The 72,089-nt window shown below is 36.7% G+C and overlaps 1 long non-coding RNA gene across 1 annotated transcript in view; it reads left to right on the top strand.

The window, feature by feature from the left end:
- Positions 1 to 71,129: 71,129 nt before the first annotated feature.
- The window catches only part of LOC113361708, a 1,843-nt gene continuing 883 nt past the window's right edge, over positions 71,130 to 72,089 (top strand). Inside the window, exons 1-2 of the long non-coding RNA XR_003365277.1 lie at positions 71,130 to 71,330; positions 71,693 to 71,809. This is a non-coding gene — a long non-coding RNA (uncharacterized LOC113361708). The remainder of the gene's footprint in view (positions 71,331 to 71,692; positions 71,810 to 72,089) is intronic.

Consider the following 72,089-nt stretch of genomic DNA (forward strand, 5'->3'; position numbering starts at 1 on the left):
AGAGATAACTTGGATGGTACCAAAGACCAATATCCAAGTGTCAATCAATTTAAATCAACAACGAAAAGTTCGGATATTCTAATTGATTGAAAAACGCACAACCTGTGATATTTCAATTATATAAAAAAATATAACGCGGAAAAGAAATAACGCAGACACCAGAATTTTGTTAACGAGGAAACCGCAAATGCAGAAAAACCCCGGGACCTAGTTCAGATTGAACACACACTGTATTAAGCCGCTACAGATACTAGCCTACTCCAAACTAACTTCGGTATGGACTGTAGTTGAACCCCAATCAATCTCACACTGATCCAAGGTACAGTTATGCTCTTACGTCTCTGATCCCAGCAAGATGCTACGTACTTGATTCCCTTAGATGATCTCACCCACAACTAAGAGTTGCTACGACCCAAAGTCGAAGATTTTAATAAATAAATCTGTATCACACAGAAAAGTCTGCGGTAATAGATAAATCCGTCTCCCACGAATATATCTACGAGTTTTGTTCCGTCTTTTGATAAATCAAGGTGAACATGAACCAATTGATAAACCAGACTTATATTCCCGAAGAACAACCTAGTATTATCAATCACCTCATAATAATCCTAATCGATGCAGTGAAAAAAGATATTGTGGAATCACAAACGATGAGACAAAGTGTTTGTGAATACTTTTCTATCTTGCCTATCAGAGATATAAATCTCGAGCTAATTATTACAATTGTACTCGTAACGATAGAAGATGCAAGATCATATCACACAACTACAAGAAAAGTAGTATCGGTCTGGCTTCACAATCCCAATGGAGTCTTTAAGTCGTTAACCTGGTTTTAGAAGAAGAAACCAAAGGTTAAAGGAGAATCGAATCTAGATATGCAACTAGTATCACACGTAAGGTGTGGGGATTAGGTTTCCCAGTTTCTAGAGTTCTCCCTTATATAGTTCTCAAATCAGGGTTTGCAATCAATGTTAGCTTGGTAACAAAGCATTCAATATTCACCGTTATATGAAAACCTAATTAGATTCAAGCTAATATTTCTCAACCGTTGGATCGAAAACTTAGCTTGTTACACATAAATGAAATGTCCAATTTTGGGTTCCCGAACCGTTCCCAAACATTAACATTTGTTGGTTCAACAATAGTTAACCAAATGGTTAGCCATATGATTACTTTCATATCAACCATATTCTTCTTCACCATAACTAGTTCAAATGACTCAAATGAAATAGTTAGAGAGTTGTTCAATTGCTTAGATCTTATGTAACTACACAAGACACAAATAAACATGAGTTCTAGAACAACCGGTTTTAGATATAACCTGCTCAAGTTCGCGGACTGGGTTCGCGGACTTAAGCTCATGGAAGGAGTTCACAAACTCCAGTGCGGACTGAGTTCGCAGACTTAGTTCGCGGACTTGGCTAACACCACTTCAATTTCTCTTGATCAACGAAGTTCGCAAACTTTGGTTCAAGGAATAAGGACTTATACATATATGTGTTTCCACAACAATGCTTATATCCTACCAATGGTTATGTAATCTAAACTCTCATTTCAATCATTGAAACATTCTCAGAGGACGGATATAGCCGCTATTCATAGACCATTTTTCGTCAGAGAAATTTTCAAAGTGATTGAAACATAACATGACTTTCGTCACTAGGTAAAGACGAATTCGGCTAAAGCGAAAGCTTACCAACACATATTTCGAGAAATAGATAGGCGAGATAAACTCGGCTCGAAATAGCAAATGTGCATAATGAAAGTCTATATATCAAAACGACTTTTGTCTCAAGAGTGGGAGATAAAATAGATAGACTTTTGAGTAACAGATAAGTTCAAGTCTCCACATACCTTTTAGTCGATGAAGATCCACCAGTTCCTTGAGTAGTCCTTCGTCTTGTATGATGATTTCCATGGAGTTCTTGAGATCAACTACACTTTCTATCCTAGTCCGAGACCTTTAGATATGTAGTCTAGAAATCAAGACTTATAGTTTTGATCACTAACATTGACAAACATGCTTGAGATAGCAACGCATGCGAGTTCGCTTGAGCAATGCTCTAACAATCTCCCCCTTTTTCAATTTTAGTGGAAACACTATTAATACATATGGAATACAAAAAATAAATAAATAAACTTTTGTAGCTTCTACTCCACATGCCTAACATTACTCTAAATCTTCGTCACTTCCAAGTACTCCAATGATCCCAAATGTTGTAAGTTTAGCATCATCGTTGTTGAAAATCCGTAGCTATAACAATAAGAAAACAATAGTTCTCAATCATTGTTATACAGTGTCATAGTATCATTTTCACAACGTCAAAGTTCAATTGTATCACAACTTCAACAACAATACTATGGTGATATGTATCACTCCCCCTTAGTCAATACTCCATCACATGGAAACCACTCCCCCTTACATAATGATCCGAAAACCATATGTATTTTGTAGTGTGAACTACACATTAATTCTCCCCCTTTTTTTCAATAAAATTGGCAAAGGTACAAGAACGGGATCCTAATGAAATTTCCGAAAGAGACATTTCTTGACCAAAAGAAAGCAAAAATATCAACTTGTTCTTTAGATGCAATCATAAATCCGAAGCTAAATGCATTCATCAAGGAGTTTATAAAGATACAAGATAACCCCTAGAATATTCCACAGCCGCACTCCCCACAAAGATATGGCAATTAAGCGCAAGTTCAAAAGAAATCTCCCCCCATTAAATGTCATTCCCGAAAGAACAACAAGAGCGACCTTAATTTCGAAAGAAAAGAAGGATTTCTTTGGATATAACAAATCACACACAAGTATGAATTTGAATCCAAAAAGTTCAATTAAATTAACCACAAGAGAACCCATGATTAATTTAATCGACAAATGCTCAAACATAAGTGAAATTATGGAGACTTCAAAAATACAATTAGAGTAATCACAAGAGAACCCATAATTAATCTAATCGAAGTACACAACCAAATTAATCACAAAAGTAATCAATTTAATTGATCATGCTTGACATAAGAAAACTTACGGAGCAACAACTAAATAACCAAACAAGATGATTAATTTAGTTGAATATGCTCGACATAAAGTACCTTACGGAACAACAACATAGCTAATCATGACAATAATCAACTTGGTCGTTCAACGCTCAACATAAGACACTTTACGGAGCCTCGCAGTAATACATAAAATATGGATCAGGGAAGATCAATTACTGTGGAATACACAAGGATTCATTTTATTTTCCATCACTATTCGCATAACGATATTTAATAGACATAATCCTTGAGAACAAAAGATTTTAACCTATTTTCCATCAATAATTAACATAATAGGCTTAACTTTTGTATTTGTCAAAAGTATACTCATTCTTTTATCAATACATGCATATCGACATGCGGAAGACTTTACTTTTGACAAGGTATGGGATAGTCATAGTTCACGGACGCAAACACACATATCCCATAACAATATTGCAATATATAAAACCATAAATATTAGTACTGCAAAAATCATCTTCCAAACAAATTTAGAATTTAAACCAATAAATCTAAAAACATGAAGATGAAAACTTTGGACGTAGCTATGTGTAAACACAATAATGGCTATTCCAAAGTCTAGTAATCCTTCTAAAAAAAAAAGAATAAATTCTCATAAGAAGTTTCCTAGGCATCAGGACAAACTCGTAATGCACATATAAGATGATTTGTCCTTAGAAGGTAGAATCAATCTTATTCGCCAAGATTTACACCAAGAATAGCTACCAAAGGCGTATAAAAAGATTTTCTTAATCAAAGAAGAACATACAAAGTCAATAACGACTATGCACCATAGTTCACAAAGGATGATTGTGAACATTCAAGAATTCCACAGCACTGCGTACTACTTTCCATTCTTGAACTTCCTTCTTTGTGATTCACCAACAACATTCTTGTAAAAGCTACAAATTAGCTTAGAAGAGTAGTACTCCAAGAATCCAAGTGCCCAAGTTCAAGAGAAGTGGAACAAGTGCAACGAAACGGAGCAAAATACTCAAAAACAAGAGACAGGACAAATACCAATATTAACTCATCCAAATTCAAGGTTTCTCATCTTAATTTTTAAGAGAATTCAAAGAGGAAGATAGTTCAAAAATAATGAGGTCAATCCGAGTTCGGACGAAGAAGTTACGGCCAAAACAGGTTTACCGAATATCGACGTCAAGTATGCATACGGGTTTGCAAACGAATTTTCGTATCCTGGAGCAGTATGCAAATGGGTTTTGCGAACTTAAACCCCTGGATTTTGGTTTTAAATGATGTTATGCATACTTTGTATGTGTACCATGAAGTCCAAACATCCCGAACTATTATTTTCAAACCTAAACATTTGAGAACCTTAAACACATATCAAGTTAGGTAGAAATGAGCGATAAGAAAGGTACATGGATCATTATAAGTACTCAAACAAGTAATAAAAACATAAAACTTGCTCAAGTTTATAGACATGCCTTTTTAGAAAAGTCCAATTGAATTCTACAGCCTTACCGAATATAATCTGTGCGCCCTAGTTGTTGTGCTTCCCTCACCGTATACATAGCAGGGCATTTCTTGGTGAGGATGCACTTTCAACACAAACAAGTTGTGTTGAGGTGAACAATGTCTTGCTCACCATGGCACCAAGAAAGAGTTTCTTTCCAACAACTCTTAAATCTTGTAGTGTTGAGAAACACCCAAGGAACTATTTTTATAAGTCTATCAAAGAACTTCAAGAGAACCCAAAAATATTTGTGTTTTTGATTTCTTGTTTTCCAACTTATAAAAAACAGTTTCTGCAGATAGTTTTTAGTATTGCGAACGGAAACTCTTTTGAAAAAGAGACGTCCTAGATTCTTCATAAAAGAAGACAATACTACTATCTTGATAGTAAGTATCAGGAATTGAGCAACGAATCAATTCATGCTTTGAGGTGATACACTCAGATAATTGAGATTTAAACTCCTCTTGTAATTCGTTTAGTTTATCACAACTAATTGGATTACGCAGAGGAGGAGCATTGCTCTCACTGATTAGTAAATCAACATCAACCTCAACATGAATATTATTCATCATAACTTGATTTAGACCGTCAATAGATTCTTGCTCTTTCTGGAGGTATAACTCAACATCAAGAGATAAGCTCTCAAGCTTCTTTTCAAGCCCTGAAAACACTTCAAGGGATTTTAAACCTAGTGGAAGTTTAGATAGAATTTCTTCTATATATTTTATTAAATCAGTCATGGAAGAGAATTCTGAAATCCCTGGATCTGGTGGTGCATTTATTGAGATATCACTACTGTTCATAGAGTCAGATCGCTACAAACACAGACTTGTAAGGTCTTGAACGTGTTTGCCTGCTCTGATACCAATTGAAAAAGCGGGGGTACAACAACCACACCCAACAATTCGATTAGCACTCTGTATGGACAAACTCCAATATACTTTCTAGAGAATCAACTAGACAGTCAGACTCAATCTAGATAAAAAGTATACAAAAGATTTTATATCTCAATCTGTCGATTTGATATATACTTAAGCAAATAGAAATCTGCGAGTCTTTATCAAATACTAGAGAGATAACTTGGATGGTACCAAAGACCAATATCCAAGTGTCAATCAATTTAAATCAACAACCAAAAGGTCGGATATTCTAATTGATTGAACAACGCAAAACCTGTGATATTTCAATTATATAACAAAATATAATGCGGAAAAGAAATAACACAGACACCATAATTTTGTTAACGAGGAAACTGCAATTGCAGAAAAACCCCGGGACCTAGTCCAGATTGAACACACACTGTATTAAGCCGCTACAGACACTAGCCTACTCCAAACTAACTTCGGTCTGACTGTAGTTGAACCCCAATCAATATCACACTGATCCAAGGTACAGTTCTGCTCCTAGGTCTCTGATCTCAGCAGGATGCTACGTACTTGATTCCCTTAGCTGATCTCACCCACAACTAAGAGTTGCTACGACCCAAAATCGAAGACTTTAATAAACAAATCTGTACCACACAGAAAAGTCTACGGTAATAGATAAATCCGTCTCCCACGAATATACATACGAGTTTTGTTCCGTCTTTTGATAAATCAAGGTGAACATGAACCAATTGATAAACCGGACTTATATTCCCGAAGAACATCCTAGTATTATCAATCACCTCACAATAATCCTAATCGACGCAGCGAAAAAAGATATTGTGGAATCACAAACGATGAGACGAAGTGTTTGTGATTACTTTTATATCTTGCCTATCGGAGATATAAATCTCGAGTCAATTATTACAATTGTACTGTAACGATAGAAGATGCAAGATCAGATCACACAACTACAAGAAAAGTAGTATCGGTCTGGCTTCATAATCTCAATGAATTCTTTAAGTCATTAACCTGGTTTTAGAAGAAGAAACCAAAGGTTAAAGGAGAATCGACTCTAGCTATGCAACTAGTATCACACGTATGGTGTTGGGATTAGGTTTCCCAATTGCTAGAGTTCTCCCTTATATAGTTTTCAAATCAGGGTTTGCAATCAATGTTAGCTTGGTAACAAAGCATTCAATATTCACCGTTATATGAAAACCTGATTAGATTCAAGCTAATATTTCTCAACCGTTGGATCGAAAACTTAGCTTGTTACACATAAATGAAATGTCCAATTTTGGGTTTACGAACCATTCCCAAACATTAACATTTGTTGGTTCAACAATAGTTAACCAAATGGTTAGCCATATGATTACTTTCATATCAACCATATTCTTCTTCACCATAACTAGTTCAAATGACTCAAATGAACTAGTTAGAGAGTTGTTCAATTGCTTAGATCTTATGTAACTACACAGGACACAATCGAAGCAAAAACGGTTTGATTCACTCGAATCGGTTCATGAACTTTATAGCCACGGTTTGCAAAAGCATTTCTTAGTTTAAATAAACATGAGTTCAAGAACAACCGGTTTTAGATATAACCTGCTCAAGTTCGTGGACTGGGTTCGCGGACTTAAGCTCATGAAAGGAGTTCACAAACTCCAGCAGAAATTCTCGGGTCGAGAACTTCCGCCAGTTCGCGGATAGAGTTCGCAGGCTTGGCTCACGCCACTTCCATTTCTCTTGATCAACAAAGTTCGCAAACTTTGTTCCAAGGAATAAGGACTTATACATATATGTGTTTTCACAACAATGTTTATATCCTACCAATGGTTATGTAATCTAAACTCTCATTTCAATCATTGAAACATTCTCAGAGGACGGTATAGCCGTTATTCACAGACCATTTTTCGTCAAAGCAATTTTCATAGTGATTAAAACATAACATGACTTTCGTCACTAGGTAAAGATGAATTCGGCTAAAGTGAAAGCTTACCAACACATATTTCGAGAAATAGAAAGGCGAGATAAACTCAGCTCGAAATAGCAAATGTGCATAATGAAAGTCTATATATCAAAACGACTTTTGTCTCAAGAGTAGGAGATAGAATAGATAAACTTTTGAGTGACTGATAGACGCATTTACGTGTCTATTTTTCCCTCAATATTTCGTATTGTTAGTACTCGTTTTCGTCCTTATTATTGTGTTTTTATGTATTTTTAGGTATTTTTGGAAATAAACATTTTTGGGAAATTCGGCTCGAAAAGTTGCTCGGGGCACCCCCGGAGGACAACTGCTAAAAGGACTCTCAGTTTGGATAAGGGGCACCCAGTTACTAAGGGGCACCTTCTTCACAATTTGCACCCCAGACCACCATCTGCTATTCACACCCCTACTCTGCTAAGGGGCGTATCTTCTTCACATACAAACTGTTTTGGCGAGAAAAATGGTGTTTCACCTGCGGAACTTTTGGAGACAATTTTGACGGGATTTCTGTTCGATTTCTTCGTGGGTTTGGATTGATATCCACCTGTTTCACTGAAACAGGGTTGGTATATGGGTCAGATACGATAAGGGAGGCAGATTTCTTCATATCTCGGCAAAACAGGGATACGGAATTCTGTTGTGCGTTCCCGTGTTTTGTGAGTAATTCACAGAGGTTGGTGTGTGTCTTCAAGGAGTTTTACTACAACATAGACTATGTTTCAGCGTGTTTAGAGGATGCAGGCGTGTGGAACTGATAAGAAAAGGAAGTTTCCTTCGACAAACAGGGCAGTTAGAGCATCGGATATTCTTTCCTTGTATTTGGGGGATATGCTTTGAAGGGGAGAATATTTTGTCGGAGGATTTCATTCTTTAACAGTGGAGAGAGCATTAACAATTCATTAGATAGCAGAGAATACTTTCCGTAACTGGCAGTGAAGAGTAAAGGTGATTGATAGTAGATTATTCTCGGAATTTATTATGAGAAGATACGGAGATTGTCGCAGCCTGTTGAGTATAAAAAGAGTTATGGAGATCATATGAGGGTGGATGGAGAGTTAGGGGTGAGAACAGAGTATAGAAATTAGAGTTGCAGAGAGTTGCTGCTGCTGCCATTAGAGAAGAACACGAAGAACAATAGACTGCAAGTAACAGTCGTTTTCTAGTGTCTTAAAACCGTTTCGTTTTCTTCCAGAAAAAGACTTGTTGCTTCTGCGACTGTTTTGTGCTATAATTTTGTAACAACTTCTTTGAAACATTTGTAACACCCGTAGACCATTGCAAATCTCTGTTTTATCTTATTTCTCCAATAAAAACACCATTTGAGCTATGAGTTATCTTTTTGAGTGTGTTTTCACCATGTGGAGCTAGAACCCATCACTGGGACGACGGAGGAAGCTGTATTTCATCCTTGGGGTAATTTAATAAATTCCTTATTTACTTTTTGCATAAATTTTAAATGATTTATGATTTCTATTCATCATTTGTTATCTTGTTAGATAGTGTATGCTTAGTCTTAGGTGATTTAGATACCCTATGCTTGTAATTTACAATTGATGTTTTACGAAATCTACTTTGGCAAAGAATGGAGTTATTGTTTCTTTTGTTTTGAGCTATAAATGTCTAGGATTAATTATTGAACCCCATGGACATGAAAAGCAGTGGAATCCCGAGTCCCGGTCTCTCTTCATCATGTGACAAATTTTGTATATATATTTTTCCTTATTTTCTTTATTAAATCTTAAAACAAATTCTCAAAAAATCTGAGTGAACGAATCATCTTACTACAACTCAATTGAAAATACCATCAGTGACAGATAAGTTCAAGTCTCCACATACCTTTTAGTCGATGAAGATCCACCAGTTCCTTGAGTAGTCCTTCGTCTTGTATGATGATTGCCATGGAGTTCTTGAGCTCAACTACACTTTCTATCCTAGTCCGAGACCTTTAGCTATGTAGGCTAGAAATCAAGACTTATAGTTTTGATCACTAACAGTGACAAACATGCTTGAGATAGCAACGTATGCGAGTTCGACCGAGCAATGCTCTAACATCTAGCACCTGGGAGACCTAATCCCCACATCTTTTGTGTGATACTAGTTGGTACTAGAGTCGATTCTCATTTAACCTAGGTTTTTCCTATAACCATTATAGGTTAACGACTTCATTGGGATTCTGAAGCCATATCCAACTATTTTCTTTATAGTTGTGTATTCTGATCTTACTTGTTCTATCGTGTTGAGTACTATCTTCTCTAAGATTTGCTCGAGATTTATCTCCGATAGGTAAGATATAAAAAGTAATCACAAAGATCTTTGTCTCATTCTTTGAGATTCCGCAATAACTTGTTCTACTACCAATAGTTAAGTTATTGTGAGGTGATTGATAATTCTAGGATGTTCTTCGGGAATATAAGACCAGATTATCAATTGCTTCCTGTGCACCGTGATTTATCATAAGATGGAACAAAACTTCATAGGTATTTCTGTGGGAGACGAATTTATCTATCAGAATAGTCATTTCTCTGGGAGACAGATTTGTTTATAAGTCTTCGACTTTGGGTCGTAGCATCTCTTAGTTGTGGGTGAGATCAGCTAAGGGAATCAAATGCGTAGAGTCCTGCTGGGATTCAGAGGCGTAAGGAACGCGATTGTACCTTGATAAATGTGAGATTGGTTAGGGATCCACTACATTCCAGTCTGAAGTTAATTTGTAGTAGGCTAGTGTCTGTAGCGGACTAATACAGTGTAGTAACTGGACTAGGTCCCGGGGATTTTCTGCATTTGCGGTTTCCTCGTTAACAAAAACTTCTGGTGTCTGTGTTATTTCTTTTCCGCATTATATTTGTTTATATAATTGAAATATCATAGGTTGTGCGTAGTTCAATCAATTGGTGAATCCAACCTTTGGTTGTTGATAGAAATTGATTGACACTTGAACATTGGTTTTTTATAACGTTCAAGTTTTTATCATGTCAATCGGGCTCACAAATTTCTATCTGTTCGATTGCAGATTGTATTGAGAAATAGAGAAACAACTCTTGGATATATTTTCTTGATTGAGTCTGACTGTCCAGTTGATTTTCACAAAATTACATTGGAGTTAGTCCATACAGATTTCCAAACTAAATATTAGGTGTGATTGTTAGACCCCCGCTTTTTCAATTGGTATCAGAGCTGGCAAACACACTAAGACCTCATAAGTCTGTGTTTTTAGCAATCTGACTCTATGGAAAGAAGTGTTATCTCTATAAACGTACCGCCAATCTTCGATGGCTCGAATTACTTATGGTGGAAGATTGTTATGCGTGCCTTTATTCAAGCGCGTGATTTTTAATCATGGGTTCGTGTTATTAATGGCTATGATCCTCCAATGGTTACAGTAGACGGTGTAATTGTTGCAAAGGATATTGTTGCGCGTGATTTCTAATCATGGGTTCGTGTTATTAAATGCTATCATCTATGCCATTACACCAGATCTTCAGCACCATGTGACTATGTGCACTCGGTCTAAATATGACTGGGATATCTTAGAAACCGTATTTGAAGGGAATACCTCTGAGAAAGAAGCTAGGCTCCAAAAAACCTAAATTCTGATTGGGAAAACCTTCGTATGGATGCTGAAGATTCTTTTGATGAGTTTAATCACAAAGTGTCTGAATTTTTTAATGCATCTTTTGCATTGGGTAAGACTATTCCTGAAAAGGACATTGTGATGAAAATTCTCAAATCGTTGCCAGTCAAATACGATTCTAAGAAACATGTCATCGTTGAGGGAAATAACCTTGATACTCTTTCCAGAAATACTCTTGTTGGAAACCTAAAGATTTTTTTATCTTGAACTAAGTAAAAGAGAAAAATTTCACGTGTGTTGCAACCCGTTGCTACACCTGATATAAATTCTCTATGTCCTGAATTGATTGATATGAAGGATGTGAATTGATTTAATTCAACTCTTTCACTATTTGTACAACAGTTAAAGAAAACTCTTACAAGAAGAAAAAGAAAGTCTCAAAATTCCTCTTCAATCAATAAAATGGATAAGAAAGTTCACAAAAACTATGATAATGGAACTTGTTCCAAGTGCTACAAATGTGATCACCATTTCTCCGATTGTCCTAATAAGGAGGTTAGTGAGATAAACAAAGCATGGATGACAACTCTCGACTACTGTCCCGTGGAAGAAGCATGTGGAAGTTCCCTCACTTATTTTGCTGATAATCACACTTGTCTCTCCAACAGTTCTGATTATTCTATGATAAACAATCTAACATCTCCAGAAGAGAAAATTGATCTCTTGACCAAAAATATGTACTCAAGTAAGAGTATGTTTCAATTGGAGAAGGAATCCTGGATTAAAAGGATTGAAAATCTGGAATGTCAACTGAAAAATTAAGAAAAGAGAATGTGACATCTTGCAATCGTGATTTTAAGAAGAAGGATCGATTATCTTCGATAAACTCTTTTAAACCCAATCGACATATTACTCCTGAGAATATGTCATGTTCAAACTTCTTTTGTAATGAGAAAGACATGATAAAATACAATGGCACGACAAATAAGTCTCCCTTGTATAAAAAACACGATTACCCAGAGACCATTTGCACAAAGGTTCTTGAAAAATCTTCTTCTATTAATTTAATTTATCATAAGAAGAAAATAAAATCTCATAAGAAATCTACATCTCTTTCGAAAGAGATACTCAGAACCATTCATAGTTTGCGAAAATCGATAAACAGGGCTTTTGAAACATTGCGGGAAAGGAACATATCTCCTCTTGATCTTCCCTTCATAAAGACAAATCATAAAAAAGGAATAACGAAATCATCCTCTTCTCTTGAGAAACCATCCGATACTTTATTGGATGAGAGAAATTACAATTTGTAATAGTTTCTAAGATTGTTCTTGTTTTTCCCTTGGAGAAGAACCATAATCTCCAAGAGGGGTGTGAAAAGATTTATGTTATTGAGAAAGTCAAAATTCTTGTGCTGACTTGTTTTTGTATCTCCTTTTTGTTCTCTAGTTTTGTTATAGAGCTAAGAACCGTTTCTGTGTATATGAACGATTTTCCTAAATAATGTCCTTTTTTGGATATCCAAAATTCTGTTAGGGTTTTGGTCAAAGGTCTTTTTAGGAATTTATTTCATATCTTCTTCTTTTTAAGTTGGAATATTTCATTCCGTTAAGCAAGCATTTCATTTACCTTTTTCTAATCATGTCCTCATCAAGTCTTTCCAGTAAAGAAGATGATGTCTGGACTATTCTCTTTCCCTCTAAGAAAGTTCGTTTTGATTCTTCTCATAATGAGATGGGTCATGAAAAACGTGATTCCTCCTCTGATGGGAATCCCATTGTCTCTCATTTTGATAAGCTCTCATTAACCATGAATCTTGTCTTGGAACAAGTACGTGCTTTGAAGAGTGAACTCGAATCTTCAACCAAAAGACTTGAGGAAAAGATGGATAATCTTGAATCCAGGATTGATCTAATTGAATATGAGATTGATGAGTATAGGTGTAGATGGGGCAAAACGATTTGCTGGTTTTTACGGAATTGAGGAGACGACCTTGCGGAGGAGACTCCTTGAACCGAGCGAAATATTCAACCTCACATAGATGCACTGCAAGAAGGGAGTGCTTTGAATTCGAGAGATCAATCTGTAGTACTCCGGCCTAAACCAAGACAATGGTCGTTCCAGAGTAAATTCTGTCACAAGAGAGGATGGGTCGATCTGTATGAGGGAAGCTGAGAAATGTGTGGGATCAATGGTGATCTGAGATTGTAGGTGTGTTATGTATTCTGAATAAGATAAGTTCTGAATGATTGAATCTCTGTTGAGAGTGATTACTCAGATGTTGAGTTGTTAATCTCGTGTTGTTTGTTTGACGTGAGATTCCTGTATATTCAATCATGATTCAGATACTTATTTATATTGCTGGAATTGTAGACACCATGATCCCATGAAGTGTGACAGTTGATGGAATCAAAGAGTGGGGAAATGGAAATCGTGTTTGAAACTAGTTGCTCATCGTGCGGAGACTTGGTCGATTTTCCATCCACTACTTTGTTAACTCCTTCAACTGATTGCACAACTTGATCACATTCCATCGTGTGTATGAACACACGTGTCGTAGACCGCCAGACCAAAATCCTAGTTAATATGCCCCATGTGACACGATTGACGTCTCGTGGTTAATTAGTCAGTTGTTGAACATGTATTTGTTGAGTTAATATCCCCCATGTGACGATGAGTCCATGTATTTTCTGAGTTGAACATGATTTTGCAAAATGTTCTGAGACTCATGAATTGAACGTGTCTGTTGAGATAGAGGTATAATTCTCACGTTGATAGTTGAGGCGAGCAAGTATTGCTCATCTGAGCAAGTGTTGCTCGTCTGATGAATTATTGGTAGCGTGACCAAAATAAAACATTAATTAGAATACTAATAGTTGAACCGAGTATAATAAAATGATGATCATGAGATCGTCGCAAAATCATTAGCGTTCGAATCTGGAATTATGATCCTTAGACTCAGAAACCCTAATTTGATCAATTGATGACCAATTTGATGGTTTATTGAAAATTCAACCATGGAATGGAGGAGGGACCGGCTACATGGGATCAGGGATCGACCATGTAGTGCCCGTATGCTCGAGTGAGCAAATACCAAGATCTCTTGAAGAGTTGGTGAAAGAATGATCAAATGCTGGTTCAATCATTCCTCACACAATGCTCGTCTGAGCCTTATGTGACAAAACCTAATTAATTATGAAGAGATGAGGGACCGACCAAGGGGTCATGAAACCGTCCCTGGATGGTCACGGGATCAAATGACGATCGCTCTATGAAAATTCCAAAATTATTTGGAAGAGTTTTGGACCTAATACGTGCAATTGCACAAATTAGGTCAATTCATGAAAATATGTGGGACCGGCTCTGTGCAAGCCAAAGAGCCAACCTTGGTCATTCAAGGTAACATGCTCACGTCGTCAAAACGTTTGTGTCTCAGTCCTGAGAATTTTGATATTTTCTGGCGTGCGTTTGAGCAACCATTTGAGAAAATATGACAAAATCAGGGTATTGCTGAAACTGAGGAAACTTCATGAAATGAAGGAATGATGAGGCGTGGGACCGCTGAGGCCAAGGCATGGTCGGCCGGCCAGTGATCACGGTCCCATGGTGCCTTTTCCTAATTTTATATTATTTTTCATGATTTTATGAAAATATCATGAAATCAAGGAGTTTGTTGAAATCAAGAAGTTTCCTTGAAGTGAAGGAGTTTCCATGGGATCAAGGAAACAAATAATATTAAAATAATAAAATAAGGGCGTGTGGGACCGGCTTTGAGCATAGTCGGCCGGCTGGGTCCCGGTCCCGTGCGTTTCCCTAATTTTATGTAATTTTTGTGTATTATTTCCATGATTTGAAGGAATTTTCATAATTTGAGAGAAATACCATGAATTCAAGGAATTTCATGGGATCAAGGAAACATAAAATAATAATAATAAAATAAAGGGACGTGTGGGACCGGCTAGGGCATGGACGGACGGCTGGGGCCCGGTCCCACGAGTTTCCCTAATTTTATATTATATTTTTCATGGTTTTATGAAAATACCATGAGATTAAGGAGTTTTCATGAGATTAGGGAAATATTAATAAAATAATAAGGAACCATGAGGTGTGGGGCCGGACGGGATCAAGGCATGGCCGGTTGGCCAATAAACACGGCCCCACGACATTTTTCCCAATTTTATATTATTTCCTTGGTGCAAAGGAAACACCATGAAACTGAGGAGTTTCCTCAAAACGAAAGATATTTGTTCAAATTAAAGGATTTTCATAAGATCAGGGAAAATAACAAAAATATGATAAAATATAAAACTGGCATGGGACTGGCCACGACACGGGCGGCCGGCCAGTGGGCCCAGTCCCCCAGCACCTTGGTCAATATTCTATTATTTATTATTTTCTTTCCTATTTTGCATAGGTTCATCGTTTCGCCGTATTTTGAAATACTCGTTCGTGCGTTCAGGTGATTGTTAGTGCATCATCGTCGAGTACACTTGCACCTTTTGAGTCGGGGCTTACTAGAAGGTAACTCAGACGCCCGTACGTTGAATATTTATTACTAACCCATGGAATTCTGCTGGGAAGAACCATAGATTGAAGTAACGAAATATTACGAAAATATTTGAATATTTTCAGAAATTCAGTGGATGAATCCAAGAATTTAGGAATAATTAATTGATGGCTCTATACTAGTACGATCGTCTAGGAACATTAATTATTTTGAGTGACATGAGCTAGTTGAAGCGCCATATCCTTTATATAGTCAGGGAAAACCGTTGTTTGTATCCTGAAGACGTTATTGCTCTATACTAGCAGGCAAGTTGTCTAGGAGCCGTCCAATCTCGTGATTCTATATAGAAGTAATTACTGAAGTGTTCAGTATTCATGAGATATGTTGTTGCCTAGCCGAGAGACTACATATCTGCATGTACTCTGAGAGACAGTATTCTCAGTCAGAGATTCGATGAGAGACTAGTGTCTCGATACTCGCGTCTGATTGCTGGATCAGAAGTTCGTATAATTATGGGTTTACGATTTTAGCCTTTGTCGAAAATCCACCATCTACAATAGGGAATATGAGAAGAGTCTTCAAAGTAAGTGAAATGACATTTGTTTCTTGCTTAAATATGTCTAGAAAACCTCTTATGAGAATTTATTCTTGTGTTTTAAGAAGGAAAACTAGGGTTTGGAATAACAAATATTGTGATTACACAAAGCTATTGCCAACGGATTTTCATATTGCAATGTTTTTAGATTTATTTATTAAATTTAAGTTATTTGGAAGATGGTTTTACAGTATTAATCTTTATTGGTTTTATATATTGCAAAATATGTTGTGTGATATGTATGTTTACGTCCGTGAACTATAATTATCTCATGTACGTCAAAAGTTAAGTTTATTATGTCATTATGCAAATATTGATCGAAAATAGAATGAACTTTTGAATATTCTGCAGTATTGTTCTTTCCCTGATTCACTTTTATGTGAAAGTACTGTATGGCTCCATAAGTTTTCTTATGTTGAGAATTTCCGATTAAATTAATCAATAAGGTCCCTTGTGGATTAATTTATTCGAGCTTTTTCTGGATATAAATTCATGTTTCATGTAATTTGTTAATGTCCAAAGAAATCCTTCTTTTCTTGTAAAAGTAAGGTCGCTTTTGTTGTTCTTTCGGGAATGACATATTATGGGGGAGAGTTCTTAATTGAACTTGCGCTTAATTTCCAAATCTTTGTGGGGACTGCGGCTGTGGAATATTATAGGAGTTATCTTGTATCTTTATTAAATCCTTGATGGATACACTAAGTTTCGACTATGTGAAATCATCGAAACAAAGTTGATATGTTCTCTTTTAGTCATGAAGCATCTCTATGAGAATTTCATTAAGATCCTGTTAGTTTTCGTAACTTTGCCAATTTATATTGACAAAAAGGGGGAGAATTAATTTGTAGTTCACACTACATACATATAGTTTACGGATCATTATGTAAGGGGGAATGGTTTTTATTGTGTGATGAAGTATTGACTAAGGGGGAGTGATACATATCACCATAGTATTATTATCAAAGTTGTGATACAATTGAACTTTGATGCTGTGTAATAATACTATGACACTGTATAACAATATTTTAGAACAACTGTTTTCGTATTGTTATAGCTACGGATCTTCAACAACAATGATGCTGAGTCGAACAAATTCAGAATCACTGGAATACTTGGAGCGGCGATGAATTCAAGGAATGTTGAAGAACCAAGGAAATCAAGCATGATGGATGAGAAGCTACAAAGTTTATTTATTTTGTAATCCATATGTATTGAAAATTTTGTCATTAAAATTGACAAAGGGGTAGATTGTTAGAGCACTGCTCGGTCGAACTCTCAAGCGTTGTTATCTCAAGCTTGTTTGTCAAGTTTAGTTGATCAAAACTATAGTCTTGATTTCTAGTCTACTTATAGGAGTTTCGGACTAGGGTAGATTGTGTAGTTGAGCTTTAGACTTCACAGCGCTTACAACTGAAGACGAAGATCTATTGAAGAACTCGGAGGAACTTCATCAACAAAAGGTATGTGGAGACTAAAACTTATCTATCACTTAGAAGTCTATTCCATTATATTCTATTTTATCTCCTATTGAGAAAAAAGTCATATAGTGATATAGACTTTCATATCATACACATTTGTTGTTTCGAGCTGAGCATAACTCGCTTATCTATCTCTCGAAATATGTGTTAGTAGCTTTTTGCTTTAGCTACATTCATCATTATTCTTGACGAGTTTAGTTGTAAATAATTTATTTATTGGAAACTAAATAATAAGTCAAAATATGATCGTGTGGAAATTGCCTTGAAACATCTTACATGATTTATGTGAGACATCCATTTGATGTCGACTTGGAAAGTTTCGTATTGATCATTCGATCACTTGAAAATTGCTTATAAACTAACGGTTTGTGTGAGACAGCCATTGTCGTCTTCTAAGAATGTTTCAATGATTTAAATGGGAGTTTAGAACTAAAATCCATGTCTGGAAAACATCACAGTATGTGTACTTAGTGTACAAACTGTGTTGGTATGATTCAGGTCCGGAAACCAAGTTTGCATACCAGTATGCGAAGGGTTTTAACTGTTAAAGTCCGGCAACCTAGTTTGCATACCAGTATGCAAACGTTCTACCTGAGTTAGGTCCGGGACAAAAGTTTGCATACCCGTTTGCAAACTGTTGGACAAGACCACAGTCTGGAACTAAAGTTTGTGTACCCGTTTGCAAACTTGGTGGTCAAAGTTCTAAAATCGGTTTAGTATGTTTACATACTCATGAACAAATACATTTATGAAATAAGGAATGCAATTTTGCAAACCGTGGCTTAATGTTGATGAAATGATTCTTGTACTTTGTACATTACAAATCAATCCGATTTTGCTTCAATTGGATCATATATACTTCTACGTGATTGTCAACAATTGAACAACTCTATTAAACACAATTAGATTCATTTGATTATCTTTCATGATTGATTGATCATCATAGTTGATCTAGATGTGTTAGATGAATCTGGTTAAAACAAAAGTATTCATATGGCTAACTTTGGTTAACTATTATTGAGCCAACTCAATATACACGTTTAGGTACGGTTACCCATATTTAAATGAAAGTACATTTCATTTGTGTGTGACAAGCTAAGACCATCTAACGATGGAGAGATATTGCTTTGGTTTCAAGAAAACTTAGCTTGTATCTTAAATCAGATTTTCATCTAACAGTGAATATGGAATGCTTTGTTTATAAGCTAACTTAGCAAACCCTGATTTGAAAGGCTATATAAAGGAGAACTCTAGCAACTGGGAAACAAAATTCCCACACCTCATGTGTGATACTAGTTGCGACTAGAGTCGATTCTCCTTTAACCTAGGTTTTTCCTAAAACCATTATAGGTTAACGACTTAAAGATTTCATTGGGATTCTGAAGCTAGATCCAACTATTTTCTCCATAGTTGTGTATTCTGATCTTACTTGTTCTATCGTGTTGAGTACTATCTTCTCTAAGATTTGCTCGAGATTTATCTCTGATAGTTAAGATATAAAAAGTAATCACAAAGCTCTTCGTCTCATTCTTTGTGATTCCACAATAACTTGTTCTACTACCATATAGTTAAGTTATTTTGAGGTGATTGATATTTCTAGGCTGTTCTTCGGGAATATAAGACCAGATTATCAATTGGTTCCCGTGCACCTTGATTTGTCATGAGACAGAACAAAACTTCATAGGTATTTCTGTGGGAGACAAAGTTATCTATCAGAATAGACATTTATGTGGGTATGAATTTGTTTATAAGTCTTCGACTTTGGGTCGTAGCAACTCTTAGTTGTGGGTGAGATCAGCTAAGGGAATCAAGTGCGTAGAGTCCTGCTGGGATTCAGAGGCATAAGGAACGCGACTGTACCTTGATCAGTGTGAGATTGGTTAGGGCTCAACTACATTCCAGTCTGAAGTTAATTTGTAGTAGGCTAGTGTCTGTAGTGGCTTAATACAACGTGGTGTTCAAAACTGGACTAGGTCCCGGGGTTTTCTGCTTTTGCGGTTTCCTCGTTAAACAAAACTTCTGGTGTCTGTGTTATTTCTTTTCCGCATTATATTTGTTTATATAATTGAAATATCTTAGGTTGTGCGTAGTTCAATCAATTGGTGAATCCAATCTTTGGTTGTTGATAGAAATTGATTGACACTTGAACATTGGTTTTGATACCGTTCAAGTTATTTCTCATATCAATCGGGCTCACGGATTTTTATCTATTCAATTGCAGATTGTATTGAGAAATAGAGATACATCTCTTAGATATATTTTCTTGATTGAGTCTGACTGTCTAGTTGATTCTCATGGAATTATATTGGAGTTAGTCTATACAGATTGCCAAACGAAATATTGGGTGTGGTTGTTAGACCCCCGCTTTTTCAGCTATCATGCACATTGTAATCGTGTAAATAACTTTCTTATAATTTTTTTTGAGTTTTTTTCCTTCTCTGGATTGAAAGCTTAAAACATATAATTAAAATTTTAAAATAATACGGGGAAACTACATGATTAAAAACTTCAAATTTAAAAAACATAAGATTATTAAACTAGTGTTCATCATTTAAAACGTTACGCGAACCAACTACGACCACCACCTTTTTTCCAAACTATTCATGTATTTTTTATTTTCTCGACGGTTTCTTTCCTTCTCCATAATCATCGTCGTGGGGGTACTGGTTGTCTTTGTTGGCATAAGTATCTCATCATGTTCACCTTCATTATCATCATCATAATCACCTTTATATCATTAAAAAGCATTTTAAAACACCTATGTAACGAATATTAACATGAAATTTGTAGGATCAGAATCTCGCAACAATTATGTCTCAGCGAAATTATCAATGGTACAGCACAATAGCGTCGCAGAACAGTTTCAGAAATGATAGAATAAATGACGTCATCTAAAGTCACGAGAAATATGTGACAGTCTTGCGAAAATTAGAGAGCTTGCGAAATTAACATTTGTAAGGTTGCGAGAATGTCGCTAACCATATCCGAAAATAAAGGACAGATTAGCTGTCATCCACTATGTATTTCCTTATAAATAGTCATTCGAGTTGTAAAGGAAGGAGAGATCTTTTTTGAGTAAGAAACAAGTAAATAGGAGAGAGAAAGTTCAGAGCAGAGATCATTCTTGATTTCTTTATTTTCCTTGTAAGATCATTCAGAAATTAATCAATAAAATTAAGAGTGTAAACCTAAAAATGAGCTGATCAACAATGAAATCATATGAGGGGTGTAGTGTAGGATTTCCTGCAACTACATAATGGCGCTAGAAACAGGGAGGAGTTGAAGATTATTCTAGAAAAAGCTAATGATTGATATTGAGTTTTGTGACAATTTAAAGTGATTGATTAAGAATTTTTCATAATTTCTGGCAATACTGTTAGCATTGAAGAAATGGCTAGAAGAAGAAATACATCCGAACAACCGACTACTATTAGAAGAAGCAAAAGAATTGTTGGAAGAGAAAGAAGTGAAATGGGAGAATCTACTACAATGAGAAATAATAGAGAAAATATAATTCAATCTCCAATTCAACAAACACTAGTTCAAGAGAGGAATACAGATTATGACAGAGTGAGCGTACACACTTGGCGATCAAATTCAGCAGAAGAAATAGAAGAAGAGCGACAAAATAGAAATTATAGACAGGAAGAGAGAAATCAAGAAGCAGATGAAGGAATAATTCATGGAGGTGAGGAAATTGGAGCGTTGGAAACATTGAGACGAAGAATACATGAAGAAAGGAGAGCTGAGGCAGAAGAACGTGCGAATTTAACAAGGAAAAATCACGAATCAAGGATGGAGAATATAAGATTGTAGAATAGAAGATCGAGAAGTATTACAAAATCATATTCAAGATCTACTAGAAGAGAAATGAGGAGAAATTCACCCACAATCAATGCTGGAAACAATATTCAAGAAGAAATGTCAAATCCTAATGAAGAATATCGCGAAAATAGAGAAAGAACTGATGATCGTTACATTCTACAAAATGAAACTTTTGATGATGGGCAAATTGGAGGAAATCAAGAGAACGGGCAAAATCAGAGACAAAATAACCAAGATGGCGAAGGAAATCAAGAGGAAGGAAGAAGAATTTTACATGTGAGAGAAACTCAAAGAAATCAACAGACAACTGAAGAAGAAATTGAAAGACATAATGCTGAACAAGCACGTTTAATCTGCGAACGTGAAAGATTGAGAGCGGAAATGGAAGAACAAGAGTTTCAGGAGACAATTTGCCAGAACAATCATGATAATCGGGAAAGAAGGCGTATACAATACCGGAATAACGATAATCTCAATGAAGAGTATGATAGAGTAAAGAGAATGGCTGAAAGGTAGCGAATTGAATTGATAAGAAATGAACAAAATTATGGAGGGGAAAATGAGCGACATCATCATCTGCGAATTCAAGATAGGGATGAGGAAGAGAATCGCAGAAGAAGACGAGATGAGGATAATGAAGAAGAGATACAAAATTTCGCAAGAGAAGATAGACGTGAACGCAGAAGAAGAGAAGCAAAATTAAAGAGACCAATGGGTCAGGATTCAGGTGTAAATAAACAAATCTTGAAAGAATTGGAAGAAATGAGAGGAATGCTAAATAACAGAGGAGAAGTAGGTAGAAGACAATTGGATGAAGCAATAGAAGAAGCTGCGAAAACTCCATTTACAAGGGAAGTACAATTAGGAGGAATACCACCGAAATGCAATTTGCCTGCATTAACCAGCATTTTCGATGGAACAACTTGTGCAATTCAACACATTAAAGCTTATGTGAGGTGCATGTTACAATGGGAAAATCATGATGCGGTATTGTGCAAATATTTCGCATCTAGCTTAACAGGAGAAGCGTTAAAATGGTTTGAAGGTTTACCAAAGAATACAATAACCTCCTTCAATCATTTGCAGACCACATTCTTGGGAGCATATATAAGTAATAATTCCTCACGACCTGGTATAGAAGATGTGTTTGGGTTAAAACAAAGGATTGGCGAAAGTTTGAAACACTTGACTAAAAGATGGAGAACTATGTGTAGCGAAACGGCTGGCCGTATAGATGAGAGATATCTCATATTATCATTTATCAATGCTATGTTTTCAACAAACTTGTTGTATGTCCAAATTTTCAGAGTCAAGAATGCGATTATAATAACTGAATTGCGAGAACTTCAAGAAGAGGAAAGACAAAATGAAATGGAATCATATCCAGTTGCGAACACCAGCTCACAAACAACGAATGCAAGCTTATTACCCAAGCTAATAAACACAGTGGCGAATACTTCGCAAGTACAACAAGAGAAGAGGACAAGTAACAATCAGCAGAAATTGGTAGCTATCGGGAGCCGAGATCAAGAAGAGTATGAAAGAGAAAGAAATTTCTACAGTCGTGGAGGAAATAACAAGATTCAAAGACTCGATCAACCGCAAGAAACTTATGGAGGTCAAAGACCAAACTTTAATAGAGGACAAGGAGGTTACAAGGTAGTATGGGAAGAAATCAAGATGCCACCTTTAAATGCAAGTGTGTAGAAGATATGGGAAGCTATAATCTTGATGGAGAATATACCAACACCATGGAACATGGGAACGGAACAACCCCAAACCACAGAAGTCATGAATTTTGTTCTTATCATCATTTTCATGGACATACCACAAACGATTGCAGAAATGTAAAGAGAATTATTTTGAGAATGATAGATCAAGAAAAACTAAACGACTTTCTGGTAGGGTATCCGCAATCTCAACCATTACCACCACCGCCAGAATATCACAAAGTGAATACGATGAAAATGAAAGAAACATTCTTCATAGAAGTTGGTGCAAAATCAAAAAATCTATTCTGTCACTCTATCGTACATTCATATAAGACAATTGAAGATTTTCATGATAATGTTTTGAGTAGAGTGTTCGCAAGAGATAATAATGGAAGAGAAATTATGAATATTGCGAAAATCTCGCGATTAGAGGAATGGCAGAAACAGATCATTTCTTTTACCGCAGAAGAAATTCCCGAAGGAGAAGAGGTGCATGAAAATCCATTGGTAATAAAATTAGAAATTAATCCAAAACCGAAAGAAGATGAGGATGATGAAGCTGAAGATTCATGGGAAATCAATAGAATTCTAGTCGATACTGGAAGCTCTGTGAACATCTTATTTTATCATACTTATAAAACCATGGGTGGAAGAGATGATGATCTTATACCATCAACATATAAGATTTATGGTTTTAATGGTACTGCTAACAAGCCTAAAGGGGAGGTTACTATGCGAATTCCATTGAAGGGAATATCTTCTGAAATCTCATTCTGTGTCGTTGATGTAGAATCACCCTACAATGCATTAATTGGTCGACCTTGGCTACATGGGATTCTAGGTGTAGCTTCAACTTTCCACCAATGCATCAAATTCCCTCACCCCAATGGTGTAGGAATCATAAAGGGAGATTGGGTTGAAGGAAAGAGATGTTACGAAACTGAGATAGAATCTTGCGAAGGAAGAGCAAACAAGAAGGAAAACTGGCGACACAAAATCAAAGATGTACAAAGAAGTGAGAGGTTGATGGTGGATACAATCGAAAAGAAAGGAGAAGAGATGTTGCGAAATTAATGCTAGCTCAGAATAAAAAGGATGAACATACCACTACCAAGGAAGAAGCAGTAGCAAAAAATAAAGAAGCAGAGGATGGCAAAGGTAATAAAAACAAGAAATGTATGAATGATTAAGTTGTTGCGATAATCTCGCAATAAGTAAAATTCTCAAAAATACATTTGATTGAACAACAAAATTGAGATTGCGAAATTCAGATACAATATAATGATTTGCGAGACTCGCGCAGAGATAATGAATTTTACAGAAAATAATCAGAGAAGAATGACAAAAGAGAAAGAGGCGAACCTTTATGGCGTACACCCTAGTTCGCGAATACAATTTCGCAAGAGGCAAATGTAAGACCTAAAGTACGTCATATAAGGGGGTACCTATTGCATGATCAGGGAAAGGCTACACCGCCACCGGAACCTGAGTCATGGAGATTTGGGGTCAATGAAGCCCATCCGGGAGAGGCACCTTGGATTCTCAACTTAAGCATATGACTTAGGTTGGGCGACTAAGGTAATAAGGACTCTCCCAAGGAGTGCAGATCTGATCAAGGCGCCGAGGTACACGGTTGAGTCAAGAGTGGGGGCGTTTGAAGCGTCCTTGCCATTCTTGACAAGTCTTGGCTTATACTGCACTCGGCCTGAAGAAAACCCCACTTAGGGTGCAGTCTCGTAACCATAACCCTATAGGTAAAAGGGATAAGAGGCTGCGAAAACAACTGGTTGTTGTTAAGACTGGATGGGAGGAGCTAACCTTGTATGTAGAAGTACGCCTCCTTGAAGGGGCAACCAGGGGGGAGATAAGGGCGGCACCCTCCATTAGGGAGCTGATAAGTGTCTTAAGACGCAAATGTCATGAGGCTTTTTATTCGCAAGGATATTAAGGCTTGTCATATTTGTGCAACAATCCTGAAGAGGCAATAATACAAAAGAAAAAGATAAGACGAGATCAATGGGTTTTCGCATGAAAGTGCGAAGACGTCCTGCGATTTCGTCGCAAGACGGCAATGTCATGGGGCTTTATTTTCGCAAGAATATTTAGGCCTGTCATATTGTCGCAACATTCCTGAAGAGGCCATAATACAAAAGAAAAAGTTAAGGCAAGATCAATGGGTTTTTGCATGAAATGCAAGGACGTCCTGCGATTTTGTCGCAATGACAAGAGGTGGCATAATAAGACCTTTAATTAGGAAGGCAAAATAAGACCACACAGGAATGAGATTTTGAAAAGAAACAAAATTCACTTCGCAAAAGGTTGCGAAATTATACAAAAAATTTATGAAATCTCTCATTTGGATTCAAATAACAGAGGCAAGTATGGGAATGTATGAAATTAGAAAATGTTATTTATCTCCATATGAGAGATTTACTCAAAATTCAAGAATTAATGATTATATTGATTAACTGTATTGCAAAGAAGAATTGTTTTCATTTACGCAGGTCAAAATGAAAGAAACACAAAAATAGAAGGAAATAAATGTACAAGTATTACAAAGAATCAAAGAAAGAAGTAAAGACTATTTCTTGGTTAATCCTTCATTATCTTCATCAGACTTGTTTCCTTCTTCATCTGCGTCAGAATCTTCATCACCATCAGAACTTCCATCACTATCAGATTCTTCATCGTCAGCTTCGCTATCAGAGATAATCAAACTGGGAGTATTCTGTGGGATTTCTTCTAAAAGACAAGGATAATCAGAATGTGGGATATTATGATCATCACAAACCATTGGATGGTTTGATTGCGAAAATGCATAGCGTCATTCTTAAAATTCAACGGTGATTTGATTTGATTCTTAATCTAGAATACTTGTCGTTGCGAGAAGAAAGATTCTTTGCGAGTTCCTCCTTTTCAGCTTCAAGTTCTTCAATCTTTTCACGATATCTATTTTCAGAATCTGCGAACAAAAGACAACCAATTATTAACTTGATGAAAATTCATAAGAAGCAAAAGATTAGTAAAGAAGAGCAATTAGCAACCTTCTCTGTCAGAAATCATGTCTCTAATCAAGGCTGTATGTTCAACTTGGAGACTAACATTTACGCCTAAATCTTTTCTAGCATCATCTAAAATTTTCGCAGCCCAGACAAATTCATCCTCACTACTTATGAGAAGACGAGAACGAATTTGATTTTCCCTTTCGCAGAGTTCAATATTCTTGCGGTTAGCTTCATCTCGCTCAAGTTGAACTTCAAGGAGAGCCTCTTGGAATTTCGCCAAAGCCTTGGCACCTTGATCAGAGATACGATCCTTATCATCTATGAGACCGCTAATTTTGGTTCTTAACTCATTGGTTTTCTCTTTGGAATCAATAAGGAGACGCTTAAATCTGTTGGCTAAGCCTAAACTGGATCTATGATCAATTTCTAAGAGGCGAAATTTCGATCTAAGTTCATTTAGAGAAAGAGATGAAATTCTATCATTTGAAAGCTATTTAAGGAATTGTTAAGACGTTCAAGAAGGGTATCATTATCCAAGGCATTAGGAAATGAGCGAAGAAGGGTAGCTTCATCAGAAAGACCATAAATGTCTGCAAAAAGGATCATTTAAATAAGATAAAACAACAGGATGAATGAATAAAGAGAAAAGAGAAAAGTAACATACCGTAAAGCTGATTATTAGCTTGTTGAAGACTAGAAATTTTGTTCTTATACGAGGAAGAATCAATTTCTAATTGTCTATTCTTCTCGCGAAGACCTTTAACTTCATTCTTTTTGCGGAATTGAAGATTCTTCTTTTCAAGATTTTCGTGTCTTCTCTCTAGATCTGAGGCAACCGCAAAAGAAGCCTTTCCAGCCTGCGAAAAGAAATAAAAAATATTAATATAGAAAGAGATTTTGAGTTATAACAGTGAAGAAGTAAAAAGATAAAAGTATACCAGACAATTGAGAGAATGCAAGAAGTCGGGAGTCACTGATCTATAAACTCCACGAAGAGAGCTATCACCATCTAGTAAAGGGGCATCACAAAGGGTAGCGAGAACTTTGCAGGTATTTGCGAATTGGCTATCTCCCATTCCTTGTAGAGAATCAGAAAAGAGGCCAGAAAGCTTAGCCATAGAAGATTCAGGTGGAGAATCTTCAGTTGCAGCAACATCATCGTTATCCTCATCATCCTTGTCACTTTCGGAATTTTTGTTAGGAAGAACATTTGAAGGAGAAGAAGAACGAACTTTTCTTTTCTTTGGAGGAGGACCAGTTGATTTTTCCCTGCGAAGAGCACCTTTACCTTTATCACCAATCTTCGCAGCATCAGCAGATTCTTCTACTTCAACAATAATCTTCACACACAGATAGAAATAAGAAATGAAAGCATGGAAATAACATTACTATTTAAAGTCATAAGAGAAAATTTCTTACCTCATCTGTGTATGAGTGAAGAGCTAACAGAGTACTAGATTTCCCAGTCCTGTTATAACTATCCTTTAGTTTTTGGATCTGCGGAATGTCGCGAGAGTTAGCGAACAGAATAGTAAAAATCAATAAAGAAATATAAAATGAGTTAAAGGGGGAAAACATACCTCTTTCTCCTTCTCGGTCCAAGAGAAAACCCAAGGTTGATATGCAGCGAGATTCGCAGGAAGAACGTTTGATCCAGCAATATAGGGTCCCTTTAACATTAAAGGAAAAACACACCATTTATCGTCTTTGGATTGGCGAGGAGTTGTGTTTTTACCAGAATGCCAGTCAATATCTTGCATAAGAATTTTGGCTTCATTAATGTTATCTTTCCTTCTTAATCGAATACCCCAACGAGTATTCTCTTTCTTCATGGATATAAGTTCATAGTTTTCAAAGAAATTCGCCACTGTATACTTCTCAGAAACTATCTCTATGCTTGCGAATTTTGGATCCCTAAGTTCTTTGGAGTAAAGAGATCCTCTACCAGCACCACGATTAGCGAACTCTAGCATCAGACAGATGCAGTCCCCACTTAGTTGGAAGATGGCTCGCGAAAATCCCGAATGAGCGAAAATTTCATAAAATAAAGGAAGATCTGGGTTATAAAGAGGAATAGGGAGACCTGCGAGAATCTGACCTAGCGAAATTATGATTGATTGATCATCACAATTTTGATTAGAGAAAAGCTTGACAGAAAGAATTGATTTGGCATTCTCACCAGGAATGGTGGAGAGCGTAAAACCTTTATCAGCAAGATCTTTTTGGGCATCTTGTAAATTCTTCTCATATCTATGACCACTTGGAGCCATGTTTCAATATAGAGTATGGGAATGTATGGAAAGTAAAAGGATTGAAGGAAGAAAAAGTTACAGCAGCAGAATTTGCAGAAGAATAATAGAGTTGCAGAGATGAGAGAATAAAAATAGAAGAGAAAGTAAAAAGAAAAGTAGAAAAAGGGGGGGAGAAGAGTATATAAAGAAAATTTTTTACTCGAAGAAATAAACACCATTAAGACGAAGAGACGTGAGCGGTTGAAAAGTAGCGGTTACAGAAGACGTGTCAAAAAATAAATGGAAGAGAGAGTACGTGTGATAAATGTGGAATATGAAAAGATAAGCAGCTGCAAAAATTTCTCACATCATTCTCTACTTTGCAGAGAAGATATGAGAAGAGGAAAGATGTAGGATCAGAATCTCGCAACAATTATGTCTCAGCGAAATTATCAATGGTACAGCACAATAGCGCCGCAGAACAGTTTCAGAAATGATAGAATAAATGACGTCATCTAAAGTCACGAGAAAGATGTGACAGTCTTGTGAAAATTAAAGAGCTTGCGAAATTAACATTTGTAAGGTTGCGAGAATGTCGCAAACCATATCCAAAAATAAATGACACATTAGCTGTCATCCACTATGTATTTCCTTATAAATAGTCATTCGAGTTGTAAAGGAAGGAGAGATCTTTTTTGAGTAAGAAACAAGTAAATAGGAGAGAGAAAGTTCAGAGCAGAGATCATTCTTGATTTCTTTATTTTCCTTGTAAGAACATTCAGAAATTAATCAATAAAATTAAGAGTGTAAACCTAAAAATGAGCTGATCAACAATGAAATCATATGAGGGGTGTAGTGTAGGATTTCCTGCAACTACAAAATTATACATATTTCTTATAATAACAATAATCAATTAAAATAGTAGTTTTAAAAATATTCCATTTTATAATGATATAGATCATCTATTAGTGGAACAAAATTTAAAAATAAACATCATCTATTTAGGTTGAAGGGAGAATTAAAAAGAAAAAAAGAACTTAGTAACAACGTTTTTGGACTTGTTATAACGTTTTCACGCACGTTATGACTGTTAGATAGGAATTTCAAGATCATAATTATTACTTCATCCGTTTCTGGAAAAGTGTTACTTTTACTTTTCAATTTAACCTAATTTTAGGCTAAAATGAAAAAGTGAAAGTAACACTTTTACAGAAACGGAAGTAGTATTTTTTTAATTTAACCGTTGTAGTGTCCGTTATTTTAGAAAAACGTACAAAAAAACTTATTTTTCTCCTTAAAAATGCGTTTTTGGTCTGAGATGTATTCACATCCGTCGAACGGGTTATAATGGTCACGCCCGGTGCGCGTGGCTTGATCCATGACCCATTTCTCAAACCTTGGTTTTGATTCTTCCAAAAGTGGTAACTACACCTATTAATCGACCTTGCTACAGCTAGTCCAACAGGGACTAGTCCAAAATTTGGACAATAGGTGTCACAATCTTAACGGTGAAGAAGGGAATGATCCTAGCATTCGCATTGGTAGTGAGGTCAAGATGGGAATGATCAAAACTCTGGATTAATTGTCCTATATCTGGACTATGTTAGTTGTCCAAATTATAGACTTTTCCCCTATTAATTGTCAAATTTTCTTGAAAGAAAGTAATCCTATGCATGTGGTAGCTGCACCAAGCGTACGAGAAAGTATGGTTTTGGGGAAGCACATTCATTATTCAAACTAGTACAGTAATTAAATACTAACTTTAAAAATTAATGAAAGAGAGGAAATTATTAATTATTCCCTCCGTTACTTTTTAATAGGCCAGTTTTTTTTTTGAGAAAATTAAGGAAATTAAGAGAATTAATTATTGAAAGTGGTCCTCTACACACTTGTCAATAAAAGAAGTGAAGTGAAATGGTCCCCATGACACTTGTCAGCCAAAGAAATAAGTGAAATGGTCCACATAACACTTGTCATCAAAAGAAGTTAAAAGAAAAGTGGTCCCAGAAAATTAAAGTAACATTTGACTTTCCCAATTAAAAAATTGGCCTATTTTTTTGAAATATTTATTTATAAAAACTGGTCTATTAAAAAGTAACCGAGGGAGTAATAAATAAGTTAATCAGAGTAGATAAATTGAGAAGACTTGAAAGGTAGGGTTATGCGCGGTTTTGAAGTTCCAAAGAGGCTTTAGAACGGTGTGCTCCTGCAACCTCACGCGTGCTGCTCGATTTCGGTGTCCATTTAATTTGGATCAGTAGTCCTTTTTTTTTTAGAAAAAACGAAGAGACTTCAATGTATTGATAGAGTAGTACGGGTATTTCTCTGAGAGAGATTTCGATATGTCATTACATTTTCATCCATTTCTGAATACTCAGATAAGTAAATAGAGCCCATAGGTTATAGTCTGCCCAGTCATATCTAATCATAAATTTGTTACAAAAAACTGCCAGTTTATCAGCCCAAATAACATCTTCCGTCATTACTAAGGTAAAGTCTTGAGCTATAAAATTTATATCAAACTTGCCGTTGTTACCAAGATCTTCACTGATTTTGTATTTCTGTTTGCGCGCTTTTGCATACATTCCTATCAGCAACAGTAAGGTTGGCTCCGAGTCCCCCTAAAAGAAATTCTATGGACGCTCCACTGTGTTGCCCATTGGAAAGTAGCATCAGCCCCCGCTTGTTCTAGATCTTCTCTGTTTGTGCAGGCAGCATAGGTTCCCTTGGCTTCTCTAACTGCACCTGTATAATCACTCAAAGTTAATCCAATTCCCATTTTTGTTGTACTATCAAACATACTCAGAACAATATTTATTGTAATGGACAGATTTTTTTCTCCCATATAGTTTCATTCCGTGGAGTCCAACTTCTCAGATAGTACTAATCTGAAGAGTTTCATCTAGTTTTGGATTGTAATACAAATCATTCATTATATTATAGCCTGGTTTGTTTATAGTGTTGTAGCTGTTAATATATTGAATTATGATGTTAGCTATTTCAGCACTATTTTGTTTTTTCTGTTTAAAGACCACTTTGCACCTAGCTTTTCATAAAAACCAGACTATTGTGCTACACAGAACATGCCAATCAATATCATAGTGGTCTCTTTGTGGGTTAACAAAACAATCAGTTAGTCATTCATGAAAGGTAGCAGTTCCATTTCTAATATAATCCATATCAAAATTAAGATGCATCCGTACCTGTGTGGCGAAATTACAATGTAAGAACAGATGTGTAAGGGTTTCTTGACTCTCGTTGCACATTTTACAAGTTGTTTCAATATCAGGAAGTATTGCAGCAATTCGCATACTATTGGGCAGTATTGAATTTGCTTCTTTCCAAATAAAATTCTTAATAGCCGGGCTTGTCTCCATTTTCCATATCAGATTCCATTTTCGGTCAACAGTATCACCAGAATTTAGAACATTGTAAAGAGATTTAACAGAAAACTTACCTTTCTCGTTTAAGGACCATCTTGGAGTATCCATTTTGTCCTCCACTGGTATTATTATTTTCAAAACTTTTCCTATTGTTTGACTGTCAAAACACCTCGCTAATTTTTCAAGATCCCAGCTTTTATGTTCAGTCACTAAGTCTCCTACCTTTTTTAGGTCATCATAGTGTGTACTAGGTTTTTGCATAGGAACTGTTGTGTCTGGGATCCAAAGATCATCCCATATATCTATATTTTTACCATTACCTAATTCCCAATAGCAACATATCTTTATCTGTTCTATGCCATTTAACAAACCTTTCCAGATCCAACTGTCTCTTCTATTTGGTTTGCTATCAATGTGAAGGATATCACAGTTAGGGTAATACTTCTCCTTTAGAATTTTAGCACACAGAGAGTTAGGATTTTGGTCTAAGTTCCACCCCATCTTAGCTATAATAGCTATGTTAAATTTTCTTACATTTTTTATACCCAGACCTCTCTCTTCAAGGGTTTTGCAAATACCATCCCAGTTTTTTAAGCACACGCCTTTTTTTCCGTTTTCGTTTAAACCATTTTCGTCTTTTCCCCACCAGTAGTCCCTCTGAAGTTTTGTTATCTTATTACATATTTCAACCGGTATTTTAAAGCAATTCGTCTGATAAAAATAAAAGAGGAGCTGACATTTTTTATCATAATTGTTTTCCCTGCGTTGTTTAGGTTACTGTTATTCCATCCTATCACTCTAGATCTCATTTTATCAACTAAAGGTTCAAAACATTATACCTTAGATCTATTTGTAAAAAGGGGGGAACCCAGATACCTGTCTGTCAAAGGAATCGCAGTTACTCCTAGGATCTCTTTTACTCGTCTTCGTATATTAGTGTTAGTCTTAGAACTAAAGAAAACTCCTGATTTGTTTAGGTTTATCAGTTTCGCATAAGCTAAACCAAATTTTTTAAACAGAGTAACCAAACTTTCACAAGTTTTTTCACTAACTTTGCAGAAAAGCAAATAGTCGTCTGCGAAAAGAAGGTGGCTTATAGGGGGTGCCTTGTGAACCAACTTTATTCCTTTAATCAGACCTAATTTTTCATCTTCGGAAATGGTACGAGATAGGGCTTCCATACATAACAAAAAAAGATATGGGGAGATAGGATCTCCCTGTCTCAAACCCCTAGAGGGTTTAAAGAATTCAGTAGGAGAACCGTTTAGAAGAACATCTAGAGTTGTCGTTGATATACATTGGTACACCAAGTTGCGCCATTTAATGTTAAAACCCATATTAGACATGACCTGAATTAAGAAGTCCCATTCGACTCTGTCGAATGCTTTGGACATGTCGATTTTTAACCCCATAAACCCCTTGGTAGACTTAGATTTTTTCATTTTATGGATTATCTTATGAGCTAATGTTATATTTTCAGATATTTGCCTTCCCGGTATGAAGGCTGATTGGTAAGGTGAAATAGTTTTTTCCATAAGACCTTTCATCCTTCCTGCTATCAGTTTTGAAATAATTTTATAACAAGTGTTAGCTAAAGCTATCGGTTTAAACTCAGCAGGGGTTGTTGGGTTTAGAGTTTTTGGAATTAAAGAGATGAACGAGGCATTCATCTCTTTAGAAAATTGACCATTTATGAAAAAGTTTTGCACCATTATAGTTAGGTCAATTCTGATTATCTCCCAATTTTGTTGAAAAAAATTGGGTGGAAAACCGTCGGTCCCGGACTTTTGTCCGGTTCCATAGAGAACAAAGTTCTTTTTATTTCTTCCTCAAGAGGAGTAGCGCACAACATGTCATTATCCTCAATAGTGACAGTATTAGGTATCAGATTTATCAAATCAGGATCAATATTTGGCTTAACAGTAGTTGCAATTGTTTGGAAATGATTTAGAATGCATTCAAAAATTTCTTCTTTAGTATTCAACCAATTGTTATTTGCATCCTTAAGCGTTTTGATTCTATTTCTTCTAAACCTCTTTGGCTTTGTTGTGAAAATACTTCGTATTTCGGTCTCCTAAAGCAATGTTTTGGTCTCTACTCTTGTCTTTCCAAAAATTTTCTTTGATAGCATACCATTTTGCTAAGTCTCTTCTCAGGTTAGCAAGAATTGTGACTTTGTTTGGGTAGTTTTCCTTACTGTTTATCCTCTCAAGTTCCTTTTTTTAAGTTATGAATATTATTGTTAATATCTCCAAAGCTTGTTTTATTCCAGTGTTTCAGAATACGTTTGACAATACTAAGTTTCTTATTTACTTTATGTGTTGCAGAACCTTTTATGTTTATGTTCCAACTTTCCTGAATTAAAGGTTTGCATTCCTCATGTTTGATCCATTGCCCAAAGTATTTAAAGGGAGTCGGCCCATCATCCCACTGGTTATTGGTATTCAACTTAATAGGAACGTGATCAGAAGTAAGAGGACCTAAATGAGTAATGCTAGAGTTAGAAAACTTTCTATTCCATTTATCATTTGTTAAAGCTCTATCTAATCTCTGTTCAATATTTTGTGTGTCCTGTCTATGATTATTCCAGGTGTAAGTATGGCCCGTGAAACCTAGGTCCATAAGATTACACTCATTTATTAGGTTGTTGAAAGTTCTAGCCCCTCATTTCTTTTAAAGGGATATCTACTTTTTTTCTCTTCTTCATGTAGAACAACATTCAAATCTACTATGACTATCCATGGTTTGTCTATAGTTTCCGCCATATGGCTTATGATGTTCCAAGACTGAATTTTGAATCTTCTATAAGGGCTCCCATAAAAACAGGTAAGCGTCCAACTAGTGTCATTGAGGTGGTTTGTGACTGAAGCATTTATGTGGTTATAAGCAAAGTCCTCAATTTGAAGTTTAACATTTAATTTCCAAATAACGCAAAGGCCTCCAGCAGTACCTCTAGGAGGAACTAAGAAGTAATTTTGAACATTTAGATGTTTCATGATAGTTTTCATCTCATTGGGTTGTTGTTTTGTTTCCGAGAGAAACAAAATCTGGGTTTTCTTTATTCAATATATATAACACACTATTTTTGGTCTCTAGTTTTCCTAACCCTTGGCAATTCCATGAAATCATAGTAATAAATTGCCAGAAATATGAAATTTCTGGATAGCAGAATTCTATTAAAACTAAGCATTCATATATGTTATTGAGGCTACTCATGCTTTCGATCATACAATAGGTTACCACACATATCAAAATTAGGATAAATTGTTGGGTTTTACTTATGCTTAGGCCCTGGCAGTTCCAGGCTACCATGATAAAGAAATGACAAAAGAACGAAATTACAGGACAACTAGATTCTAACAGCACAATGTGTACATGATGTCTATCCTGTGTTCTCAAGATGTTTGTTTGCTTTCTAAGGTGTTGCTCTCTAATCATGTGAATCCTAAATCCATAAAACATATCATTTTCAGAAGAAGATTTACTAACCTCTTCCAGCTGTGGAGGACCAGAGATAATTGTTGATGTAACTATCTTTTTTGCTACTGACTTGTCATCCTCTATTGATTCCAAAATTTCATTACTCTGAGTATGGTTCAGCCGTATGGTTCTAATCTTTCCTTGAAAACTTGGATTTTCCAGTATTTTCCTTTTCTTCCAGTTGTAGCAAATGGTACCTTGGATTAGACTAGAATGCATTAGATTCTTTATAGTTTTAAAATGTCCCCTGGAGAATTTTAAGGTCTTCATAGAAAATCTAGAAGGAAATCAGATAAAAAGCAAAGTAAAATACTTATTGAAACCAAACAGGTAAGGCAACATGGTAATAACAGCTTAGATCAAGTAATACTAAATCAATTTCAAAAATTAGGGTTCAGCCAAGAGAAAATGAACTTCGAAAATTAGGGTTCAGAAATGAAAAACTAACTAAAAAATTTAAGACTATTGATTAAAACAAGCAAAATCAAACAATCAATAATAAACCCGTTGAAGGATTAGAGGATTTAATTGATTTTCCCGTTGATGGCGAAGAACCATGAACCAATTTTGACAAATTTGAAGAAAGATGTTGCAACTTGTGGATATAGAATTCAGATTCACAGGGATCTTAGCAGTCTTATAGAACTTTGAACCAGTAAACAATCGAATCAGAGAAACTTGGAGTCTTTGTAACAGGACCTTGATATTTTTGTGTTTTGGTGTCTTTGAAACTTAGAGAACAGAGGTCTTTGGGTATCTTCAGTAGCTAATATTGGTGTTTTTGTAACATGGGTAACAGAAGTTAAATAGATTTGAGTAGAAAGGAAGATCAGTGGTGCATCATCTCCGTCGTCGGTGGTGGTTACTGGCTAGAAAAATGGTGGTCTGTGGTGTTTACTAGCAATTTAGTGGAGGTTGAAGAGGCGGAGGAGAAATCGCCTCAGAGATCAGAGAGGAGAGAGAAGAGTCCAATAACAGATCAAGTATTTTCCCATATATACCAGTAGTCTAGTCGGGGTATCTTCCCACATATACCACCACACCAATTTTTTGTGGGCATCGTCACTTAATAATCCAAATACGATCTCCTTTTTAGAACCCTCGTATTTCCGTCATGGTTTACGAAAACTTACGATTTCAGCAACAGGAAATAGGTGATCGCAGAACATAATACACCTTCGATATCTGAGGAAGGATGATACTTCCATTATTTGCACAATTCTTTAAGAAATATAAGGAGAGAGGAAATAACACACCTTCAATTTCTAAAAATGATATATTTTTGGAATTGAGGTATATAAGTATTTGTAAGAACCCACAATTGGGGACATGGATCCACATAGAAAAAAAAGCATGAGTTTAAGGAGATTTGTCAAACAAAAAAAAAGTAATAGAAATTTAGTGGAACTTGAGACTAGTCAAGATATTGTTGTTGAAAGGCTCCATTAAGAATCCATGTACAACACCATCAAATTCTATCATCTGCTTAGTAAAATCTTTGAGTTTCCCATTTCAATCATCAAGAACATCTTATATCCTAGCAATTACTCGGAAGATTTCAATAACTTTCAAATCAGTAACAACAAGAACATAAACCACTATACTCAAAACTTCCAAACTAGTACTTGCCATCAATACCAAAATATCCATTCAAAGTATTACATACCCAATGTTTCAAATAACCAAAATATCCATTCAAATCATTACACATACAGTTCAAACCAAACAATGATCAAACTTAGTCCAAAGAACTTGAGTACTACCTGCCAACATCAAACACATTCTATCCACAACCACTATTACCTGAATTCTAAAACTATAACTTACCCAAAAAATTCCTTAAACACCATTTCATATTCAGAGCAACTTCACAACCAGAAAAAAGCTAATACTGACCGAAAGGAGAGAAAGAACAATCTTCATACCACCACCATTTACAGTAAAATTCGAAGGAACAGGAGCAAGCATCAAAAAAAACATTTTGCAAAAAACTTGTTGAACATCTTCAAGATTTTCTCAAAACCTGAAAATTTGGTTAGTTTTGATACCTGTGAAGAGACATCTAGTAGTCATCTTCATTAGTGCTCTAGCCTTCTTCTTCTCTATACCATTCTTCCTCACTGTCAGACGATGCAGGTGAAGTATTGTCAGATGACAAAGTATCCTCATAATCATCAGCATCATCAGCATACTCTCCAATATTCTCCTCATTTGTATCTTGCTCCAACATCTCCTCATCACCCTCTTGCATTGTCCTTGCAAATATCTTGGGATTCGCACGCTCAAACTTAAATTTGCTTCTCAATTTCCTTTCATGATACTTCTCCATTATTTCCTTCTCCTCTGCTGCATCTGAATCCAACTCACTGGTTTCAACCTCTTCTACATGATACTCAAAACCTTCATCTGATGCTTCAGAGTCACTCTTAGTGGCACTACCATATCTCTTGCTTTTGGAGTGCTTCTCTGCCCATTCCTCATCATTTATCTCACATCTTGCAAGATACATTGGAAACCATGCAGCATACAGATTTTCGAGTTTCTCTTCCTCTCTTCGACGAATCCTCTTTTGTTCTTCCCTTTGAAGGATCAACTCATGTGCATGCCTGTCAATCTCAGCCTGAATTTAAGTCTGTAATCTCTGAAGCTCTGAAATGTTCAAAGACAAAGCGAGTACCTTGGATTTCTCATACTCCGTTTGGTAGAACGGCCGGAACATTCTCCTCAATGTTTCCTGGAAGAATCTGATCACCGTGATTTTCCATCTCTTAATTTTTCTCACTTTCTCTTAATTCTTTCCTGTTCTGAGCATAAACCTAGAAATTATTGTTTTGGCTATGATAATCCCTTAGTTAAACACCCTTTTACATACCCCGTTGCGGCCATTAACTCCCATTTATGGCGCTTGGTTAAGCGTCATGTCGCTTTGTTTCCCACGCCCATTCAAAACAATGCGTATTCTCTTCATCTTCACTACCATAATTACCCTATAAAAACCTATTTTCAACACCTAAAAATCTCTGTTTTCATTACTTTATTTAGAACTGCCATTAAGAGAGGTATGGGTAGGTCATCTAATCTTGATAAACTATTTTGGGGTCTAATTAAAATCTTGTATGTTATGCAGATTAGGAGAATGCAACACCTGTTGAGAGGCACCATTGAGGTTTGGAGTTTGTCTGCCAGATGGGTTATCTCCAAAAATAATTCAACCATCAAACCTAAACTCAATGCTAAGAGGCATATGACTAATCAGAACCACAAACCACCGCATAACTTTTCCTCCATTTCTAATATTTCAACCCTCACCACCCATTTTATTATACCACTACCATTATTACCTTTGGAAGTTTATACCACCATACCTTTTTCTATCCAAAAAAAGACAAACCCATTTATGATTCATTAATACCTAACCTCATCATGCTTACGTACCACTCTCATATATCCCAGAAAAGTTTACAATTGATCATTGGATTTGTCTATACTTGGCTCTCTTGTCATATAACTCACGTGAATACAAATATCTTAACTCTGCCGTTACACATAAAATACGAGAAACACAGGGACAACTCGTATGATAAATCCTGTCTTCAAAGCAGAAGTAGTAGCATAACAACAAATACTTTACACCAATTTTCTCCTGAGAATTTGTCAAACTTTATTCAACGGATTTCTCATTCCTTTTTTAAGGTTCAAAAACATAAAAAATAAAATAAAAACCTATTGTCATCTCTTCATCTATATAACGTGTAACCGGTATCAGGATAGTACCAAGAATAGATTCCTTTCTATACACCTTCATATAATATTTTTAATCGGTGCTTCTCACCCCAATCAATCTCTATTCATATATATCCAGTATACATACCAAATAGATCTATAAAATCTACCAGATAACTCTCAAAAGATAAACCAAGAAATTAAAAACATGTCTGCTCAAATGGATGAAAAATTAACATTACCATCTACACTTTCTGAACCAGTTTTCACTGACAAAACTGTCATTATAGCTGAGTCTGATAGTAATTGAAATGGTGTATGGTAGGATATTTGTGTTGTGAAACTCTTGTTCCTACATCCTCAATCCGTTATTATATCTGTAACCAATGGCCTCTTGCTCAATCTTCTACTGTTACAACCTTCAGTGGATTACGCAATAAAGTTCTCAATCGGTTCTTAGATGAAGATGATTTCAACAAAATTAACTCGCAGAGGCCTTGGTTTGTATGTCGGTATCTAATGGTGTTAAAAGTTGTTCCACTGGAGGGTTGGACAGCAAATTACCAACTCTCTTTCACTGAAGAACTTATGTGGTTTATCCTGTGCAATACTCCAAAGGAATGTACTGAATTTTAAGATCTTCAGAAACTTACTTTCAAGATGGGAGAACTCATTGAAGCTTGTGATCCTTATGGAAATCATCCTTTAAAGAAGAATGTCAAGGTGTGCGTCAGGATTCCAGTACAGAAAGTTTTACCAGTAGGCATCCTCCTGTTTACTAGTGGAAGAACCCAACCATTTCTCATTGAGTGCAGATACATCAAAGTTCCAAGATATTTCTGCACTTCATGTCGTGTTCTTGACCATAAAGATGTTAACTGTCTTGCTTGGAATTTGAAACAGAAAGCTATTAAGGAAACTGCTTCTTCTATCAGCAAACATACTCTTCCTGCTGTCTCAAGACTCATGATGCCATCACCACCAGAAAACAAACAAGTTGTCTCTACTTCTAATGCAATAACGGATACTACCATGCAACAAACTGAGATTGTGCCAGATACTCAAGTTGAGTCTACTGCTGCTCCTATATGCAACAAATGAAAATCAGGATAATGTCCATAAAATGGAGAACACCACCCAGAAGGGTTTATCAAATATGTTTCAGATGGGACCTTTTGTCAACCGATCCACAGCTTTGAAGATTTTTTATATTGGTCCGATTCAGCAAAATTCGACTCAGCAGAATAATGGGTTACCAATTATTTTCAAACGTGTTACCACTCAGAATGTTACTGTTGAAGCTTCTATCACTGGCTCTGAACCGGTTATTAGTGGTCCGATTCGAAACTGCTACTGTTCCTAGTCACACACCAATTATCACTAGAGGAACTCGCATTTTCTCTAAGCATGATGCTCTATCAAATCTCTAAAGGAAGATTAATCCTAGAGCTGACCTGAGAAAACGTACAAGAACAAAATCCAGTTTAGCTAGTCTAGTGATCGTCCCAGAAGAACAGGATACCACTGAACCGGACTACTCCCAACTTTGTCCTCCAATCACCAAATTGGGAGAATTACCTGTTATCAATCTCTCCAACTGTTCTCTCAATACCCAACCTTTGATTGATTTTTATGGAAGCTATAATGTACCTTCTGATACTTCTCCAAACAACAATGGTGTCCGTAACAATTCTATTCACAATGCTGCTACTTCTAATCTCGATTCCTCCCAAGATACTTCTCAAAGTGGTGATACTACCACTGCTACTCTTGGTGGTGGGTCTGATTCCACCACTCAGGTAAACTCAACCCCCTCACCCCCTTTAATTGATTCTAATTCAACTACCCCTATAAATAATTTTCCTGTCAATAATGTCAATTTTCTAGCTTGGAACATTAGAGGATTAGGTAAAAAACAACAAACAAGGAACTTAGTTTGCTATGTAGAAATGTCATTCCTGATATCACATTCTTATCGGAAACTAAAATGAATAGAGACCTGTGCTAGGATGCTAAAAAACATGGGTTTCCCCTGAACTTTTAATGTTTCTAGTATTGGAAGAAGTGGTGGACTTGTTTTGGCCTGGAAAAAGGAAATTCAACTCAACATTATATCATCAAGCTTGAGGGGCATCTATATCACATCTACAGAAATTATTCACTCTAAAACTTAGCACACTCATTTTATGTATGGTGAACCTAACAGTAGCTTAAGGCATGCTTTCTGGGAACAACAATGTCAACTATCTAATGCTCCTTTAGATGAACCCTTTTTCTTTGTAGGTGATTTTAACGCTCTTCTAGGAACTGAGGATAAGAATGGTGGTCTAGAGGTTGATGACTCTGATTTTTCGAATCTTAGAAACTTTTGTTCTGTATTCAACTTGCATGATCCTGGCTTTTCTGGTCCCAGATTTGAAAAAGCGGGGGTATAACAATCACACCCAATATTTCGCTTAGTAATCTGTATGGACAAACTCCAATATATTTTTATGAGAATCTAATAGACAGTTAGACTCAATCAATGAAAATTATATCAAAGAGTTTATATCTCAATCTCTCGATTTGATCTTTACTCAAGCAAATAGAAATCTGCGAGTCTTTATCAAAGAGAGATAACTTGGATGGTACCAAAGTCCAATATCCAAGTGTCAATGAAAAGTAGTATCGGTCTGGCTTCACAATCCCAATGAAGTCTTTAAGTCGTTAACCTGGTTTATAAGAAGAAACCAAAGGTTAAAGGAGAATCGACTCTAGCTTAGCACAACTAGTATCACACAGAATGTGTGGGGATTAGGTTTCCCAGTTGCTAGAGTTATCCCTTATATACACTTTCAAATCAGGGTTTGCAATCAATGTTAGCTTAGTAACAAAGCATTCAACATTCACCGTTAGATGATAACCTGATTAGATTCAAGTTAATATTTCTCAACTGTTAGATCGAAAACTTAGCTTGTCACACACAAATGAAATGTCCAATTTTGGGTTTATGAACCGTACCCAAACATTAACATTTGTTGGTTCAACAAGTCAACCAAATGGTTAGCCATATGATTACTCTCATATCAACCTTATTCTTCTTCATCATAACTAGTTCAAATGACTCAAATGAACTAGTTAGAGAGTTGTTCAATTGCAAGGAAATCTTATGTAACTGCACAAGACACAATTGAAGCAAAATCGGTTTGATTCACTCGAATCGGTTAATGAACTTTATAACCACGGTTCGCAAAAGCATTCCTTAGTTTATTTAAACATTAGTTCAAGAACAACCGACTTTAGATATAACCTGCTCAAGTTCGTGGATTGGGTTCGAGGACTTAAGCTCATGGAAGGAGTACACGAACTCCAACAAAAAATCTCGGGTCGAGAAGTTCCGCAAGTTCGCAGACTTAGTTCGCGGACTTGGCTCACGCCACTTCCAACTTCTCTTGATCAACAAAGTTTAGCAAACTTTGGTTCAAGGAATAGGACTTATGCATATATGTGTTTCCACAACAATGCTTATGTCCACCAATGGTTATGTAATCTAAACTCTCATTTCAATCATTAAAACATTCTCAGAAAACGTTATAAAGCCGTTATTTACAGACCATTTTTCGTCAGAGCAATTTTCAAAGTGATTGAAACATAACATGACTTTCGTCACTTGGTAAAGATGAATTCGGCTAAAGCGAAAGCTTACCAACACATATTTCAAGAAATAGATAGGCGAGATAAACTCGACGCGAAATAGCAAATGTGTATAATGAAAGTGTATATATCAAAACGACTTTTGTCTCAAGAGTAGGAGATAGAGTAAATACACTTTTGAGTGACAAATAAGTTTAAGTCTCCATATACCTTTTAGACGATGAAGATCCACCAGTTCCTTGAGTAGTCCTTCGTCTTGTATGATGATTTCCATGGAGTCTTGATCTCAACTACACTTTCTATCCTAATCCAAGACCTTAGCTCTAATAGGCTTGTGATCAAGACTTATAGTTTTGATCACTAATAGTGACAAACATGCTTGAGATAACAACCATGCGAGTTCGACCGATCAATGCTCTAACAATCTCCCCCTTTGTCAATTTTAGTGGCAAAACTATTAATACATATGGAATACAAATAAATAAATTAACTTTTGTAGCTCCTGTTCCACATGCCTAATCTTCAACGTTACTCGAAATCTTCGTCACTTCCAAGTACTCCAATGATCCCAAAGGTTGTAAGTTTAACATCATCGTTGTTGAAAATCCGTAGCTATAACAACAAGAAAACAATAGTTCTCAATCATTGTTATACAGTGTCCTAGTATCATTATACAACGTCAAAGTTCAATTGTATCACAACTTCAACAACAATACTATGGTGATATGTATCACTCCCCCTTAGACAATACTCCATCTCACATGGAAACCACTCCCCCTTACATAATGATCGGAAAACCATATGTATTTGTAGTGTGAACTACATATTAATTCTCCCCCTTTTTGTCAATAAAATTGGCAAAGGTACAAGAACGGGATCCTAATGAAATTTCCGAAAGAGACATTTCATGATCAAAAGAAAGCAAAAATATCAACTTGTTCTTTAGATGCAATCATAAAGCCGAAGCTAAATGCATTCATCAAGGAGTTTATAAAGATACAAGATAACCCCTATAATATTTCTTTGGACATAACTGTTTATGGATGAAAACTATTTCTGCCGGTTTTGGTAATTTGGGGTGTGTGGATGAGAAATGAATATAAACCCTAAACAAATGCACTGCACGGGAGTGCTTGTGATTCGAGAAATTAATTTGCACAACTCTGGCCTAAACCAATAAATGGACGTTCCAGACTTGCTTCAGTCATAAAGTGAAGGAGATGGGGTTGATCTTAGGGAGGGAAGCGAAGAAGGTGTTGAGATTGTGAAGGTGTTGGTTGTGTATGACTTGTATCAGAAAGCTGAATTGGCTTGCAGAATGTAAGCTATCAGTTCTGGTGTTTGGATACGGTTGTATCAACACTTGGTTTCTGTCTTGTGTTGTTTTGAAATAGGGAGGAGAACCTATTTATACAAGTCATTGAGCCTTACCCACGTCTCTCATGGGAAGTGGATAAAGTGGAGTGATGGAGTAGTGGAGTTGCGTGTGTTAGTGTCACACGATTAGTCTTGCCCACTTCTCCCATCATCACTAACCGTTCATGTCTTCCTGACACATTCTTGTGATGGCGCGTTGTGCGCTGCACGCTGTAAACCGCCAGACCAATACCCCAGCATGTATCTCCCAGTTTGTGACATGATTAATGTATCGAGTGTGTGGATCGTGGGACCCACAAAAGGTAGCATGTGATGCTAGATTAAATAACTAAGTTATTTAGGAAGTCGATATTTGTGAAATATCGTGTGTATTCCATGCAGGTAATGCATCGAATGTAATCAACATGTGTGAAGCATCATTGTTTTAAGGCTTAACGGAGTAAGTCGCGATTAAGTGTCTTAAAATAGATGCATGTCTAGCCATCTTCGAGTGATCGTTTGGAGGATGTACAGGTAAGTCCTGACTTGGACGATCACTTTGTGTGGAAGAGTGGTGGACGGTGATTGTGGTGATGCCTCACTGGTCGCCTAACTCCTGTCTTAGGTTGTCCGTCCAAGCTGGTGAAGTTGGACGGACAAGATGGATTGCGACCCACATCTGCGACCGCTGGATTAGGGTTTAGGAGGTGCTCAAACACCAACCTTTAGCTTGGTCGAATCCAAGCGTGGGAGACATATTTGGCAGGGCCGATCGGGTATGTGTGTAGACGGCATGCTGGAGTAGGCGCCTATACCTCACTGTCTCATGAAGTTGCAACCTATTCCACTGAATTTGTCAGGCAAAGAGGAATGGATGAGATTGATTTGCGACAGAAATCTCATGCCGCAAAGGCCCTTCAGGCGCGTGTTTCGAGACGACCAAGCCTGATCAGTCTTGGCTGATCAGTCAGGCGTGCAGACCGCGGGCTGGTGTACACGTCTGTACCTTATTGTCCCATAGAAACGTGATATAAGCCACTCAATTTGTCCGGCGAAGTTGAGTGGTCGAGATTGGTTTGCAATTGGGAAGTGTGACCACGCCTATGCCTTGGCCGATCGGGTGTGGAGATAGGTGGGCCCACAGTGATCGTGTTGATACTCACCGAACCTGCTTAGTCTATTCCTGGACCCTTCATTCGAGCAGGAGAAAATGGACGCTCGTGATCGATTTGCGACACAAACCCTAATTAGGGTTTTTGGTCGGTCACGTGTTAGCTAGTTTGGCTAACCAAAAATACGTGTTATATACCTCATATGGAGAGGCCGATTGTGTGGAGCACTTACTAGACCGGTGCTGAGTGCGGTGGTATGTGTCCGACCACCTCAGGGTTAATCTAATCCATCCAACCATGTTGGTGAAGTTGGATGGTCGTGATCAATTTTAGGTTTTTAGTGGACTTTTCTGCGACCCTCAATTTTCCACGCTGACCCAACTTCGGACAATCGTATATTGCAATATGGTCAGTTTAGGGAAGAGTCGGTCATGCAAGTAGGAAGAAGGTCCGCCGGTGTACAGGACAAGCTTTGCCTAACCGGTTATGGGATAATCTACGCCGTCCAACCATGCTGGTGAAGTTGGACAGTCGTGATGAATTTGAGACTGCCGTAGGCGGTCTTGTGCGCACAAGCTTTTCCAAGATGCTCCACACCAGTCTGGATATCCATTCTGGGTTGGTGTTTGGTGATTATTTTGTCAGGCGTGACTTTGCACCTTTGTGGCCGACTTGCGTGGTCGTGATTATTTCCAAGACTGTCGTAGACAGTCCAGATGCTCGATCGGGTTAGTATAACACTCCGAGAATTGCAGCCTGTACGGGTATTTCGTATGTGCTTCATTGTTAATGCTTGGAGATTCGTGTTGCTCTGCTGAGAGCAACACTCAGTCATCATGCCGCACCAATAATGAGAGTGGAGCAGTACAGGAAATACAAGGCTGGTCATGCATTAATTGATAATACTATAAGTTTAGAGTGAGGAAGTATTCACCATTTTATCAGTGGCTTTATCCTTTGCAGGATGTTAGCGCATAATTTGGGCTTTCACAGTTTTAGCCTTAAAATGAAAATCCACCATCAACAATAACAAATCACATATAAGTATGAATTTGAATCCAAAATATTAAATTAACCACAAGAAGTTCATGATTAATTTAACCGAAAATGCTCAACACAAGTAAATTTATGGAGACTTAAGAGCGCTCAATTAGATTAATCACAAGTAAACCCATAATTAATCTAATCGAAATACACAATCAAACTAATTATAAAGTAATCAGTTTAATTGGTCATACTCACATAAGAGAGTCTATGGAGCAATGACTAAGTTAATCATGAAAACAATCAACCCAGTCATGAACGCTCAAACATAAGAAGACTTGTGGAGTCACAACTAAATAACCAAACAAGATGATTAACTTAGTTGAAAATGCTCGACATAAAGTACCTCACAGAACAACAACATAGCTAATAAAAAATAATCAACTTGGTTGTTTAATGCTCAACATAAGACACTTTACAGAGCCTCACAGTAATACATAAAATATGTATTAGGGAAGATCAATTACTGCGGAATACACAAGGATTCATTCTATTTTCCATCACTATTTGCATAACGACATTTAATAGACATAATCCTTGCAAACAAAATATTTTAACCTATCTTCCATCAATAATTGACAATATAGGCTTAACTTTTGTATTTGTCAAAAGTCCATTCATTCTTTCATCAATACATGCATATCAATTCATGAACGACTTTACTTTTGACAAAGATATGGGACAATCAAGTTCACGGACGCAAACACACATATCCAATAACAATATTGCAATATATAAAACCATAAAGATTAATACTGCAAAAATCATCTTCCAAACAATTTAAAATTTAAACCAATAAATCTAAAAACATAAAGATGAAAATGTTGGACATAGCTATATGTAATCACAATAATGGCTATTCCAACCTCTAGTTATTCTTCTAAACAAAACAAGAAAAATAGAAGATTTACTAGGCGAACTAAAGGAAAAATCAGAGTTCATTGAGGACCTCGTATCTTTAAATGAATCCATCAAAGAAGGTATCACTGATTTCCTTTATTCTCTTGACTATAAACACACCATGTTCATGAGTTAGAACACTAACTTTGCGATCAATAACCCGAGCAAGCTGTCTAGCTTTGACGCAGTCCATGATGAGCTTCTTTTGATTCCGTATCAGATATTCTGATTTGCAAGGATTCTGGCCTGACCATCTAGGAGTTGGTTTATTTGCAGTTGCAGATTTGCAAACTCGACCTTTGAATCGTTTTGAAAACGAGTTAAATCCTTGGCAGAATCATCAATCCAGGAGTTGTGATCCTTTATTTCAAGCATCTTCTTTAGAACCAGCTCTTGAATTGACTCACGTCCTTGAGTGTCTTCCTCCATATCAAGATGCACAATCTCTTGAGATTTTGCAGAGTTCTCCATATTATTTTTGTTAAGGGAAGGAAAACCCAACAAAGTAATATATATGTGCTTGTAAACACAGGTTGGAAACCTTAAGAACTCATAGGAGGAGGACGCGGACGTTTATGGACCGTCAACACAAAGAAAACTTAAAACAAAAAGAAAATAATATACAACATACTTGAGTATTTCTCAATAATTTTCCTTGTACCTCTCAAGTTAGAAACAAGGAAAATAATACCTGGAATCAGGTGGTCGAGTGGAAATTAATCCCACTATGATCATCGATAAAGGAATTGTACATATCATCTGGTAGTTTGATCTTTGTGTTCTTCGCCTTTCTTTGGTTAACCTTCATCCCAGAAGAGTAATACACAGTGTGGTTAACATATCTATCAGAAGGGTTTCTATGAGGACTAAATCTAGGACCTCTTGCAATTGGTTCAAGAGGATCAGAATAGAGGGGAATCCATTTTCTAGACTTAGATTTACCAGAAACATTCTTATAAACACATGGAATGCTTTTGTCAGCAGTACAAGAATTTATACTACTAGAAAGCATATGATTCCTGTGATGATTTCTAAGAAAGAGATCACGTTTATAAGGTATCTGGTTTTCTGTGGGGATGCGATTCACTACAGTAGTCGACGGACTATTTATCCCATTGACAGTGTAAAGAAGCAAATTATGAAGTTTAGAAATTTGTTTCTTTCTGGCAAAACAGTGGATAGCATAGTGATTCTTTTTCCCATAGAAAGTACAGGTTCGTGGAGGAGTAGCAACAATTGCCACCTGTTTTAACTTCATAGCCATGTGAGAAGATTGTAAGTTATGCAAACTTTTATTGACACAATCTTCTTCTGGAGAACATTTCGTCATGTACTGTAACTCACATGAGAGTTAGTATGTGCAGAAAAATTTCTCTTTAAGACAGAGTTTTCCTTTTCCAAGGATTTACACTATTCATGAGCTAGAGTAAGAGATGCTTCTAGTTTCTCTTTTTCAACACGAAGTCTGTTAAGATCTGATGAATGAGTCTCGATCAAACATTTCTCCCTAATTGAGTCTTCCTTAACAATATCTTCAAGAACACTAATATTTCACGTTGTTGAGTAGTTTCTTGGAGAAGTTTTTCAATATTCTTAGAGAAAGACTCAATGATGTTGTAGAGTTCATGTTCTCGATCAAGAGACTTTTCAAATTCATCGATAAGCTAATCATGATCCTGAAAATCAATAATCTCAGCAGTGCTTTTTGATATTTTGGTGAGCTCCTTTTTATCTTTTGTCATAGTGCCCAATGTATCATCAGAGAGAGAGATGTCAGCACCAGAAGGGACAACCTTCTTACCTCGGGATTCAGAAGAATCTGCTAAGGAGTGATCCTTTGAGGTATTTCCAAGACATTTGGCATAGTTAAAAGCTTTAGAAGGCATATTGGTATGCGTGTAAGAGATTCTGTCCACAGACTCAGATTGCCACAAACACAGACTTGTAAGTCTTAAACGTATTTTCCTGCTCTGATACCAATTGAAAAAGCGGGGGTCTAACAACCACACCCAATATTTTTCTTAGCAATCTGTATGGACAAACTCTAATATACTTTTATGAAAATCTACTAGATAGTTAGACTCAATCAATGAAAAGTATATCAAAGAGTTTATATCTCAATCTCTCGGTTTGATCTTTACTCAAGCAAATAGAAATATGCGATTCTTTATCAAAGAGAGATAACTTGGATGGTACCAAAGACCAATATCCAAGTGTCAATCAATTTAAATCAACAACCAAAAAGGTCGGATATTCTAATTGATTGAACAACGCACAACCTCTGATATTTTAAATATATAAACAAATATAATGCGGAATAGAAATAACGCAGACACCAGAATTTTGTTAACGAGGAAACCGCAAATGCAGAAAAATCCCAGGACCTAGTCCAGATTGAACACACACTGTATTAAGCCGCTACAGACACTAGCATACTCCAAATTAACTTCGGTCTGGACTGTAGTTGAACCCCAATCAATCTCACACTGATCCAAGGTACAGTTATGCTCCTACGCCTCTGATCCCAGCAGGATACTGCGCACTTGATTCCCTTAGTTGATCTCACCCACAACTAAGAGTTGCTACAACCCAAGTCGAAGACTTTAATAAACAAATCTATATCACATAGAAAAGTCTACAATAATAGATAATTCTGTCTCCCACGAATATACCTACGAGTTTTTTTCCGTCTTTTGATAAATCAAGGTGAGCAGGAACCAATCAATAATACCAGACTTATATTCCCGAAGAACAGTTTATTATTATCAATCACCTCACAGTAATCTTAATCACCGCAGCGGAAAAAGATATTACGGAATCACAAACGATGACACAAAGTTTGTTTGTGATTACTTTTCTATCTTGCCTATCGGAGATTTAAAATCTCAAGCCAATTATTTCAATTATACTCCTACGATAGAAGATGCAAGATCAGATCACACAACTACAAGAAAAGTAGTATCGGTCTGGCTTCACAATCCCAATGAAGTCTTTAAGTCGTTAACCTGGTTTATAAGAAGAAACCAAAGGTTAAAGGAGAATCGACTCTATCTTAGCACAACTAGTATCACACAGAATGTGTGGGGATTAGGTTTCCCAGTTGCTAGAGTTATCCCTTATATACACTTTCAAATCAGGGTTTGCAATCAATGTTAGCTTAGTAACAAAGCATTCAACATTCACCGTTAGATGAAAACCTGATTAGATTCAAGTTAATATTTCTCAACTGTTAGATCGAAAACTTAGCTTGTCACACACAAATGAAACGTCCAATTTTGGGTTTATGAACCGTACCCAAACATTAACATTTGTTGGTTCAACAAGTCAACCAAATGGTTAGCCATATGATTACTCTCATATCAACCTTATTCTTCTTCATCATAACTAGTTCAAATGACTCAAATGAACTAGTTAGAGAGTTGTTCAATTGCAAGGAAATCTTATGTAACTACACAAGACACAATTGAAGCAAAATCAGTTTGATTCACTCGAATCGGTTAATGAACTTTATAGCCACGGTTTGCAAAAGCATTCCTTAGTTTATTTAAACATTAGTTCAAGAACAACCGACTTTAGATATAACCTGCTCAAGTTCGCGGACTTAAGCTCATGGAAGGAGTACACGAACTCCAGCAGAAAATCTCGGGCCGAGAAGTTCCGAAAGTTCGCGGACTGAGTTCGCGGGCTTAGTTTGCGTACTTGGCTCACGCCACTTCCACCTTCTCTTGATCAACAAAGTTTAGCAACTTTGGTTCAAGGAATATGACTTATGCATATATGTGTTTCCACAATAATGCTTATATCCACCAATGGCTATGTAATCTAAACTCTCATTTCAATCATTGAAACATTCTCAGAGAACGTTGTATAGCCGTTATTCACAGACCATTTTTCGTCAGAGCAATTTTCAAAGTGATTGAAACATAACATGACTTTCGTCACTTGGTAAAGATGAATTCGGCTAAAGCGAAAGCTTACCAACACATATTTCGAGAAATAGATAGGCGAGATAAACTCGGCTCGAAATAGCAAATGTGTATAATGAAAGTTTATATATCAAAACGACTTTTGTCTCAAGAGTAGGAGATAGAGTAAATAGACTTTTGAGTGACAGATAAGTTCAAATCTCCACATACCTTTTAGTCGATAAAGATCCACCAGTTCCTTGAGTAGTCCTTCGTCTTGTATGATGATTGCCATGGAGTCTTGAGCTCAACTACACTTTCTATCCTAATCCAAGACCTTAGTTCTAATAGGCTAGTAATCAAGACTTATAGTTTTGATCACTAATATTGACAAACATGCTTGAGATAGCAACGCATGCGAGTTCGACCGAGCAATGCTCTAACAAGATTTAATTGGTCTAATATGTAACAGGGTCCTGACCTTATTCTTGAAAGATTAGATGGATGTCTTATAAACCAGTGTGCTGAGAATTTATGTCCTAAAATCCGTGTAAACAATTTACCTAGAGACTCTTATGATCACTGCCCTATGCATATATGTTTCAATTATGAGGATGTTTGTATACCTAGACCTTTCCACTTTGTGGCTATGTGGATTGAAGATCTTACTTATAGAGATATCATTGCCAACTCTTGGTCTGTTAATGTTGTGGGCTCTCCTGCCTATAAACTAAAAGCTAAGATTTTAAGTACCAAGAGAGGTCTTAGGGATTGGAATAAAACTTATTTTGGTAATATTCAATCCAATATATCTATCATTAGGAAAGATTTAGCTGAGGTTCAGATTTCTAGTCCTACTGACACTAGCACTAGTTCTACACCCAAAGATAGACTAGAATATCTTTACAATCTTAAGGAACTTTATTGGAAGGATAAATCTAGAGAGGTTTGGCTCATGGAAGGTGACACGAACTCACCATATTTCCATATAGTAACCCTCTTTAAGAGAAAAAGAAATGCCATCAGTTGGATTAAGGATTCCTCAAATACTATTCTAACTGATAGAGATAGTACTGGAACTTCCTTTATTAATTATTTCAGAAACCTGTATTCCTCTCATCCTCAGCAATTTCAGGATGAAATTCTTCTTGACCTTCCTACTAAATTCTCTGCTGAGGATAATTCACTTCTAAACTTGCCTCTCACCTGTGAGGAAATAAAGAATGTTGTTTTTCAAATTGGGGGGGGGGGGGGGAGGCTCATGGTCGTTTTATAGGTCTATTTTTCCAGGAACACTGGAATATTGTAGGGGAGGCTGTCATTGACATGACTCAAACCTGCTTTAGAACATGGCATATTGCTAAAGCTTTTAATCATACCAATATTGCTCTTATTCCCAAAGTTCCTCTTGCTGAACTTGTGTCCCAGTATAGACCTATAGGGCTTTGTAATTTTATCTACAAAAAATTCTTTCAAAAACTCTTGATAATAGACTCAAACCTTTTATGAATAAAATAATTTCCCAAAATCAAAGTGCCTTCATTCCAAAGAGGAGTATTTCTGATAATATTCTGCTAGAAAATGAGGCTATATTTGATGTCAATCATAATGACAAAATTGAAGGTATTGCGGTTATTAAATTTGATATGTCCAAAGCTTATGACAAATAAGAATGGTCCTTTCTTGAAAGTGTCTTTACTAGAATGATTTTTTCTAATCACTGGATTAAACTCATAAATCTATGTGTCTCTACAGTCTCCTACTTTGTCCTTCTCAATAGTAGTTCTACCGGGTTTTTTCAACCTGAAAGAGGACTGAGACAGGGGGATCCACTGTCCCCCTATATTTATATCATCTGCTCTGAAGGTCTCTCTTCCTATATTGATAGCCTTCTAAGGAAAGGAATTTTGCAAGGCATCAAAGTGTGTAAAGATACTCTAGAAATGACACATTTGTTAATTGCTGATGATTCCGTTTTGTTTTGTAAAGCTACTGTCAAGAATTTTCAAACCATTAAAGACTATCTTCAAAAATATTGCTTGGCCTCTGGACAAGAAATCAATTTTGATAAGTCTGGTATTATATTTAGTAGGAAAATTCCTGAACACATGAAAGCTCATCTGGCCAACATTCTAGAGATTAAGAACATGGATTTAGGAGAAAAATATCTTGGCACTCCTACTGCGTTTCAAGCTTCAAAAATTCAAACCCATATGGGTATTCCCCAAAATGTGGACGCCAGAATTTCCATCTGGCTACATAAGCTCCTGTCTCAAGTTGTCGTAACTACTTTGATCAAACATATTGGTCAAGCCATCCCCCTTTTCAAATGGGAGCTTTCCTTGTCCCTAAACATCTTTGCAAACAAATGGATTCCCATCTTTGTAAGTTCTGGTGGGGTGAGACTTTAGATCCTAAAGATAGGAAACTTCACTTGTTAGGGTGGGATATTTTATGTTCTCCCAAAGCTGAAGGTGGCCTGGGTTTTAGAAAGGCTGAGTTAAATAACCTAGCTATGCTAGCTAGGAATGCTTGGAGAATTCTATCAAATCCTGATTGTATGCTAGCCAATATTCTTAAAGCCAAATACTTTCCTAGAACTGATTTCTTGAATGCCAAGTGCACTGGTAAGTGCTCTTGGACTTGGAAGTGTTTGCATGCTATTAAAGAACTCGTTAAGCCTTTCATCTCCTGGATAGTTGGGGATGGTCAGTTCATCGACCCCTGGTGTGAAAAATGGATCCCCACTTTGGGTTCTGCTACTCCAAATCCTTTAGTCCCGCCAGACCCTAATATTAAAGTCTCTTATTTTATTGATCATTCTACCAGAACTTGGAATATGTATGATTAAACACTCACTTTGATGATGCTTCTGTTAAGAAGATTATCACAATTCCCTTAAGCCAGTTATACACTCCTGATAGGAGGGCTTGTGATCTTTCAAAGAATGGCAAGTTTTCTTCAAAATCTTCCTACATGGGGCTCAGAGGTCGTAGGCCATCCCCTTGTTAAAATATTTGGATGCGCATTTGGAAAATTAGGGTTCCTTACAGAATCCAAGTCTTTACATGGAAAGATGCTAGAAATGCTCTTCCTGCTATAACTATGTTGCATACCAGAATGCCTATGCATAGTGTTGATTATGCTAGGTGCAATGATCCTCAAGAATCCATAATGCATGCTTTGGTTCTCTGTCCCTTTACTAGTCGACTCTGGTTTCTTTCTGATTTTTGCATCAATACTCTTTTTTTTTTTTAAATAAGTCTTTCATAAACTGGTTATTGTTTTGGTTAATTGACCATTTGTCTATACTCCCAGATGAAGCTCAGTGTCTCTTTGTTACTATCCTGTGTTCTCTCTGGACTAGTAGAAATAATTTCATTTTCCAAAACCTGAAAGAAACTCATGTAGCAGTCTTAGCAAGAGCCCCTCTTTTGGTTGGATAAAGTGTAACATCGATGGTTCTTATGTTGACATTTCTAGAGCAAATGGTGCAGGATATGTGATGAGGGATTTCTCAAGCAAAGCCTCTTTTTGTGCCTCCCTGGTTTTTGAAGTAAAGTCTGCTGAAGAAGCTGAAGTCAGAGCTATTTGGGCGGTCCTGAAGAAAGCCATGGAGCAGCAGTTAACCCATATCATTGTCGAAAGTCATGCGAAGACTCTCATTGATCAATTTTCAGCTGGCGTGTTTGATGGAGACTCGCGTACGGATGCTATTTTCAAGGACATTCTGTTCTTTTCCTCTAAATTAGTGTCTTGTATTTTTAATTTTCAACCGCGTCTTTGTAATTTTATAGCTCATGACTTATCTCAATGGGCAAAAATAAACAATGCCTCATTAGCCTTTTTGAAGGCCTTTATCTAAAAAAAATAAAAATTGCTAACATGGATTTTGATTTGGGGATGCTGAGGTTAAGGGGTGTCTTAAAACTATAAAAAGTCCAAATTATCATTTCAAATTATTTTTTTATTTTTTTTTACTTTTTTGTTTTTAAGTTAATGATTCTTTTATTTGAATAATATACAAAAGAGGGAGGATCCCCTTACACTCTTATTTTCACAGTATCTCACACTTTGGACACTAAATTTAAAAAACATGTTTGAAGCTAATATTTCAGGATTATATTCGTTTTACAAAGGTCTACATACCCACAAAAAATGAATCCTGAACTCGGAACGTATAACTCCATCATCTACTACACTGAAAATCAACCGTCGAAAATTGATAAATTTTCAACCGTTAAAATTAAGATTGGTAGATAGTGAAGTTTGGTGTTTCAAAACGTGCTCATTTTTTTATAGGTATATAGATAATTGTAAGACGAGCATATCCCCAGTATATTAGCTTCAAATATGTTATCGTTTAAGTTTTATTAAGAAAAATGATATCCAAAAATTGAGATAGTTTGAATTTAAGAGTGTGAGGGGATCCTCCCTCTATACAAAAATAGAAAAAAAAGAGTTTACAAGTAACTTATCGACAATCTAGCAACAACCTGGGCACCAACACCTTTTTCAATAGTAATTCCTAATCTATGGAAAGAAAGTCATTGATATTAACATTTACATCATGACTGCTTACAAAATTCTTCATTCTCTTCAAGAGATCCACGGTCTCATCTCCTAACTCACCCTATGTCGTGAAAGTTAAAGTACCAAAACCATAACCATGTGTATTACACTTGCCAAGATACTTGTTCCATTTTCTTGACACTGCATTAGATACGGCCTGTCCTAGTATGAAAGTACTAACTCCACCTCATGTAAAAGCTGAAATACTAGTTACACCTAAACATACGTCGCGACCATTATTCCAATTATAGATTAGAATGTATGCAGGCTTTAAAGCACCACCTTCAGTAGATTAGAAAGCTAAATCCACTTCTTTTGAACATATGTCAAACAACATTTATAATAATTAAATATATCAATGGAAATTTGTGGTAGTTGTGGTGGTGGAGCCGGTGATGGATCCAGTGGTAGTACTAGTGTTGATGATGGATTTTCATTTAAGGCTAAAATTGTAAAAGCCAAAACTATGCGCTAACATCCTGCAAAGGATAAAGCCACTGATAAAGTGGAGAATACTTCTTCACTATAAACTTATAGCATTACCAATTAATGCATGACCAGCCTTATATTTCCTGTACTACTCCATTCTCATTATTGGTGCGGCATGACGACTGAGTGATCGCTCTCAGCAGAGTAACACGAATCTCCAAGCATTAAATAAGGAGGCTACGAAATATCCGTACAGGCTATAACTCTCGGAGTGTTATACTAACCCGATCGAGCATCTGGACTGTCTGTATCAGTCTCAGAAACGATCACGACCATCCAACTTCACCAGCATGATAGGATGGCTTAGATCGGATCCATAACCCCCAGGCAGGTATTAGAGTATTCACCACCGACCCAATACGGGCCCCGCATGGTCGGCCTCCCCAAAAGGGTAGCATGGCTTTCCAAATCGTCCAGCCAAAGCAGCGCGGACGAGAAACCCTAATTTAGGGTTTGCGACACATGTAATGTGTCGCAAAGCAGTCTCAACCATCCATCTTCTCAGGCATAGATGGAGGGTGTAGATGTAGATTCAAAGGGACCAGATCATGTCAACACAATCAGCGTGGGCCCGCCTACATACATGACTGATCGGTCATGACCAACTATAGTTGGTCGTTCCAGTTCGTGCGCCTAAACAAGGCATGACGCACGGCCGGTGAAACCCTAATTAGGGTTTGAACATCACGAGCGTCCATTTTCTCCTGCACGAATGAAGGGTCCGGGAATAGACTAGGCAGGTCCGGTGCGCAACATGATCATCGTGGGCCCATCTATGTCCACACCCGATCGGCCAAGGCATATCATGCCTGGTTGCCTCGATTCGCACTCCCAAACTAGGCGTGGTTACACCTCCCAATTGCAAACTAATCTCGACCACTCAACTTTGCCGGACAAATTGAGTGGCTTAGATCACGTTTCTATGGGAGAATGGAATGCAGGCGTATACACTACCCCGTCGTCTGCACACCAGACTAATCGGCCAAGACCGACCAGGCTTGGTTGCCTCGAAATGCGCGCCCAAAGTTGGCATGACGCGCGGCCTTTGCGGCACAAAATATCTTTCGCAAACCAATCCTAGCCGCTCCTCTTTGCCGGAAAAATTGAGCGATCTAGATTACACTTTCACGAGACAATGAGGTATGGGCATGTACACCGGCATGCCGTCTACACGCATGCCCAATCGTCCTTGCCAAAATTGTGTCCCAAGCTTGGATTCGACCAAGCTGAAGAGTGATGCTTGCGCACATCTTCATAAAACCTAATTCCACTAACGGTCGCAGATGAGTGTCTCAAAGATCATCTCGTCCGTTCAACTTCACCTGTTCGGTTATACAGCCCTGGTCAGGAGTTAGTTGGTTAATGAGGTGTCGTGGTGATTACCATCCGCCACTCTACCGCACCATGTGGTCAGCCAAGATAGGACTTGATTGCAGCCTCCAAATCATCACATGAAGTTGGCTGGACATGATGCTATTTTAAGACGCTCAACAGCGATGCTTCATACATGCTGAATATATTTGATGCATTACATGCATAGAATTCACGTGATATTTTACAAGTATCAAATTCCGAAATAACTTAGTTATTTAACCTAGCATTACATGCTACCTTTTGTGGGTCCCACGATCCGCACATTCGAGACATCAATCATGTCACAAACTGGGGGATACATACTGGGGTATTGGCATGGCGGTCTACAACGTGCAGCGCACAAACGCGCCATCACAATAACGTGTCAAGAAGTCATGGACGGTTAGTGATGATGGGAGAAGTGGGCAAGACTGATCGTGTAACACTAACACACGCAACTCCACTACTCCATCACTCCACTTTCTCCACTTCCCATGAGATACGTGGGTTAGGCTCAATGACTTGTATAAATAGGTTCTCCTCCCTATTTTCAAAAAAGACAAGACAACAGAAGCAAGTGTTGATACAACCGTATTCAAACACCGGAACTGATAGCTTACATTCTGCAAGCCAGTTCAGCTTTCTGATACAAGTCATACATAGCCAACACCTTCACAATCTCAACACCTTCTTCGCTTACCTCCCTAAGATCAACCCCATCTCCTTCACTTTGTGACTGAAGCAAGTCTGGAACGGCCATTTCTTGGTTTAGTCCAGAATTGTACAGATTGATTTCTCGAATCACAAAACACTCCCGTGCAGTGCATTTGTTTAGGGTTTAGATTCATTCCTCATCCACACACCCCAAATTACCAAATTCGGCAGGAATAGTTTTCACCCATAAACAACTGGTTGCGATACTGACGGGATGTGGAGGAGGCGATAACATAGTGGTGGTGGAAGACAGAAGTGGAGCCACGCCATGGAAAGGGTAGCCGGTTTCCTACCTTGATGAACTGGTTACCAAGCCTCTTTTGTTTGCTGAAAATACGAGCTCTGAACCCTATATTTACCATCTTGCTCACCATGATTTTTGTTTTCGCATTCATAGCTAAATTCCTTACTCTTCCCCTGGTGGAAGAATTTGTAATAGTGGGTGGTTCATCTAGGGATGGTGTGTGTCCGCGAGTAGTAGTGGAGAATGTTAATTCTCTGTCATTATGGCACAAGTAACATTATACTAAGGAAGATGTGTAATTGATCGTTTATAGTGTTCAAATAACCTGGTTTACAGTACAAAAGAAAACACGACAATTAGAAGAAAACCTTGAATGATTATCAATAAATAAACGACACATGTCAAAACTACACACACATTTGATGGACAAATTGCGGCCTAGATTTGTCTGTGGAGGAGATGAAATTATGATTATAGTTGTCAACATAAATTTTCATATACGATTTAAAGTTAGAAATATATCCGACGGTCTTATTTGTTATTTCACTATTGTCTCATAAATTTCTCTTAACAAATGTTTTCTTCATTTTTCATTAGTTATCATAATTAATATACTTCAATTAATAGATGATAAATTTTTTAATAATTATATTAATACAGATTAGGGGTGGTTGGATAGTATTGGTGTTGGTGATTTTTATTGGAGCCGGTGGAAGTAGCGGTAGTAGAAAAAATAATGGTAATGGATGGTTCTGGGGTATTGGTTATTGGTTAGTGTGATAGCAGACAATGTTTATTTGTTGTTGTTTCAACACATGTAATATTATATTATATAAATATGGTTGACTTTCTTTAACACGTTAAAATAAGCTCAGTTAAAATACATTAAAAACACAATTACAAAACAAGGGGAACAATTATCGATCACTTTATATAATAACAATAAATAGATGATACATGTAATATGAGTCAAAGTTAACACACGAAAAGAAATTACTTGTTATGGTTACGACATATGTCAAGCTCCAGTTTATCTACAAATTATTGTACAAAAACCATGGACTAATTACAATCTAGTTTAGCCCTTTCATAGTGCCCTACCTAGTTTGACATTCTAAGGGTGGGACTTATGGGGCTCGACCTTTGCCTTCAAATTAATATCCACATCAACTTGAAGATAGGGTTAAGTATTATGGTTCTGAAACTTTGAATCACAAGTATGAAATGGTTTAGCGCAGATAATTTCAGTGGTTGAACCGCTAACGGTGTTAACTACTCAAATAATGAATCGATATAAATTATTTGGGCTTATTTTATTTTTTACGCAAAACTACTTCACACTTTAATTTAGATTCAAGCTTCGTTCAAGCTAAACCATGAAATAAATCTTGAAACTATATAATGGCCATGTGTCTTACTTGGTCGAGGCACCTCGAAGCGTTATAAGAGTAAGTCCAAGTATTTTCGGAGCAACTTTTATGATATTCTTTTTCATCCATAGTTCGTGAATTATCCTAAATATGTGGACGAAAAATCCCATTGTAATAATAATAATTTTTTTTATAGATCTAGCAAATCCATATGTGAGAATATCTTTATAAATCTGCTATAATAAGGTTTTTTTCATTATAATCGGCTATTAATTAAGACCTAATACATAAGGTTGTTACAAGGGGTTACTCAATTCATGCGTATTAATATTTGGGTGGCGAAGATTATTTTGTTTTATAAGGATTGGAGGACCTCTTATGAAATTCTATAACTACTTTAACAACTTTATTGATGAAATCACCTTCTTAAGTGGTATCTAAATGGTCTTCTGAAAGACGAGTTGGATAGCAATTTGGGTGTTACCGGCAAATGTTTCATCAACAAACATAAAATATGACTAATAATTTTCAGGATCACCCTTTTTTTTGACCTAAGAGTATATATATCCCATTCAATATCAAGTGGTGTTTGATTCAGCATTTAAAAGACTAAATTAACCATTAATCGGTTGACTTCCATACATATTTTTACAGTATAGAGTGTTTAATTTATCTATGTCTGGCATACACTAAACTAAAAATAAATCGTATATGAATATTGTATCAGTAGTACTGCTATGAATTTGAAGATGGTGATATATCTGATATTAGTAGCATTGATTTAGTTAGGGTTACCTTGCGGTTTTATCGATTAATGATGGTGGTGGTTTAATTGTGGTGGTTCTGACCATTAACAATGTGGGCTAAAATTATATATACAAAGATTTTTGATTTTTTTAAATATTAATAATTGAAATAATAATGAAATTTGATGGGGATTCACCGGACACCAAACTAAATTCGGAGAAAGTTGGGCACTAAACACAAAGGTATACCATTGGCACCATACTAAAAAAATCCCTTTAGTTTTAAGAACACCAGATTAACCGTTTATCGATTGATTTCTCATATATGTTTTTATAATATATAGTGTTTAATTTCAAATCGGACGAATATTAAACTAGAAAGCAATCAACAACTAAGTTCCTCTGGACAATTCCATGTCCCTCAAAAGTGTAGTTTTTTTTGTAGAAAGTAATCAACGGAGGCCTCCAAACCTCGACATTCTAAACCATATTCATCTCGCCAACATATGGCTACAATATAATCAGATCTGTTAACGACTGGTCACATTCTCCTTCACAGTCAAATCGATGTGACTTCATGGAACATTCTCATAACGAGACTTCCTCATTCTTCATACATTGTCCAAAACCTCCCTAAATTCTAACCCCTCAGGAAACAATCGTACAATTTCAATAAATAAAACACATTCCACTATTAGTACTACATTTTATTTCCTCTTATGATCTTAATGGTTAAGTCAGGAATGATTTTACATATCTCCAATGGCAACCTAACCCAGAAAACATAGCATAAATGCTCTCAATCTTGAATATTAATTTTCTTGGCGCGGAAAAACCTCCTTCCAGTTCTACGTGGAACGCCAGCTCACATAAACCTGGGAAAATGAACATCTACAACAATTTTCGTAGGCTGTACCAAACCTAGCATGGACTTGATCAACAACAACACCGACGTAACATCACGAGACATCCTGAAATAGAAGGAGCAGTTTCATATGCAGAGATGCGACAACTAGAACCGTGTTAAAGGTGTCGCAACCGTTGGGAATAACCATTGTTCTGACAATGCAACCTTGAGCCACGCTCATAACGTCAAAAATCACAACTAAACGGAGCTGGCAGAAAATATAACTCGATACTGACTCGAAAAACCTACTTATATTCCTAACTTCAGACGCTGAACTACGGTGGTATATTTCAGGAATGATCCCATAAATCAAGCTGAACATGAAATAAATCCTATAATACACCATCCAACATAACTATAGGGAAGAAAATTAAGCCGTGAATGGGCTAGCAAATCTCGCTACAGATACCAACATGTTGGGAAACCTCTCGACATCGATATGGGACCACATAATCCCATCTTACATTGGTCAAACTGCGATGCATGACTCGGCAAAGCACATTCATGGAATTTCATGCTTCATTTTTTTGCATAATATTTTGTAGTTGCAGGAAATCCTACACTACACCCCTCACAAGATTTCATTAACATTCAACTCATTTTAGATTAACAATCTTAATTTTATTGATGAATCTTTGAACAATCTTACAAGAAAAGATATAGGAATCAAGAATAACCATTACTCTAGATTTTCTCTCTCTTATTTACTTGCTTCTCACTCAGAAAAGATCTCTCTCTTTCCTTTACAACGGAACGACTATTTATAGGGAATTACACAGTGGATGACAGCTAATATGTCCTTTATTTTCGGATATGGCTTGCGACATTCTCGCGACCTTACAAATGTTAATCTCGTAAACTCTCTAATTTTCGCAGGACCGTCACATTTTTCTCATGATTTAGTTGACGTCATTTATTATGTCATTTCTGAAATTGTTCTGCGACGCTGTTGTATTGTGTTGCTGATAATTTCGCTAAGGCTTATTGCTGTGAGATTCTGATCCTACATCTTGCCTCTTCTCATATCTTCTCTGCGAAGTAGAGAACGATGTGAGAAATGCCGCAGCTGTCCATCTCTTCATATTCTGCACTTATCACACGTATCCTCTCTTCCATCTATTTCTTGACACGTCTTCTGTAACCGCTGCTTTTCAACCGCTTACGTCTTTTCGCATTAATGGTGTTTATTTCTTCGAGTAAAAAAAATCTTCTTTATATATTCTTCTTACTCTTCTTTCCATTTTCTTTTTACTTTCTCTTCTCTTTTTACTTTCTCATCTCTGCAACTCTATTGTTCTTCCGTAAGTTCTGCTACTGTAATTCTTCCCTCTTCAATCTTCTTACTTTTTATCCATTCCCATACTCTATATTCAAATATGCCTCCAAGTGGCCAAAACATGAGAAAATTAAAAGACGTCCAAAAAGATCTTGCTGAGAAAGGTTTCACACTTTCTACCATTCCTGGTGAAAGTGCCAAGTCAATTCTTTCTATCAAACTTTTCTCTGATCAACATTGTGTGATGATCAATCAATCATAATTTCGCTAGGTCAAATTCTCGCAGGTCTCCCCATTCCTCTTTATGACCCAGATATTCCTCTGTTCTATGAAATTCTCGCTCACTCGGGATTTTCGCGAGCTATCTTCCAATTGAGTGGGGATTGCATCCGTCTGATGCTGGAGTTCGCTAACCGTGGTGCTGGTAAAGGATCTCTTTACTCCAAAGAACTTAGGGATCCTAAATTCGCAGACTTGGAGATAATTGCTGAAAATACACAGTAGCGAGTTTCTTTGAAAATTATGAATTGATCTCCATGAAGAAAGAGAATACTCGCTGGGGTATTCGCTTGAAAAGGAAAGATAATATTGATGAAGCTAAAATACTCATGCAAGACATTGATTGGCACTCTGGTAAGAACACAACTCCTCGCCAATCCAAAGATGATAAATGGTGTGTTTTTCCCTTGATGCTGAAAGGACCTTACATTGCTGGGTCAAATGTTCTTCCTGAGAATCTCGCTTCTATCAACCTTGGGTATTCTCTTGGCCCGAGAAGGAGAAAGAGGTATGTTCTTCCAGTTTCACCCACTTTACATTTCTTTATTTATCTTTATTCTTTTGTTCGCTGATTCTTGCGAATTCTACAGATCCAGAAACTGAAAGATAGCTATCACAGGACTGGGAAGGCTAGTACCTTGTTAGCTCTTCGCTCATACACAGATGAGGTAAGAAATATTCTCTTATGATTTTAAACAGTATATGTTGCCTCTATTTCTTATTTCTATCTGTGTGTGAAGATTATTGCTGAAATAGAAGAGCCTGCCAATGTTGCGAAGACTGGTGATAAAGGCAAAGGTGCTCTTCGCAGGGAAAAACCAACTGCTCCTCCTTCAAAGAAGAGAAAATCCGTTCTTCCTCTCCTTCAAATATTCCTTCTCATGAAAATCCGAGAGTGATGAGGATGCGAGGATATGATGACCTGCTCTGGCCTCTTTTCTGATTCTTGCAAGGAATGGGAGATAGTCAATTCGCTAATACCTGCAAAGCTCTCGCTACAATTTGCGATGTTCCTTTATGGATGGTGATAATTCTCTTCGCGGAGTTTCTAGATCGTGACTCCCAACTTCCTGCATTCTCTTAATAGTCTGGTATGCTTTCGTCTTTTACTTCTTCATTATGTAACTCAAAATCTCTTTCTATTTTAATACTTTTTACATTTTCTCGCAGGCTGGAAAAGCTTCTTTCGTGTTGCCTCAGATCTGGAGAGGAGACGCGAAATTCTTGAAAAGAAGAATCTTCAATTTCGTGCAAAAATGAGGAACTGGAAATGAAGTCAAATTCTTCGCGAGAAGAACAAACAACTAGAAATTGATTCTTCTTCGTACAAGAATAAAATCTCTAGTCTTCAGCAAGCTAATAATCAACTCTATGGTATGTTACTTTTCTCCTTTCCCTTCATTCATTCATCCTGTTGTTTTATCTTATTTAATTGATCCTTTTTGCAGACATTTATGGTCTTTCTGATGAAGCTACCATTCTTCGTTCATTTCCTAATGCCTTGGATAATGATACCCTTCTTGAGCGTCTTAATAAATCTTTAAATAGTTTCTCAAATGATAAATTTCATCTCTTTCTCTGAATGAACTGAGATCCAAATTTCGCCTCTTAGAGATTGACCATAGATCTAGTTTAGGCTTAGCCAACGATTTAAGCGTCTCTTTCTTAATTCTAAAGAGAAAATCAATGAGCTAAGAACCAAAATTAGCGGTCTCATAGATGATAAGGATCGCATCTCTGATCAAGGTGCTAAGGCTTTGGCGAAATTCCAAGAGACCCTTCTTGAAGTTCAACTTGAACGAGATGAAGCTAACCGCAAGAAATCGAGCTCTGCGAAAGAGAAAACCAAATTCGTTCTCGTCTCTTATAAAAATGAGGATGAATTCGCTTGGGCTGCGAAAATCTTAGACGATGCCAGAAAAGATTTAGGTGTAAATGTTAGTCTCCAAGTTGAGCATACACCTTGATTAGAGATATGATTTCTGACAGAGAAGGTTATTAACTGTTCTTCTTCACTAATCTTTTGTTTCTTATGAATTTTCATCAAGTTATTAATTGATTGCCTTTTGCTCGCAGATTCTGAAAGTAGATATCGCGAAAGAATTGAGGAACTTGAAGCTGAAAAAGAGGAACTCGCAAAGAATCTTTCTTCTCGCAACGACAAGTATTCTAGATTAAAGAATCAAATCAAGATCACTGTTGCGAACTTTAAGAACGATGCTCTGCATTTTCGCAATCAAACTATTCAAATGGTTTGTGATGACCATAGTATTCCTCACTCTGATTATCCTTGTCTCTTGGAGGAGATCCCAAAGAACATTCCTAGTCTGACTATCTGATAGCGAAGCTGATGATGAAGAATCTGATGGTGATGAAGGTTCTGATGGAGATAAAGTTCTGATGCAGACGAAGAAGGGAACAAGTCTGATGAAGATGATGAAGGATCAACTAAGAAGTAGTCTTTGTTTCTTTCTTTATCTTCTGTAATACTTGTACATTTATTCCTCTTTCTGTATATTTGCGAATTCTTTTGGTTCCATATTCCTTAATATATGAGTTTCTTTCATTTTGACCTGCATTCATTAAAACAATTCTTCCTTGCAATATGGTTAATCAATATAATCATTAATTTTTTAATTTTTGCGTAAATCTATCATGTGGAGACAAATAACATTTTCTAATTTCATTCATTCCCATACTTGCCTCTGTTATTTGTATCCAAATGAGAGATTTTGCAGATTTTTCTTATTTTGTGCCTCAACTTCGCAGTTGTTTATGTATAATTTCGCAATCATATGCAAGTGAATTTTGATTCTTTTCAAAATCTCATTCCTGTGTGGTCTTATTTTCCTTCCTAGTTAAAGGTCTTATTATGCCACCTCTTGTCATTGCGACAAAATCGCAGGACGTCTTGCACTTTCATGCAAAAACCCATTGATCTTGCCTTAACTTTTTCTTTTGTATTATGGCCTCTTCAGGAATGTTGCGACAATATGACAGGCCTAAATATTCTTGCGAAAATAAAGCCCCATGACATTGCCGTCTTGCGACGAAATCGCAGGACGTCTTCGCACTTTCATGCGAAAACCCATTGATCTCGTCTTATCTTTTTCTTTTGTATTATTGCCTCTTCAGGATTGTCGCACAAATATGACAAGCCTTAATACCCTTGCGAGTAAAAAGCCTCATGACATTTGCGTCTTAAGACACTTATCAGCTCCCTAATGGAGGGTGCCGCCCTTATCTTCCCCCTGGTTGCCCCTTCAAGGAGGCGTACCTACCATACAAGGTTGGCTCCTCCCATCCTCTTAACAACAACCAGTTGTTTTCGCAGCCTCTTATCCCTTTTACCTATAGGGTTTATGGTTACGAGACTGCACCCTAAGTGGGGTTTTCTTCGGGCCGAGTGCAGTATAAGCCAAGACTTGTCAAGAATGGCAAGGTACGCTCCAGACGCCCCTGGCACTCTTGACTCAACCGTGTACCTCGGCGCCTTGATCAGATTCTGCACTCCTTGGGAGAGTCCTTATTACCTTAGTCGCCCAACCTAAGTCATATGCTTAAGCTGAGAATCCAAGGTGCCTCTCCCGGATGGGCTTTATTGACCCCAAATCTCCATGACTCAGGTTCCGGTGGCGGTGTAGCCTTTCCCTGAGCCATGCAACAGGTACCCCCTTATATGACGTACTTTAGGTCTTACATTTGCCTCTTGCGAAATTGTATTCGCGAACTAGGGTGTACGCCATAAAGGTTCGCCCCTTTCTCTTTTGTCATTGTTCTCTGATTGTCTTTTGTAGAATTCATTATCTCTGCGAGATTCTTGCACATCATCATATTGTATTTGCATTTCGCAATCTCAATTTTGTCATTCAATAAAATGTATTTTTGAGAATTTTATTTATTGCGAGAGTGTCGCAACAAATCAATCATTCATACATTACCTTTGTTATCCTCTGCTTCTTTGTTATTTTCTGCTACTGCTTCCTTGGTAGTGGTATGTTCACCATTTTTTATTCTGAGCTAGCATTAGTTTCGCAACATCTCTTCTTCTTTTCTTTCGATTGCATCCACCATCAACCTCACTTCTTTGTGTCTCTTTGATTTTGTGTCGCCAATTTCCTTCTTGTTTGCTCTTCCTTCGCAGGATTCTACCTCAGTTTCGTAACACCTCTTTCCTTCAACCCAATCTCCCTTTATGATTCCTACACCGCTGGGGTGAGGGAATTTGATGCACTGGTGGAAAGTTGAAGCTACACCTAGAATCCCATGTAACCAAGGTCGACCAATTAATGCATTGTAGGGTGACTCTATGTCAACGACACAGAACATGATTTCAGAAGATATTCCCTTCAATGGAATTCACATAGTAACCTCCCCTTTAGGATTGTTGGCAGTACCATTAAAACCATATATCTTATATGTTGATGGTATAAGATCATCATCTCTTCCTCCCATAGTTTTATAAGTATGATAAAATAAGATGTTCATAGAGCTTCCAGTATCGATTAGAATCCTATTAATTTCCCATGAATCTTCAGCTTCATCATCTTCTTTCGATTTTGGATTGATTTCTAATTTTACTACCAATGGATTATCATGTACCTCTTCACCTTCGGGGATTTCTTCTGCGGTAAAAATAATAATCTGTTTCTGCCATTCCTCTAGTGGCGAGATTTTCGCAATATTCATAATTTCTCTTCCATCATTATCTCTTGCGAACACTCTACTCAAAACATTGTCATGAAAATCTTCAATTGTCTTATATGAATGTATGATATAGTGACAGAATAGATTCTTTGTTTTTGCACCAACTTCTATGAAGAATGTTTCCTTCTTTTTCATCGTGTTTACTTTGTGATGCTCTGGTGGTGGTGGCAATGGTTGAGATTGTGGGTTCCCTACCAAAAAGTGGTTTAGTTTTCCTTGAACTATCATTCTCAGAATAATTCTTTTTACATTTCTGCAATCATTTGTAGTATGTCCATGAAAACGATGATAAGAACAGAATTCATGACTTCTGTGGTTTGGAGGTGGTTCTGTTCCCATGTTCCATGGTGTTGGTATATTCTCCATCAAAATTATATCTTCCCATATTTTCTCCACACTTGCATTTAGAGGTGGCATCTTGATTTCTTCCCATACCACCTTGTGACCTCCTTGTCCTCTATTATAATTTTGTCTTTGACCTCCATAAGTTTCTTGCGGCTGATCGAGTCTTTGAATTTTGTTATTTCCACCACGATTGTAGAAATTTCTTTCTCTTTCATACTCCTCTTGATCTCGACTTCCCATAGCCACCAGTTTATGTTGATTGTTGTCCGTCACCTTTTCTTGTTATACTTGCGAAGTGCTCGCCACTGAGTTTATTAGTTTGGATAATAAGCTTGCATTCGCTGTTTGTGAACTGGTATTCGCAACCGGATATGATTCCATTTCATTTTGCCTTTCCTCTAGAGCAATATATTCTTCCTGAAGTTCTTTCAATTCAGTCATTGTGATTGTATTCTTGACTCTGAAAATTTGGATATACAATAGGTTGGTTGCAAACATAGCATTGATAAATGATAAGATAAGATATCTCTCATCTACACGGCCAGCCATTTCGCTGCACATAGTCCTCCATATTTTAGTTAGGTGCTTCAAACTTTCGCCAATCCTTTGTTTTAATCCAAACACGTCTTCAATACCAGGTCGAGAAGAATTATTACTTATATATGCCCCTAGGAATCTAGTCTGCAAATGATTAAAGGATGTTATTTTATTCTTTGTTAGACCTTCAAACCGTTTTAACGCCTCCCCTATTAAGCTGGATGCGAAATAGTTGCATAATACGGCATCATGATTTTCCCATTGCAACATGCATCTCACATAGGCTTTAATGTGTTGAATTGCACAAGTTGTTCCATCAAAAATGCTGGTTAATGCGGGAAAATTGCATTTCGGTGGTATTCCTCCTAGTTGTACTTCCCTTGTAAATGGAGTTTTCGCAGCTTCTTCTATAGCTTCATCTAATTGTCTTCTGCCTACTTCTCCTCTATTATTTAGCATTCCTCTCATTTCTTCTAATTCTTTTAAGATTGGTTTATTTACACCTGAATTTTGGTCCATTGGTCTTTTTGATTTCGCCTCCCTTCTTCTGCGTTCATATCTTTCTTCTCTCGCGAAATTTTGCATTTCTTCTTCATCATATTCATCTCGTCTTCTTCTGCGATTCTCTTCGTCATCTCTATCTTGAATTCGCATATGATGATGTCTATCATTTTCCCCTTCATGATTTTGTTCATTTCTTATTAATTTCATTCGCTGTCTTTCAGCCATCCTCTGTACTCTATCATACTCTTCATTGATATTACCGTTATTCCGGTTTTGTGTACGCATTCTTTCTCGATTGTCATGATTTTTATGGCGAATTGTCTCCTGAAGCTCTTGTTCTTCCATTTCCGCTCTCAATGTTTCACGTTCGCAAATTAAACGTGCTTGTTCAGAATAATGTCTTTCAATTTCTTCTTCAATCGTTTGTTGGTTTCTTTGAGCTTCTCTCTCATGTAAAATTCTCCTTCCTTCCTCTCGATTCCCTTCGCCATCTTGATTATTTCGTCCCTGACGTTGTCCATTCTCTTGATTTCTATCATTTTGCCCTATCATCAAAAGTTTCATTTTGTGGAATGTAACGATAATCAGTTCTTTCTCTATTTTCGCGATGTTCTTCATTAGGATTTGATATTTCTTCTTGAAAATTATTTCCGGCATTAATTGTGGGTGAGTTTCGCCTCATCTCTCTTCTAGTCGATCTTGAATATGATTTTGTAATACTTCTTGATCTTCTACTCTGTAGTCTCATATTTTCCATCCTCAATTCATGATTTTGCCTTGTTAGATTCGCACGTTCTTCTGCCTCAGCTCTTCTTTCTTCATGTATTCTTCGTCTCAACATTTCTGACGCTCCAATTTCCTCATCTCCATGAATTATTCCTTCATCTGCTTCTTGATTTCTCTCTACCTGTCTATGGTTTCTGGTTTGCTGCTCTTCTTCTACTTCTTCTGTTGAATTTGATTGCCAAGTGTGTATACTCACCCTATCATAATCTGTATTCCTTCCTTGTATTAGTGTTTGTTGAACTGGTGGTTGAATTTGGTTTTCTCCATTATTTCGCATTCTAGTAGATTCTCCCATTTCACTTCTTTCCCTTCCAGCAATTCTCTCGCTTCTTCTAACAATAGTTGGTTGTTCTGATGTATTTCTTCTTCTAGCCAGTTCTTCAATGTTAACGAATTACAAGAGATTATGTAAAATTCTTAACCAACTACTCCAAATCTTCACAAATCTCAATATTAATCTTCAATTTTTTCTAGAATAATCTTCAATCTTTCCATGTTTCTAGCGCCATTATGTAGTTGCAGGAAATCCTACACTACACCCCTCACAAGATTTCATTAACATTCAACTCATTTTAGATTAAAAATCTTAATTTTATTGATGAATCTTTGAACAATCTTACAAGAAAAGATAGAGGAATCAAGAATAACCACTACTCTAGATTTTCTCTCTCCTATTTACTTGCTTCTCACTCAGAAAAGATCTCTCTCTCTCTCTCCTTTACAACGGAACGGCTATTTATAGGGAATTACATAGTGAATGACAGCTAATATGTCCTTTATTTTCGGATATGGATTTCGACATTCTCGCGACCTTACAAATGTTAATCTCGCAAACTCTCTAATTTTCGCAGGACCGTCACATTTTTCTCATGATTTAGTTGACGTCATTTATTATGTCATTTCTGAAATTACTCTGCGACGCTGTTGTATTGTGTTGCTGATAATTTCGCTAAGGCATTATTGCTGCGAGATTCTGATCCTACATCTTTGGTGTCTGCTGCTTACTTACAACGACGTCGAAGTGAACTTATTAACATTAGTAAAATCAATGCACACAAATGTATTCCACCTTTATAAAGGCGGTTATAATCAAGGGATACTGCCGAATTACTATGCACGTCGACAACTCATGACAAGCTGTGTTAATAGTAATGCTTTTATGATGCAAAGTTAAGAAGTCTCATAGTGCAGCGGGAATTAAGTGTTTGACCCTCTCCTCACTCTATCTTACTCTCTTGACCTTGGGCTTGAGAAGAGTTTCCAATTTTCGATCCCACTTAAAAGAGAGGGTCAAAACAGAAAATGTCAGGGTCATCGAAATAAATTCATTTGTTGACGTCATTTAAACAAAATAAAATATTCCCAAAGTAGCTCTTTTCCCGTTTTTCATTTGTGAGAAGATGCTAAAACAGAGATGGAGATGGATCGAGAGAGAGAGAGATATTGAGAAGTACTGATCGAGAGAGAGAAAATGAGAGAATGGTTACAAATTTGATTTTGAGTTTTCTGCTTTCGATCTAAATTGATTAAAAGGATATAAACAATAGATTTGTAAGATTAGATCCAGCTTGCAGATTCATTTAATGATCTTATCAATTTTAGACTGCTAAAGTTGCTCCTGATGGTGATGATTTTGATTCGTATTATACTCGTGTTTAAGGTAATTTTTAAAATATTTGCTTAATTTATTATGAAATTTAAGTGATTTTTCAATTATAAGCGCATTTGTCATCACATTTTGGTATATGAAACTTGTTTATGTATGTATTTAGGGTTCGATTAAACTATTGGATCTCCATCATCACCTTCGAATATGATATCAATAACGTATTCTCTAATTCGTGATTTTGGGTTTGGTACTTATGAAGATAAGATTTAAAAATCTTACAATTGTTGCAATTCACTTTACTAATTGTCATGTTTTGAATTTGGGTGACTCAGCCTCCAATTGTTGTTTCAATTATTTTAGAAAAGTATTTTGATGAATGTATACTAATTTTGATTTTGATGGTTGTTCACAAGGTGTTTGTAGGTGTAGAGACTATCCAAGAAACTAAGGAGATAATTAACGAAATGAAAGAAAATGACCCGATGCGGCTACTGAATCTAGAGGTTCTAAGGATAGTGTGTCGTATCCAGGTATTGTTCATGATTTTCTTTTATCTTTCGTGGTCGTCGCTTTCATATCTAGAGATGTTAGCCAGTTCGAATTGTTTTTGTTGTGGATTTGTGATAATGAGGTGATGAAGATGTAAAATGTGGTGATTGTTGTTGCTGAGATTAATTAGATTATTGAAGCAATTGTGGTGATTGTGAAACTTTCTGAAGGTATACATGATTTTCATTCTGTGAAGACTTTAATCACACCTTTTTTTTTTGTGTATATACTATTCGCACAACTAATTTTTTGCAGAACATA

This window comes from Papaver somniferum, chromosome 3 (genome assembly GCF_003573695.1).
Source record: "Papaver somniferum cultivar HN1 chromosome 3, ASM357369v1, whole genome shotgun sequence".
Classification (NCBI taxonomy): domain Eukaryota; kingdom Viridiplantae; phylum Streptophyta; class Magnoliopsida; order Ranunculales; family Papaveraceae; genus Papaver; species Papaver somniferum.